Source organism: Primulina tabacum, chromosome 6 (genome assembly GCF_025594145.1).
Source record: "Primulina tabacum isolate GXHZ01 chromosome 6, ASM2559414v2, whole genome shotgun sequence".
NCBI classification, from domain to species: domain Eukaryota; kingdom Viridiplantae; phylum Streptophyta; class Magnoliopsida; order Lamiales; family Gesneriaceae; genus Primulina; species Primulina tabacum.
This window is the reverse complement of record NC_134555.1, coordinates 38,557,654-38,627,725: the sequence shown is the minus strand read 5'-3', so window position 1 is coordinate 38,627,725 and position 70,072 is coordinate 38,557,654. Positions and strand designations below refer to the sequence as shown.

Below are 70,072 nucleotides of genomic sequence, written 5' to 3'. Positions count from 1 at the left end.
ATTATTCTGAGCATCTGTCGGACAAAATAATTCTTACAAGTGGTATCAGAGCCTACTCTTGATATACTAAATATTGATTCTGTTTTTTTTTTTTTTGTTTGACAGAAAATAAATCAAATGGACACCTCACTTGCAAGCGCAGCACTTCGACCACCAGTCCTAGACGGTACCAATTACAGCCTATGGAAGGTCAAAATCAGATACTACATAAAATCCATAGATGAACGGGCATGGCAACGTGTCATCAATGGATGGACTTCACCAAGTTTGACAGATCGAGATGGTGACAGCTTGCCAAAACCTGAAACTGAATGGACTACTGATGAAGTGCAAAGTTCGAACTACAATTCAAAGGCTTTGAATGCTAACTTTACGTCTGTTGACGTGAATATGTTCAGATTGATCACAAACTGTACTTCTGCTAAAAGTGCATGGGATATCCTCCAAAAGCACTGTGAAGGTTCTGAAAGTGTGCGACGAACCAGATTGAGGATGCTCACTTCCAAATTTGAGATGATGAGGATGGAAGAATCCGAAAAATATACTAGACTATGATCGTCGCCTATGGGAAATGGCTAATGAGGCGTTCAGCCTTGGAGACCCTATCTCCAATGAACGTTTGGTTAGCAAAGTTCTTCGCTCCCTGCCCGAAAGGTTCAACATAAAAATCTGCACAATAGATGAGGCTAAGGACACTTCTCAAATGCCTTTGGAAGATCTTATTAGTTCACTTCGTACCTTCGAAATGAACATGGACATGCAAAAGAAGGACAAGGGGAAGACAATTGCATTACAAGCCTCGAATGACTCATACAATGAACTCCTTCAAATTTCCCAAGAAGTCAATGATTCTGATCTTTGCGAAGACTCTATCTCCTTTATCACAAAGAAATTCGGTGATTACTTGAAAAGAATCCAATACAAGAAGAATGATGCAAAACCATCGAAATCTCCAAGTCTCCCACTCCTTGAAAGGCCACAAAGGTTTCCTGCCAAGCCACAATTTCAACCAAGGAATGATGGCAAGGGACAATCTAATGCAAGGAAGTATGACTCGGTGCAGTGTAGAGAGTGCCAAGGTTTTGGTCAATATGCCAATGAATGTGCCAACAGATTACGCAAGAACAAAGGCTACAATGTTTCCTCAAGCGATGAAGAATCTGATGAGGAGGAGAAATCCAATGATGAAGATAATCACACCTCCTTGAATGCACTGTTGACAGAAAGACACTGCCTACAGGTGAATCCTTTAGGTGTTGCTCTTGGTGTTGCCACACCTGGCCGCAACATCTGCGAAAGATCAATCTGTTTGAAATCTACAGCTTCTGGAAATTCAAGTGGAGATGATGAATTAGAAGATGATGAAGAAATCACTCTTGAGAGTTTTCAAAAACTTTATGAAGAGCTATTTGAAGATTGGACCAAAAGAAACAAGTTGAATTCAAGTCTTATGAAGGAGAACATTGACCTAAAAGCCGTAGTTGCCAAGCTTGAGGTAATGTTGAATAAAAAGGATTTGGAACTTAGTAAGACCAAAGAAGAACTTCAAAAGGCAACTGAAACCTTGTCCAAGTTTAATTCAAGCACATCCAAGCTTGATTCCATACTTTTGATGGGAAGAGATGACAAAAAGAGCTTAGGTTTCAAAGACAGCGTGTTTGAGATTGGTGAATCTTCAAAATCCACTGTGTTTGTGAAAGAAAAAACTGAAACATGTACACCATCACAAGCTACATCTTCAACCAAAAGTTCTCCACCGAAAAGACAACCTGATGCACCTATTCCTAGGAAAAGAAAACGAAGGTACGTATGTCATTACTGCTTTAAGCCTGGTCATATCAGGCCATACTGTTTTAAACTCAGGGATGATCGCATGAATCAAAAGTCAAGTCGGATGTTGCCCCGAATGTTTCCCAACACTTCCCGCAACACCTCCCACCATCGACCTACAGTAAGACAAATTTGGGTACCAAAGGTAAAAACTCACTGTAATGTTGTCTATACTTCGTTGAAAACTAACACTGCAGATCATTGGTACTTTGATAGTAGAAGCTCACGCCACATGAAAGGTTCAAGAGAACATCTCATTGATTATGTTGAACAAAATTGTGGGAGAGTAACCTATGGAGGGGGAGCTAAAGGAAAGATTGTGGGAAAGGGCACATTGAATGTTGAAGGGCTACCCAAGTTCCACAATGTGCTTCATGTTGAAGGATTAAACTCAAATTTGATAAGCATAAGTCAATTGTGTGATGATAATTTGCTTGTTAAGTTTGATAAACATACTTGTAAAGTTTTTGATGAAACTAATTTGTGCATTATGACAGGTACAAGGTCTTCAGATAATTGCTATCAAATAAGTGAAGAATCTTCATGCAAACATGTGCAAATCACCAAACTTGACCTTTGGCATCAAAAACTCGGACATGCAAATTTCAAAACCCTGAAGAACTTGACTAAGCACGATGCAGTAAGAGGTATGCCTAATCTTTCATCTGGAATACCATACGTATATGGAGACTGTCAAAAAGGAAAACAGACTCGGGTGTCGCACCCAGTGTTGCCAACATCTGGGACAACATGCTGTCTGGAATTGTTACACATGGACCTTATGGGTCCTATGGAAGTGGAAAGCTTTGGAGATAAGATGTATTCTTTTGTTTGTGTTGATGATTTCTCACGATACTCATGGGTAAGTTTCATTAGGGAGAAATCAGACACTTTTGATGTGTTTAAACAATTAGTCACAAGAATCACAAACTTCCATAATTTAAAGGTGAGAAGTATCAGAACTGATCATGGTAAGGAATTTGAAAACTCATTATTCTCATCATTTTGTGACAAGAAGGGGATTTCACATGAATTTTCAGCACCAAAAACACCACAACAAAATGGCATTGCCGAATGAAAGAACGGGACTTTGCAAGAAATGGCAAGGGTGATGCTAGTTTCAAAGAATATCTCGAAGCTTTTTTGGGCAGAAGCCCTTAATACAGCATGCCATATCTCGAATAGGGTCTATTTGAGAAGTGGTTCAACCATGACTTCTTATGAGATCATCATGGGAAAGAAGCCTAATCTTAAATATTTTCATGTTTTTGGCTGTGTTTGTTACACTCTAAATGACAGGGATCAACTTGCAAAGTTTGATTCAAAGAGTGATAAGTGTTTGTTTTTGGGTTATGCCACTAATAGTCGAGCTTATCGCATGTTTAATTTAAGAACTAGGACTATTGTGGAATCCATTAATGTTGTTTTTGATGATTGCGCAGATCTCAAAAAGAAAACTTCTGAAGATGACGTTGAAGACCTTCTAGACAATCCAATTTCACTGAAAAATGCAGATGTTGCTCCAGAGTTGCAACATCTAACACAACACGTGAAACTGAGGTCACTGAATCTGAAGAAAAGCATAGTGATGATGAGGCAGTAGATGATGGACTGTGTGTTCCAAACAAAATCCAAAAGAACCACCCATCATCTCAAATCATCGGAGGAATGTGTGAGGATATCCAAACCAGGAAGAAAGATAAAGTTGACTACCGAAAAATGGTTGGACTAGTGTGCATGAGTACCATGTACTCACATGTTAGATTTACATGCTTTGTATCCCAAATTGAACTTAAAAATGTCGACGAAGCTTTAAAAGATGAGTTTTGGATCAATGCTATTCATGATGAACTTGAAGAGTTTGTTCGAAATGATGTTGGGATTTAGTTCCCCCTCCTGACCATGGCAATATAATTGGAACACATTGGGTTTTTAAAAATAAAACTGATGAGTCAGGAAACATTATTCGAAACAAAGAAAGGTTGGTTGCTCAAGGGTACACACAGGTTGAAGGGGTTGATTTCGATGAGACCTTTGCTCCTGTTGCCCGCATTGAGTCAATCCGACTTTTACTAGCCATTGCATGCTACATGAAAATAAAACTTTTTCAAATGGACGTCAAAAGTGCCTTTTTGAATAGGATTTTGTGTGACGAAGTATATGTTAGACAGCCTAAAGGATTTGAAGATCCACATAATCTTGATCATGTATACAAGTTGAAAAAGGCTCTCTATGGTTTGAAGCAAGCACCCTGTGCTTGGTATGGCAGACTGACTGAATACCTACTCGAAATTTGATTCAAACGAGGTGAGGTAGATAAAAATCTTTTTATTCAAAAATCCAAAGGTGAGATCCTTATTTGCCAAATCTATGTTGATGATATCATTTTCGGCTCTTCATCCCAAAAGCATGCGAATAATTTTGTTGAATGCATGTCTACTACTTTTGAAATGAGCATGGTTGGTGAATTACATTTCTTTCTTGGCCTACAGATCAAACAAATGCATGATGGCATCTTTTTGTGCCAAAGTAAGTATGCCAAACATCTGCTAAAAAAATTTGGTAATGAGAACTCTAAGCACATGAAGACACTTATGGGCTCAAATGAAAAACTATCCAAAGACAATTCTGCCGAAAATGTCGACAACACCCTATATCGCAGCATCATAGGCAGTCTCTTGTACTTAACTGCTAGCCGACCTGACTTAATGTTTAGCGTTTTTTTGTGTGCTAGATACCAATCTAATCCTAAGATTTCTCACTTAAAAGCCGTAAAATGTATCTTACGATACATAGCCGGAACCATTGACTTAGGATTATGGTATACACACGAAACCAACTCAAATCTAGTAGGGTTCTCAGATGCTGATTGAGCTGGGGATTTGGATGATAGAAAAAGTACTTCTGGTGGTTGTTTCTACCTTGGAAATAATTTGATATCATGGCATAGTAGAAAACAGAACTGTGTATCACTTTCAACTGCTGAATCTGAATATGTGGCAGCTGGAAGTGGTTGCACTCAACTTTTGTGGATGAATCAAATGATAGAAGATTATGGGCTTAAAAGTGAACCCTTAGTTATGTACTGTGATAATTCAAGTGCTATTAGCATTTCAAAAAATCCAGTACAACACTCTCGAACAAAGCACATTGACATAAGACATCATTTTATTCGAGATCTTGTAGAGAAAGGATTGGTTCGAATAGAGTTTGTTGATACCAATAACCAACTGGCCGACATATTCACCAAAGCATTGGATTTTGAGAGGTTTTCCAACCTTAGGAAATCTCTCAGCATATGTCATGCCTAATCATTCTTGGATGTTGTCTCAGATGTTACAACATCTCGGACAACATCTCATTTGCATATGCATCTTTAGGACTTAGACATACTGTGATATGGTGTGTTGAAACTGTGTAGCATAATTTTCTGATGCACTTACAATTCCTTGCTATATTCTAAGAAACTTCACACATTTTCATGAAAACTTAGTCACAAAAGATTTGAAGTATGGTCACTTGTCTCTAAACAAGGTGACAAATAACCCGGGACATTGAAATACAATCATTAACAATGGGTCTGTGTTTAGAAGAAAAGATGGAAAAAGCTACCTAAAGTAGCCCAATGAAGGCTGGACTTTAAGTGTGGGAGCTAGCCCTTCTAAATATTAACACAAAAATAGGAGAAAATGGAAAAAGCTACCTAGGAGAGTCCAATGAAGACTGTTCTTCCAGTGTGGGAGCTACCACTCCTATATTCAAAAAAATGTTAAATCATTGTGTGTGAAGAAGAAAAAAACTGGAAATTATTTTTGGAATTGTGAGTGTTGTCAGAAGATGTTGCCAACATTTGTGACAACACTTCATTCGTACACATATCTCATATTTGCTCACATGCTTCTATTTATGTTACACTCTGTTATTAGGCATCCATAAGTCATGCATAAACATACCATTGTGACTTTTGTCGTGTCATAAGGATATTCGTATGAAAACAAAGAAAAATTCTATAAAAATCCAATCTTTGCAGTATTTCGAATTCATGTGATCGTCGATGTCTAGTGGCGCTAAAATTTGATGTTGAGTTATTTCTGAAAATTTTGCAAATATAATGTACACAAATCATCCCAGTAATTACCTGGATGGGTTAACGGTTCAATTTCAGCATTTAATTTTCTAACCGTTAGATAAGGATGGCTACATTTTTTTTTACCGTTGTGGGGATTGTGCAGTATTACTGTTTACTTTATGCTCATTTATCTCACAATTCCGATCATCGGTATTTCATATAAACTCCTTGAAAACCCTAGCACTGTTCACCGTATAATCTGTTCTCTGATATTTTTATCCGATTTTTTCTTAAATCAAGCTACTCTCTCAGCAATTCACGTAATTCACTCTCTGAAATGGCAGGAAAGGGTTTTGATCCCCATGATATCCGAAGCGAATTGGGCCATACAGAGGATGTTCCCTCGCCTCCCGCAACATTTGCAACAACACTCCCTGTTCAAAATTTGCAGATTATTCCTGCTGTGCTAATGCCCGAGCCTCTGGAAGTCATTGCCCCCGGTGAGCCTGAAAATGCACTGGATATTGATAACCCACCAATCATCAGGGTTTTCGTTCCACCCTCTCTTCCTAGAAGACGATCCAAAAGACAGACAGGATATAATCCTGATCTGACACCTGGGAAGCGTTTCCGTTACAAGGGCCAGCCATCCACTCGGCCGTCACTGATTGATCCTAATAGCACCTCGGGGGATGACTCTGACGATGCTGATTTTGAGCTGGTTCCTCGCAAACGGCCCGTCCCTGTAGTTACTGCTACTATTGGTAAGACCACAGTTTCTTCTTCTGCTAATGTACACATCACTCCATAGGAAACACATATTGCACCTAAAGCAGATGAAGATGAGGTTTCCCTGGCTCAATTTATGGCCACACTGAAGAAAAACAAGAAATATGCTCGGCCCACGCCTCGCACACCTCCACCTACTTCCAGTAATGACGGGATCAAAGACGCCTCGCCAAGCCTCTCTACTAGTACTGAATGTGGTGGCCCCTCTCACCATACTGATGATTCACCTGATGAGGTTTCCTCATCTGCCCCTGATGTCTCTGCAAAGTCCCCTGCTGATGAAGATGTTGCGGAAGATGTTGCCAACAGTGTGGACACCACAGATGGTTCTGAGTATGATCTCAATACTGCCTTCTCAAACAAATTCTACACTGTGCAAGCCTCTGATCAGTGGAATCTGTATGCGCACCGCTTATTTTTGGAGGAAAAGAATATTGATGAGGCTGTCTTCGAAAGACAAAATTTGCTCGCCTTTCTGAAGCACTGCCATCTTCTTCCCACTGTATCAGCAGTAACCCCGTTTTCCCGATTGCCTGTTTTAGAATTCTATGCCAACCTGTCTCTGAGCGTTGGTGATGAACGCTCTGCCAAGTATGGGAAAGTATTTGTCAAAAACAGGATCTATGAGTTCACCCCTACTATCATCAATCAGTTCTACCAGACCCCACCATTGGACATTGATGGTCTTGCCCCTGACATTGATATGGCTACCTCAATCCTCACTGGAGGTGTTATTACTCACTTTTCGGTCCATCCACAGAAGCTTTCAGCTGCAAATCTGACATCATTTTATTCCGTTCTTCACAAGCTGGCCATCCGAAATTGAACTCCTTCTACAAACACCACCACCATCACCAGGCATCAAACTCTAGTTCTGTATTCCATCGGGCAAGATGGAGTGTTTGATTTTGGACAACTGGTATTCAACACAGTGCTTCAATATGCTGCGGGTGGTCTGCGATCGTCGAAACTCCCATATCCCAGTCTGATCTATGGGCTTCTTGTCTCCCAAGGTTTTGTTAGAGATGTCAGAGAATGCTTATCTGACCTTGGTGAACCATTCAAGATTGCTCCTGCACTCTTCAAGGGCAATCGCCGAATTGATCTTCCGTGGTGTGACTCTCCCAAAGCACCACCTGTTGCGGAGCCACCACCAAGTCCTCCTGCTCCATCCCAGTCCACTTACTATTTCAAGATCTCTGTCCCAGACGCACATGCTCACATTGCTCACGCTGAGGCAAAGATTGAGCAAGCCAGGGCTGCTGTTATTAATGCTATGAAAACTGTTGAACAAGCCACGGCGGATATTGCATACTATGAAGCATTGGCTAGACACTTTCGGATGCTTTTGGATGTAGCAGTCTTTCCTGGACAAAAAGAGAGAGATGGAGATGATCAAACCGAAGCTGGACCTTCCGGGACCAAGGATGAAGGAGATGAGGGGAATTAAGTGTTTTGGTTAAAAGTTTTGTTTTTTTATGGCTCTGTCTATGTGTTGATTCTGCCTCTTTGTTTATCTTGCAACTACTAATGAAATGATGCAAATGTTGACTCCAGTGTTGCCAACATTTCTAACATCATCTTTAATGTGTGTAGTCTGTTCAGGGGGAGAGAAATGCTTTAACTCACGGGAGTTGATTTGAGCTAAACAAGGATAAATGTGTTTGATCTCATTTTGTCCAAGAAAGACAAAAAGGAGGAGATTGAATGGAAATATTATTTCGGAATTTAATTGATATAAGTCCTTGGATTTTAAATTATTTCCCTAATAATATCTTTTCCTTATTGATTCATTTGAGTATAATATTTTATGTGATATTTTGCCTTTCTTAGATAATGAGATAATCATTCAAAAGTAGACTAGATATGATATTTATTGGAATGATTTAAAGAGATATGATATCAATGTTTAAATAGAGTTTACTCTTACTTTCCTTATGATACTAGGTTTCCTTGTGGAGATAGGATTCTTCATCTATAAATAAGAGGAGTCGTCCGTTTTGTTTTCCATTTTTCGCTTGGAGGTTTTCATGAATGCATAACTCATGCACTTTTGCACGTCGAGATTTCAGAGACAAATAATTCTACAAAGACGTTGCTGCTTTGAAGAGTGCTGGTTTACGTGTTGCCCTGAATGTTGCCAACATCTACAGACAACATCCGTAACGATGTTGGCTGAAGATCGTGTTTAGCTGCTCGTGTTTTTAGGGATCTCGTTTTTTGCTTTCTTATTCATGTTTTAATATTGTTGGTTGTTTTTAGAAAGCTTTATTTTCTCAACTTGTTGAGAAAATTGATTTTTGTCATAATCACTAGTGTTAGGTTTTTGTAATCGGTTTGATTTTCTAGTGATTAATTTTTGCCATAAGGCATCACACAAGTATTTATACTTGTGCAAATTTAATCTCGTCTATCTATTTAAGTTAAGTGAATTTGTGTTACAAAATACGATTTTTCGCTGCATGTTGTCCCAGATGTTGTAACATCTGGAACAACACCTAATTCTGACAAAACACAAATTTAATATTTTACATCGTATACTGATATTTTTATTATTCTGAGCATCTGTCGGACAAAATAATTCTTACAATTATAAATTAATTTTATTTTAGACTAAAAGAAAGCGTACGTGAAAGGGAAGGACGATAAAAATAACTGATGTATAATACGATTAATAAATGTCGTGGATCAATCAACGCACGATTTTGGCAGAAATCCATAAATGTTTTGAAAAAAAAAGCCAGCGAGATATATGAAATACTTGTCTAATTATGTTATTAGCAGCTATTAATTAATAAATATAATAGTAGATGATTTTTTTATTTATTTTTTATAATATATATAAATTGTCGGATACTAGCTATATAGAGTAAAAGAAAACATATTCACGTATACATATACTTGTTTTGTAATGATCATGGGCCATTAGGCTGAACCAATATGGGTCTCGACCCATACCCATGCACCACTACTGGTCATTGGTCGAGACCCATGTTGGTTCCTTTTTTTGTAACGATAATGAGCCATTAGGCTGAACCAACATAGGTCTCGGCTCATACCCATGCACCACTACTGGTCATGGGTCGTTAGGATGGTCCAGCATGAGCCGAGTCTCAGCCCATGTCCATGCACCATCACTCATAGAATATCTCACTCCTGGAAAGTGGTTTTTTCCGCATCCCCCAACACTTGAACCCAGGACCTCCAGGTATAAGTACCTAGATTCTTAAAGTGTTGGTACCAGTTGAGCTAGTGGGTCTTAACCTCGGTCAACTATTTTTTTTAAGAAAATGACCTCCTCAAGTATATTTCAAACATACTTTAAGAGATCATTTTCTTAAAAAAAAAGAGTTGACCGAAGTTACTTAATCAATTTTCCCCTTGTTATTCGTATGCCAATAATTCATTTATGCCGTAAATTTGGTACATAGATTTGTGTACATGTTACGTGCTTATACAATTATTTTTATAATTAATTTGACTTATGTTCAAATCATGATAATATTATATTGATAAAAAGTAATAAAATATCATAGTTCAGTTTGAAATTATTATATTTGAATGAACTTGTATCATAATATGAGTTCACTTGATCAAAAAACTGGTTTTTTTGGTTTGTTAACTTGTCCGTTTTTTAGTTTGGCTCATTAAATTTTCAAAATTTTGTTTACGTATGCTAAATTTTTTTTTTTTAATTATTTTGGTACAATTTATTTGATCAAATTCATAAGAATTAAACATATTTTTAATGTTTATTAAAAAATAACCTTTTTGTACATAAGAATTAAACATGTTTTTTTTAATATATATTTCAAAAAATAAAACAAACCTTTTATATTTATATTTTGATTTTCATAATTTTATTTTCCATAACTAAAATAATTGGTATTAGACAGATTATGCACAACTAAAAAATAATTCCATCAAAAATTATAATATAGTCTGGCACATGGTCAAGTGGTCGTCTAGCCAACCATATCAATAGGTCGCACTTTTCCAGCTCACTTGACCATCCATATCAATTGGTATATCGTCAACAACCTGACATATAAAAATTTTCAAAAAATCACTCATCTCAATATTATTATGTACATCATCATCAAATATCATCATCATCATTATTACCATTATCATTGTTATTGCTATTTCAAACATAAAAAAAAAACGTGCATGTTTTTTTGACATCAAACGCACAATTCCGTGGCATTGGAAAATGGCGGGCCAATATATTGTTTTAGTTATCTTACATCAGTTAAATAAAATATCAGAATGTTTTATATATAGATTTCAACAATCTTCATTTATTTAGCTAGTTTTTTAGTTTGGATTATATTAAGTTCAAATCTCAATCTTAGCAAGATATCAAATCTTATATTCAACTGTTAAATGTTGATTGCCTGTAGTTAGGCAATCAGTTGTCTTGTAAACTTCACACTCCAAATGTTCGTTCGTTCCTAGACATGAGAGAGTGTGTTAGTTGTCTCATATCGGTTAAATAAAATTTCTGGGAGTTTTATAGATAGAGTTGGATAATCAAGTTTTGTGGTTGAATTATGTTCAAGTTTCAATTTTAACATTACGTATAGGCCAACAAACTTCAGTTAACATTTATACAATAATCAATTAAAGGTAACTCATATAACAAGGGGATCTCATTTTTATTTTTGGATCATAGGGATCTCATTTTCTCGTTCTTAACATACATACATGCGAAATTATTAAGGACGCTAATTATTTGTCCATACATGAAAAATGAATAATGACATCCAAAATTCATCGGTTAATTTCTACCTTATAATATATATGAATGTAATTAATATATATCATATTATATAATCAAACACAAATCATTTATCAAAAGTTATAATTGATAGTAATTCTAATAATTTAAATAATATAACAGTTCGAACGCCACGTTTCAATCGTTCTCTCAATATATATAATTGTTACACTCCAACAAATCATCTCCAAATATGACATTAACTTTAATATTAATTATAAATTAAAAAAATCTATCATTTTAACAAAAATTATACCCAATCATAACGGGGATATTACTCCATAACGTACAATCTTATCAACAAACCCAATCTTATCGTCCAAGGACAAATTATACGCAGACCACCCCATGGCCATTTACGTTTATTTATTTATATATGGGAGCCCGATCAAATCAAACGCAGACCTCCTAGCGTTTTCAATTATTATTTAAAAAATATAATATACTCCAAAAACACAAGTATCTTTTAAGTTTTATCATCTTATTTTAGCTAAGGATCTTAACAAATTATAAGCTAAGATATTTAAAGTAATTTTATTCAAACATTTGAACTTGTAAATAATTTTTTTATAAAAGCTCGAAGAGTAGATCTCTTGTGAACGATCTCACGAATTTTTATCTGCAAGACGGGTCAACCCTACCGATATTCATAATAAAAAGTAATACTCTTAGCATAAAAAATAATATTTTTTCGTGGATGACCCAAATATAAGATCCGTCTTACAAAATACGACCCGTGAGATCGTCTCACAAAAGTTTTTGCCAGATCCGAAATGGACATCAGTCAATATGATTTCTACCCTAGAAAACAAAGGTTATGTGCTGTTTGTTTCATAGGATACTATTTTCTGCAAAGTCCCATAAATGAGGGGGAATTTTGCATTCGGTCAGTACAAATATGTGAATTGAATAGAAAATATTTGTGGTCACATTTCATTAGATTTGGTTTGATAGATAATAATCAATAAATGTTTCTTGTGCCTACCGATCAATCAGTAAATTAATGTCATCTGCCAACCAATGACCAAATTTGGTGGAAAAATAAATGTGTTTGAATAGGAAGTCTGCAGTCTTTATCGATCCAAGATTTCTGATATTTGTGTCGACCAATTATGTATTATATTATATCGCTGAAAAATATATATATATATATATATATATATATATATATATTTCTGTTGACAGAATATTATTAAATAATAGTGAATGTATTTTGTATGAATAAATCCTTGATACATCGAACAGCCCATGCCCATGCGTACAACTAACTATTTACATTTTTCTTAAGAGTTATAAATTAATTCAGAATGTGTTTATCTGATAACATCAAGATCCTAGAGGTTTAAAGTTTTGTAAAGATGGACAATAACAAGAAGAAACCTTGAGAAATAATTGCAAGAATCACTTAAGGAAACATTCCTTTAATACTCTACTCAAGTTGGCTTGCGAAGAAATATGTAAAATGAAACTTGTCCCAATGCTTTGAATTTTGATGAATGTATTTACTACTTGATGTGTATGTTGTTTTGATTTCCTCTTTTGTCGATATGTTCACAAATAAAGTGACATTCAATTTCGATATGTTTCGTTCTCTCGTAGAAAACTGGATTAACAGCAATGTGTATAGCTTGCCTGGTTGTCATAGCATAGAGTCATCGACGGGGCACGAATAATTTGTAAATCTCGTAGCAGATGTTACATTCAATTGTTCTCACAAACAACAAATGCCATAAATTTATGCTGTGCTTCGGTTGAAGGTTTAGACATGATTGTTCGTTTCTTTCTATTCAAAGAAATAAGAGCTTTTCCAAGAAAAACACAATAACCGTTGGATCATGCAACACAGAATCAGTCCAGAGCTTGTGTGAGTTTGCTAATGTAGAGCAAATTAACTTTGAAATTTGGGATGTAAAGCACATTATCAGTAGTTATATCATTGCATAATTTCATGGATCCAATAGATTGATTTTTGTTTGTCCTCCATTTGGCAATTGCACATGGGATGTTTAGCTACCAATTCATTTGCAATTGATTAATGTTTCTTTGACACGTGATCAGTGGCGCCACTCTCAAGCATCCAGATGTTATTGGACCAAATAAAGTTATTAAATACACTATGTTAACTAAGTGTTCCGTGAGCCAACTTGGAGCTTGGTCTTTTATGTAAAACAGTCATTATTTTAATAATATTTTACATTTTTATCAAATTATATCATTTATTTTATATGTACACGCATGCAAGCATACATAAAATCCTTTAATATATATACATATATATGATGAGGTTTGTTTAACAACGTAAGATCAAGAAACTAATTAGGAAGTGTATTGTATCTTCTAAATTGATTACAATTCGATTCAGCTGCCTAAAAAAATAAAGATAAATTTCACTCGAGTTTGATATTAACATCTGTGATGTAAACTTCATGTTTTATTAATAAGGACATGTAGATGTTCATTCATACAGATGAGTGATCATTTGATGATGGACTTTACAATTTTTTCTCGAACTTTTCAAATGTTTGTTACTTATCGAGTGGAATAATCCGCAGTTATGGTTGTACACTATTAGTAATTTGACCCAAGACAACGTGGAGACTCTATGTAATAACATGCACTATGATTCATTTACCGACTCCATTGAGAATAATGAAGTGGCGATGTTGTGTATATTTTCGAAATGCGTATGATTCAATGCACTTGAGTCGAGTATTCACCGCTGACCTATGAGTAAATATATCTTATGTGATATGATGAATTAATAGTGTAATGAATCTTTGGCCAGAATAAGACATGCATTTTGGAAATATGTTTACTCAATTGCACATATCATATCACTATTATTACTCAAATATATATCATATTTTAATCAAATTTATTTGTAACTTTCGATATAACACTGATTACAGATTCAATCATGATATATAAGTTGAAGAGATCGTACTCTTCGTTAACTTTATATATATATATACATATATATATATATATATATAAGTTGACTATGCACGGTATTTTCAAAAAAAATACCATATTAAAATTTTAAATAATTAAAATAAAGAATTCAGATAATATTAGAATTCTAAAAGGAATGTTGATAACAACAAAATATATGAAATATAAATATCTAAGTCAAAATTTTCTCTCCCCCCATTTTGGAAGATAAAAATCGGCCACCACCCATCAAGAAACTCACGGCCGAAAAGTACGGAAACACGAAGGGTAGAAAATGAGTCATTTAATCCCATGTGAAATTGCACGACCTTGTCATTTTCTTTGCTTTTGGTAAACCTTTTGACACCCGCCGAACATTGCGAGGTAGAAAGGCCATCGCCTCAGGGCCTTGACCATCACAGGGGTCAAAAAAAAAATCTCATGTTGTTGAGGCCTGCACCTAAATAGTATGTGAATTTGACATTTAAAAAATAAATTGGACATTGACCAATTGAAAACATGATTAAATATGATGATTGTATTCATTGATGACTTAATCAAATTATGTACATCCCAAACAATAAAACTACACGGCTCATTAATTAAATTTTTAAAAATTTTGTATGCATAAAATGGTAATGTTTGTCCAATATATTTATTATTTTATCTTGTATCAACTCGTGTGTTAAACTTTTATATTTTACTTGTCGATTATTTGACATCTTTTCTTAAATTTATGTAAATGGACACATTTCAAAAAATAAAACACAAAAAATTATGATACTTACCTATTTTACATATCTTTATTTTTATTTTATTGAATAAAATATTATATTTATTATTTAAAATAAATAATATATTTTTACAATATTGGTTCATTATATTTATCATTTTGTATTTGGATATTTTATATTGATAAATTTCAATTTTAGCAACATATCTTACAATTTTTGCCAATTTCAATCTTTTTCCAATATAATTAATTATTCATATGACACTGCATTACGTTAGAGTCATGTTGATGTTGTGACGCACGAAGAAAAAAATCGCAAAAAGATAAATATATAACTCGTAAATTATATTTTCCTTATATCTATTATTTGGTTATTTTTAATTTGCAAACTGAGCTTTACGGTTATTTATCACAACAAGATTTTTTTTTAACATATCGCCTCAGGCCCTGTGAACCACAGGTACGGCTCTGTAGACAATATATTGGATCACGATAGAAATCAGACTCGTCCCGTAGAGCCTTCAACTTGATGCAGTAAACTGACGCAGACTGATGTCCTTGTTGGTGTTCCACGATCTCATGACGAATTTAAAAGATACGAGTGTCATTCTCTTGTGAAAATCTATCTTGTAGTGTTGAGACATCGTGTTCTCGTATTCAAAACGCGGCGGGAGTTTAAATTTTTTTTGCTTGGCATTGTGTGTCCAAAACATTCATAGAGCGTTTAGAATTATACATTTGTGTTCTCAACGTTGGACTCCTAACTATTCTGGTGTTGAGGCGGATATAGCCATTTCTTGTATATCACTACGAACGGCTCTTCTCCATTGGTCGCCTAATTAGGTCCACGGTTGAAAACTGTATTCCTCGCTTGGATTAATGCACTAGCAATTCCAAACAATTTTATGTATTTCCGAAATTCGGAGACTGTGCAGCGGCGACGAGACGTAACGCCGAGAAGAATAGTCACGGCCATGACTTGCCTTTTCTCAAAAGGTGGCCGAAAGATTGATTAGTAGGTCGAAGAACGTTCGTAGGAATTACAACAAGTGCTACGTCCTCTAATACCAGAGTAGTTGGAACCAAGTGAAAATTTCACAAAAGGTAATTTTGAATATCAAAATAAAATTTAAAACTTCCGCTGCCTTTTGGACACAAGAAAAACGGTATCCCAACATGTAGATCATTCCAAGCATCAAATCTAGATTCTTGCATAAATTATGCTTCCAGCAATATCGACATGGACGGCGTTGAGGATCCCTGACAACACCATGCGATTGTAACGTTCCCATGGTGGCCGGGAATTTGCTGTCTTTTGTTTCCGGTGCCTTGCTTGTCACATTGATGAATCCGCTTTTGTTTTTTGGCACTTAAAGCTATTCGCATTGCAAGACTCCACGAACAGTAGTTATTCCCATCAAGTATTTGGAGACGAGAACCAAACCATGATGATCGGAATGTAGTAAAATAAGTAGATTCGTTTGGTTTGTTTCATTATCCAATTTCTTGCTTTGGTCTCCCATTGCGGCGGAAATACTCTCAGAATTAGCCATGTAAAGATTGATGATAAGAAGAAGAAATCTTTTGAGGAATAATTTCTTGTGTTTTATTCCATTTATAACCAGAGATTACAAGGATAATTGATTCTATCTAAAGAGAAAATTAAGCCTAAATGATTAAGAATATTTGATACAAAAATATAATGAACAGGTCTCTTGTGAGACGGTCTCACAAGTCTTTATTCACAATAAAAAATAATACTTTTAGCATAAAAAGTAAAAATGAATGATCCAAATAAGATACTCGTCTCACAAAATACGATCCGTGAGACCGTCTCACACAAGTTTTTGTCAAATATAATTTGTAAGAAACAATTAAGGAAACATTCCTTTAACACTTCAGTACTCCATTAACTAAACAATTTTTTCCCAAGCCCATAATTGCAACTTTCAATATAATTATAACTTGATAAAACATCATCCTAATCAAGATTTTTCATAGATTAAAAACAAAAAAAGAATTCATTTCCAGAAAGGTCAATGAATCCCAGAAACAACACTTCAGAAAACATAAACAAATATCAAATAATCATTATTAACTAAACAACACGATCAGTTACGTTAATCCCAGCTTTCTGGTCGTTTAGTCTCCTCCTCAGCAAATACTTGAACGGAGGGCTGCAGAATGTCCCGTTCAAGAAAGAATCCGCCAGCACTCTGTTCGCTGCCTCGGTGAGGTGAGCTCCGTCCCAGTTCAAATACACAGGCGGGTTGCTGCAAGAACCGGTGGACGGCGCACCACAGGTGTTGAAAACGTCGAAGTTATACTGGCCTCCGCCGTATCCGCAGCACGCCTTGAACTGTTCCTTGAACCCATATCTCCCCGGATTCCTCACCAATTCCATGTGGGAATTGTAGAAATCCGCGTACAGAATCACCGCTTGCGGGTTCTGTTTCCTCAGGTAATCTAGCCTTGTCTGGAGCAACTTGTTGTGTGTAAATGCTCGGAGATTGGCGCTCGATACGCAGCCAGTTTCATCTCTGTCTTCCGGAGAAGATAGCGAGAAGGTGTACGTTAAGCACCCCGCCGGAGGAAGCCCTTGAACAACTATGTATTTTGCGCCTTTGTTTATTAATACCTGCATAAAAAAAATAAAATAAAAAATAATTTTTTGAAAGTGTCCCACTCGGGTGCTAGTGGGGGAATATAGTTTCTATTTAATGCACATTAATGATTTGTTGTCAATTATATATTTATTTTTAAAATGTGTGAATATTATATCAAATTATGTATCATAAATAAGATTTGAAACTTTAATTTTGTAATAAAAAAAATGATCATGGTCACATTAAGATAGTTACAAAGATTAAAAAAATGATTATAGACTGTTTTTTTAGAAAGTTGAAAATGCTTAAAAAATGATTATGTAAATTTCTTTTACAAAGTTGCAAATTCTTGAAATAAAAGAAAAATTCAAGATCACTTTTTAAATATTTACAAACACTGCAAAAAAATTCATACTATTTTTTAAGCATTTGCGAACATCACAACGAGGTTTATAAATTATAAGTTCAAATATCAATAAAATCACAACCGGTTGCTGGTACAAACAAACACCGACCAATTTGGTGGAATATAGAAAATTGTGTACTTTTGACTCTCAACATTTCAAGATCCTACAGTATTTCGAAAAATTCAATTTATCAAAATATAAATTTTTGTCTTAACATTTCTGGTTCTTTTAACATGCATGTTTCTAGAAGTGTGTATATGTTCATCAGTTCATCATATGTACATGAATGCATGCAAATTAAAAATGGAGGAGTACTATTTTCACCTGCAAGAAAACAGGAACACCATAAAAAGTTGCCCCAATTGGTATTGCCTCGGTTAAAGATTAGATCCAAGACTGGAAGTGTGTGTGTGTCTGTGTATATATATGAATGCATGCAAATTGAAAATGGAGGTGTACTGTAGTTTCACCTGTAAGAAACCAGAGAAACTATTTAAAGCAATTGTCCGAATGGTGTCGCTTGGAATGGTAGAACCAAGGCTGCAAGTATAATCATTTGCTCCAATTTCCCCAACCCAAACCAATGCATCGCCAAATACACTCTTACATCGTGCGGGCGTAGTTTTCAGATCTTTGCACCCTTTGGTCTCCAAGATTTTGTCTAGCCAAACAAGCTGAGTCTGGAGGGATTCACGCACAAGATTGAAAGTGATGTTATTTTTCAAAAAGAATCCATGCCGAATCGCGGTGGCTCCGGCCACGGCGAAGTTGACGCCATGTGACCGGTCTGCAGCAGGGATCCGATACGGCGGCGAAAAGGGTAGGGACAGAGCCTCCGCCACGAAATCGAGGACGATCCTGCCGTCGGAGTACCTGTTAGTGGAGTGGTGGAAGTAAGTGATGCCATAAGGAGGATTGGACACGTAGTTAAAGGCGGTGGGACCGGTGGAGGTTCTGGTGTTTCCGGTGTCTGTGTAGGAATCTCCGAAGGCGTAAATTTTCTTGAAAGGAAAGGCGTCGGAGGAACAGGTGGCGAGAGAGGAGGAGATGAGAACCAAAATAAGTGGGATCACGTTTGTTTGAAAGTCGGTGGATTTGTCGGCTGCCATTTTATGAAGAAAACGAAAGTAGAAAAAAGATTCGGAAGAAGCTAAGAACAAGGATTTCTGGACATCTTATTAGGGTTATGTTTGCTGTTTATACAGAGAGACGTATATATATATATATACAGCTTGCGTACATGCACGTTAGAGTTGGGTTTGTATGATTGTAACGATATTGAAGTTTAGTAGATTTGTTTGAAAGTTGGACATAATCCCGTCGATGTATGTTTGAGCTAATAATGAAAACTAAGCAAAATAAGATAAAACCGAATCAACAACATGCACACACACATATACTTACTTATACTATCTATAAAGGTTGAGACTCTTAGTGGCTCGACTTTGTCACACCGATTAGTTTTTGCTGAAAATTTCTTATTCATTTAGATAAATAATGTTTTTCATATAACTTACTCATAACTATAATATCAAATTCACTTTAAAAATTCAAAAAATCATTTATTATCTCTACAAGTCACAATTTAATATAATTGCATTATTCTTATGCAAATAATAATTAACAACTGTATAACAAAATTTTATGAATTAACTCTATCTATTAGTGATCGTGATCATAATTCATATACATAATAATCATTATTTTATACACACATCGCGTAAACTAGTGTGCGTATAAGATCGTTATATAACACACATATAACATACTCTCAAATCTCTATAATCTTCTTTGAAATTCCTAAATCTAAGGGTTGGGAAGGCTCGAGCTCGAGCACGAGACGTCACACATTAAATCCGGGGTGAAATCAGTGAAACTAAGCTCCAGATTCTGGAGTTAAATATATATGTATGTATAATATTGATCGATTTCTTCTGAGGACATTCATACCATTCCATGCTCCATCATTTACGAAGAGCTCGAGCCACTCTCAATATATTAGCGATTAAATCTTTCTGTATGTTTTTGACGACTTGCTAACGTAGAAACTATTGATTATGTAAAAATATATTAATTTTAAAACATAGCGTCTAAAAATATATGTTTTTTTTTTTTTTTTTTAATGGATACAAATGTTAAAGCCATGTTTATATGGTTCAATTTTGGGATTATATATCAAAACAGAACTGAGAAAAAAATCGAAGTTTAATTTATTTTATAAAATAAAATTTAGTGAATTAAGTATATTTTTGTTAGTTTTTAAGTTGATTACTATTATTATTTTAATTCATTTAGATTTTATAGTTAAAGGTTTATCAATCAAATTAACTAAAAAGTTAATAAATTATATTTTAAAATATTCTTTAATTACTAATTTTAATAATTGTCTAAATCGAAATAATCGAAATATTTTTGTAGAAATCAAATAGGATATATCTCTCGTATATGATGGATGAAATCTGTTACAGAAACACTGAAAGTGTAGCCAAATGTAATCCGAGTTTCCATGGCTATTTATAAAAACGCTATATTCGGCAAATAGCAATTTGCATTATAGGAAAAACTGCGTTTTTGGTTTTATGTGTTTGTTTGTTTTTTTGCGATTTTGATTCTTCATGTTTAGTATAATGTCGGCAATTTTAGTCAATTTTTGACATAACACCAATGAGACACTGAATTGACGCTGAAATTTTTATTGACACATCAATACTCCATAGGAAGAAAAATATTAATTGTCAAAAAATTGAATATATATGGCAAAAACTGAAATTCGATTACAATTAATTCCATCAGTAAATCATTATCGTCATAAATCAATAATAATTTCGAGACCTCTTATGCATGGTGGAGTCTACATTAATGGCTCTTGCCTCGCACTCCTGTTACTATATTATCTGTATATGCATTGCGTGCAAGTCCAGTGGATTTTTTTTTTTATGTAAATACGTTTGTTAAAAAAATAAAATAAAAATTAAATGTTTGATTTTTAATCATTTTTAGATATTTTTACATAAGTTTATTTTTTATGAAAAAAAACTGGGGGCTAAAAAAATAAAGATAGAAGATAAGTATTTTGGAGTTTCTAAAAATTACACAAATACACTATATATTATGTATATAGAGTCAGTCTTTTGTGAGACGGTCTCACGATATTTATCTGTGAGTCGAGTCAACCCTACTAATATTCAAAAAAAAGTAATACTTTTAGCATAAAAAGTAATACTTTTTCATAAATAACCCAAATAAGAGATCCGTCTCACAAAATACGACTCATGAAACCGTCTCACACAAAACTAATCCCAAAGTATGAAATGCAATTATTGGTAGCTCCCAACCAACTGATAATCTCTATGTCCACCTTGTCTGTACTTAGTGGAACGTACAACATTGCATTACTCAATTTTCCAGCTAAATTACTGATTTCCCAACCACATTAATTACTCATAGGGATCAACGGTCTCTTCTTGGCTATATATATATATATATATATATATATATATATATATATATATATATATTATGTGATCCGGATAAAATGAACGAGTCGGGTCGGGTGCTCCACCGAATCTACTATTAAGATGTTGGGGAAAATAAGAACAAGACGTCTGGATTAACAGCTTGTTTCCCGAGATAGATGTGAATCTGCAACCAAGAAGGTAACCACGTGAATGGGCGCCGGAGGTATGTCCGGCGTGGCCACTCCGATACTTAAGTCAGTGGAGAACTCAAGTAAAGAACCAATGTAACCAAGTGATGGTTGTGAGATTGGTGTGGAAGGTGAGTAGTAAATGCGCAATAAATGAGTTTATTCAATATCTGAATAGAGAGTAAATACAAAGAGTGAACCTGATATTTAAAGTAGGAGATGCAATGATGACCTCGTTCTTTGTGTTTGAGCATTAATATAGTATGACGGCTGATTATACCCTATTGTTCTGACATTTCAAATTCTCACACTAGTCACATCCAGACTTAACTTTGTCAACCACTTGCACTAGTGTCAGAGATAGGTCGGCCGCACACATCCTACTTTGTCGACGTTATTAAATGTGGCACGTTTATCGAACTGGCCCGGCTAAAATGTCTCTCGGGCATTTTCATGAGAGCTCGGGTGTCCCATACCCGGGTAGTCTAAGTCGGGGTGTTCCAATGGCCTGGCCTTTCGACTGGCCTCTCTACTTTGACTTCAGTCATACTCCAAACATCTCGGGCAGATTGAGATCCGGATTTCTACTCAGATTGTCGTCTTGCTGATCCAGGAATTTTTCGTCCTCCTGACCCGGGCATTGCCCATGGCCCGGCTTCATGGCCCGGGATTTATCCATGACCCGGGAGATCCCGGGGTATCATCACTATCTCATTAAATAGTCGGGCTAGAGTCATACTCGCTGTCCCGATTAGTTTTGTAGGCCCGGTCAGGAGAAATATTTGTCGTTTAGTCTTCACGAGATGATAGGGAGAATGTTACCCTATCAGTGCTGACGTAAGCCCTAGCATTAAAATATGTCAGAAACTTTTCGATTTCCCGAGGAAAATCATTGTATCCAGGCTTTTCGTATACCGAGAAAAATCATCACAGCACCTCGACTTCCGCGCTAATCTTTTCAAATATCCCGCGCAATTTCCTATGTGGAACTCATCCGTTCATTAGTTTCGCGATCGACATCGCGATCGACACTGGGGATTAACTCCCTCCTCTTATATATCGTGACTCGCTTATTTTTCCAAAATTACTTGCAAATTCAACTTAGTGGCCGAACCCTTGCAAATTTTTCTCTCAAGCTTTCCGGCTTACAAATCGTGTTTCCGGCGACTTCTACGTTTATCAGTCCCCAGTCACCACTTCCATTTATCTTTCAAGTAAGTTTCCTTTAACTTTATTCCTCCTTAGTTATGTCAAACTCTACCTCCTCTACGTCTGGTAACAATGTCAGGGGACAGTCGGAGAATAACTCCCCGACCTTTTCTGAACATTCTGTTCACATCCCCATAGGTATTCCAATCCATTCCTCCCGAGTCCTTTCTAAAAAACAGAACAAATCCTCTTCTTCCCGACCAACTGGTACTCAAGGTAAGGGGAAGGATAAAGTTGCAGGGCCCTTGTGGTTCTCAACAATAACTTCCACCCTTCGTGCCGGGGTGTCTGATGAGATTAGGTCCCTAGGATCGATCCCATCCACATATAAGTTAAAAATTCCAGGGCCAAATGACCACCCGGACACCCCACCCCCAGGCTACCACACTTTTTTGTTGAACAACTTAAGAGTGGGCTTCGATTCCCCATCCATCATTTCTTCGAAGGGGTTGCCCGATTCTTTGAGCTCCCTATTAACCATCTTCATCCTAACGCCTTTAGGATTATGGCGGCCACTTTTGTTTTGTTCCGCATGAAAGCCATCCATATCAATTCTTCCATCTTTCATTATTTCTACTCCTACCGATTTAATGACGGGGTCTTTTCTTTCATGGCCCAGATGCATTATCGGTTTTTGACTGACATCCCTTCTTCTTTGAAGGGGTGGAAAACAAAGTTTTCCTTTTTACAACTCCCAACTCTCCCGACCTGTTCGACAGGATTTTTATCCTCGATGCCCCCTTCAACCTGAACTCCCTTCCGACTTCAAACTTCTTCCTACTTTCATTCATGCCCGGGATGCATTGGAAAAGCAATCCTTCCTGTCCTCTGTGCTGATCGGGGGAGATAACTTAGTATACTATGGGATTGGGTCTCATCCTAAGGACCCGATCGACCGGATGATAGACGAGTTTGACCAGGCCGGATCACAGGCTGGTAAATTACTTTACTTAGTTTCTCTTTTTTATATCTCGTTTGTTAACTTCATGACTTGTTAACCTTTGATGCAGCCGAAGAAGACATGATTAGGGCGAGTCTACTCGAGGCCGCTGCCAAGAAGAAGACAGAGCAGAAGAAGGCCCGGACGGAGAAGAGAGCCGGGAAGTTCAAGAACAGGAGGAGCGCCGAGCCCGAGTGGAGACGGAGGCCCGGGAACAAGAGGAGAGCAGGATCCGGGCAGGGACCGAAGTCCAAGAAGAGGTGATTCACACTCAGGAGGAGGCTACCTCCCTGGTTGCTGAGGAAGACTCGGCGCCTCTGAATCAGCGCAAGAGAAAGGCCGTGGCAGAGCCAGCTATTGAAACGGTTGCGGTGGAGGATGAAACTGAAGAGATTATCCGATCTCCTCCTCTGCCCGGCTCATCTGCTGGTCCCCAAGGTGGAAGGCCCTTGGGTCCTCCTCAATATCTTTGGGGACGACATTAGCTCGGATCTCGTCAAGATGATCCGGGGTCTTCTGAGGGCTGACGAGGTGGCACATCTTCAGGGTCTCCACCCTAATGAATTGTTGTGCGAAGGAGTGGCCCGTTCCTTCTCTGTAATTTCTTTTGCTGGCTCGTTATTTTAATCACGTGTTAGTTTTCTGACCCCTTTTATATTTGTTATTATTTTTTTAGGGCTTGCAAATGCTATATGTTTGCCTTTGAGCGAGTGGCTCATGCTGCAAAGAATGCCCATAACCAGGCCACCTCTACTCGGAAATTACATGACAAGTTTTAAGAGGAAGTGGGCAGGATGAGGGACCTCCACGAGCATGTTTTGGCCCGGGAGAGGGCCAGCTAAAACAGCAAGTGGACCTGGTCCAAGAAGAGCTAGCTGAGGCTCGGTCATAGGTGCAGGTGGCCAAGGAAGAAGCAGAGTCCTCCCGAGCCCGGGCTGATGAGGCGACCGCTGCCTTAGAACGGGCAAAGATTTCCCAAGAGGAGGACATGGCAAAATTCCTGAAGTCTCGAGAACTCAAAAAGATGGTGGCTGATAAGGCCTTCGTCTATTTTGACCTGGGTTTCAATAAGTGCTTCGAGCAATTCCAGGAGGCAGGCCTGGTTCCCTCCGATCAGGAAGATTTTCCTGACTTGGAAAAAGCTGCAGCTTCCCTCCCAGAAGAGGAGGAGGAGGAGGAGGCCCCCAAAGTAGATTAGGATTTATTTTTTATTTTTTATTTTGTCATTCCTGGGCTTCCGGGCACCTTGTAAATTTTCCCAGTATTAATGAAAATATTTTGCTTTTATATTTCTTGCGTTTAATATCTCCAAGTGTTGCAAAGCTATACTTCAAATATCCTCGTAGACTTTAATTATCCTTTCACCAAACATATTAATAATCGGGGCATAAGTCTTTTGGATTTAATAGACAATCGGTCTTGATATGAGCAGGGTGAGGGTCCCTGGGCTTAGGAGGTGACCGGGGTGCGGGTCCTCGGGCCAGGGTATGGGTCCCTGGACTTAGTAGATAACCGAGGTGCGAGTCCCCGGGCCAGGGTATAGATCCCTGAACTTAGTAGATAACTGGGGTGCGGGTCTCTGGGCTAGGGTACGGATCCCTGGACTTAGTTGACACTTTCTTGAACAATTTCTTTATTTGATGTATGAGCAACAGATACAAAAGCTTTAAACATAATATTTCTTCAAATAAAATGCATTCCAGGGTCTTTTAAGAGCATGTCCCTGAGAGTCTTCAAGATAATATGCCGCCCCCGAGCTAACTCTCTGAATCAATTTGAAGGGTCCTTCCCACCGTGCTTCTAATTTTCCCACATCACCCACTGGCTTTACTTTTTCCATGACTAGGTCTCCAACCATGGAAATCTCGTGATCGAACATGCTTGTTATAGGATTTCATTACCCGGCTGCGATAAGCTTCCATCCGAATGGCTGACCGATCTCTCTTTTCTTCAACTAGATCAAGCTCGATGGCCCGGGACTGATCATTGTTGTTCGGATAAGACTCTACCCGAGTAGAAGATTGACCGATCTCCACAGGTAAGACTTCATCCGAACCGTAGACTAAGCTGTATGGAGTTTCCCGAGTAGTTGTTCGAGGTGTAGTTCGATAAGCCCACAATATACTCGGTAATTCTTCAATCCAATTTTTATCTTTCCCATGAAGCCGGGCCTTTAATGCTTGTACAATGATTCTATTAGTCACTTAAGTTTGGCCATTGTCTTGGGGGTAAGTCACTGAGGTGAAGGATTGAATGATATTCATTTCTTGACACCAAGATGTGATCTTCTTTCCCTGGAATTGCCTCCCATTATCTGAAATCAATCTTCTTGGGATGCCGAATCTGTAAACAATATTTTTCCAAAGGAATTTCATCACCTCTTCCTCAGTAATTTTGGCTAATGGCTCGACCTCCACCCATTTAGAGAAGTAATCCGAATGGGCCCACAAGAAGGAATTTTATCTGCGCCCGGGCTATTGGGAATGGGCCCACAATATCCCACCCCCATTGATCAAAAGGACAAGATGATGAGATGGGTTGCATGCCAGTGGCTGGACGATGATGAAAATTAGAATGGTATTGGCAACCTTTACATTTCTAAACAAATCGAGCAGCATCTTGATGCATCTGGGGCCACCAGAATCCGGCTAATATAGCTTTTCGAGACAGGGCAGTTCCACCTGAGATGTTCACCACAGCACTCTTCGTGTATTTCTCGGAGGACATATTCTACTTCATTCTCTGATAAGCATTTGAACAAAGGGCCCTGATATGATCGCCTGTATAAAACATCATTTAAAAGGACAAACCTGGGTGCTTGTTTTTTGACTTTCAGAGCTTGAGCTTTATCTTCTGGGAGCTTGGCATGGACCATATACTCAATTACAGGGGTCATCCACGAACTTGTCCGAGTCTGTGGTACTTCCTCATCAACAGAAAGTAACAACCGGGTAAAAATTCTCTTCTCTGGGAATCTGTTCAGTGCTCCAGTCGGTTAGAGATGCTGCCCGGGCCGTGATGAGCACTAAATATTTGAGTATTTTTTCATTCTTGGCCTCATACGTCCCTTTTATTTGCTGGGTGACCAGTTGAGAATCAGAATAAATAATGACCCGGGAAGCACCGACTTCCTTGGGGCAGGCTTTATTCAAGTCCCGAAAATCTACACACATCCTCCATTTTTCAGTAGCTTTAGGAACGAGGACCACATTTGAAAGCCACGTAGGGAATTGGACCTCTCAAATGTGGCCGGCCCGCAATAGATCTCCCACCTGCTCATCAATGACTTTATCTTTTTCCGGGCCAAAATGCCTCTTTTTCTGCTTCACGGGCCGGGATCCCGGGAGGATATTTAATTTATGCTCAGCCACCTGTGGCGAGATCCCGGCTAGTTCCTGTTGAGACCAGGCAAAAACATTAACGTTAGCTTTTAAACAATTCAAGAGTCTTACCCGGGTGGAGACTTCAAGATCCCGGGCCACCCGGATATGTACTTCCCTATCCTCAGCCACCTCTTCCACTCGATTCACTACCTTCCCCTTGTCTTCTCTCCTTGCCTTCTTCTGATCCACTCGGACAGTCTCCACATAACACTTCCGAGAAGAGGGCTGATCTCCCTTAACTTTCCCCGAATTGCCCTCGTACTGGAAATTTAATTTTTGATGATACGTGGAGGCCACGGCTCTCATCTCATTCATAGCCGGCCTCCCAGGGATGATGTTGTACGAGGACGAGGCATCCACCACTGTAAAGATTGTCATGACTGTCTTCCTCAAATCCCCAGTTCCCAGAGTCAGCGGCAAGGTTATTTCCCCTTCAGGGTACACTGCATGACCCGCAAAGCCAAATAGGGCAGTCTCAACCGCCTCTAATTGATACTCGTGTAAATCCATCTGAACCAATGCTTCCTTGAAGATGACATTGACAGACCTGCCATTGTCAACGAATACTCTCAACCTATCGTAATTAACCACTCGAGCTTGAATAACGAGAGCATCATTATGGGGTAGACTAACTCCCCTGAGGTCTTCATGGCCAAAGCTTATAATGGCTCATTCCTCCCCCTCCAATCAACTTCTAAGCACTCCCTCCTGCTTCTTGCTTTTCGAGCCCGGTTGGAATCACCATATGTAGATCCTCCTGAAATCATCTTTATTACTCCTCGACTTGGGGAGGCAGTTTCTTTTCTCGGGCTGTCTACCTCTTTTCTTCCCGAGCACTTCCTTCCTCCCTCCTACTTCAACTCGGGATATCTGCTGATTTGCGGGGAGTATTAGGTCCGGGACGTCGAGACAACCAAAGTGGTTGTCTAGACATATCTCGGGGGGGATGAGATTATGGCACATGACGCCTGCCAGACTCCTTCCTTAGTGTTCGGCACTCATTGGTATTGTGAGAACATTCTTTGTGAAGGATGCATAACCCTTTCTTTTCTGATCTCGATGGTGGTGCTGCTGGATTTGGACGAGGAACCATATCCAAGCTACATTCTTGGATTTCCTGATCTCGAGCAATTCTCAAAGGAACGTGGGAGAAATGCCCTGGACCACTTTTTTTGTGAGCTCTCTCCTCGGGTGTGACAAACCGGTCTCCTCTGGCTCTCTTCAAGGTTTCCCTCTTTTGGTTTTGCGCGTCTTCCATATTGATGTATTTTTCTGCCCGGGACAAGAGATCTTCGAAGTTCTCGGGCAACTTTTTGGTCAGGGATCGAAAGAAATCTCCCTCCCACAATCCTTGCATAAAAGCTGTAACTTTTGTTTCTGGAGCACATGCAGGGACCTCCAAAGCCACTCGATTAAATCGTTTGATGTAGGCTCTTAGAGTTTCATCTTGGCCCTGCCTTACTTCAAACAGACTGAAGGCAGTCTTCTTATATTTCTTGCTGCTACTAAACTGATGCAAGAAAATTTTTTGAAAGTCTTCAAAAGAATGAATGCTCTGAGGTGCCAGCCCTTCGAACCATCTCTGGGCCGAGTCGACCAGGGTGGTCAGGAATACTTTACATTTGATTTGATCTCCGTAGCAATGTAACATAGCCATGTTTTCAAATCGAGCCAGATGTTCTTCGGGGTCAGAACTCCCATCATAATCTTTGATTTTGGCTGACTTGAAGTGCCCAGGAAGTGGTTCCCGGACAATGATATCGGAGAATGGGCAACCCTTGGCAATTTGAGCATTAATTTTAGAACCAACTTGTCCCTCCAATACTCTCACCTTCTTCCTCAATTCTTCTAACTCCTCCGCCACAGTGGGGGATTTAGAACCTGCACTTGACTCCCTCTCTTCCTCCCCTCTATCTTCCTCCCGCGGTTGCTCACGCTCCTGCTCGGGGTGGCTGGAATGATGAGTAGGGGTCTTCTTCGCCAGGGCTATCTTAATAGCATCAGCTACAATCTTAGTCAACTCCTCGGGTGTTAAATGGATGGTCGGCTGGGGACCATTGGGTGGCTGACCACCTATATCAGAGAGACGAGTGTTGTTCTCTTCCTGAATCCGGGATGTGTCTTGGTTTGTTCTCTTAGTAGGAGCCATATCAACGCCTTATAGCTCAGAATTTCCCATAGACGGTGCTAATGATGTGTTTCTGGAGCACATCCAGTCTACTTAACTTTGTCAACAACTTGCACTGGTGTCAGAGATAGGTCGGCCGCACACATCCTACTTTGTCGGCGTTATTAAATGTGGCACGTTTATCGAAATGGCCCGGCTAAAGTGTCTCTCGGGCATTTTCATGAGAGCCCGGGCATCCCATATCCCGGGTAGTCTAAGTCGGGGTGTTCCAATGGCCCGGCCTTTCGACTGGCCTCTCTACTTTGACTTCAGTCATACTCCCAACATCCCGGGCATATTGAGATCCGGATTTCTACTCAGATTGTCATCTTGCGGATCCGGGAATAATCCGTTCTCTTGACCCGGGCACTGCCCATGGCCCGGCTTCATGGCCCGGGACATCCTGGGTATTATCCATGACCCGGGACATCCCGAGGTATCATCATATATATATATAAGATTTAAATATTATCAAGAGAATTGAAAAGAAAGGAAATATTCAAGGGTTAATGTCAAGATTTGCAGAGTATTCGAGGAGTAAGAAAGAGGGAGGAAATATTCAAGAATGATGTGAATTGATTTTTTTTTTAAATCGGTGATATTGGATTACACGATTGTAGTACAATTACATTTTGCAACATGGTTAAGTTTGAAAATTCTAGATTGCAAGAATGCCTCGTCGATTTTCCGTTCTCGGTTGAGTTTGTTGCACAATATATGGACTGATATAGCACAGAAATCCTTCGGCAAAGAAAACCAGCGAACAATACAGTGAAGAAAATAGTAGAGGAAGGCTTAAAATAAACCAAACTGAGGCCTGTATGAAATACAGTGTCCTTAAAACATATTTGTCCCCTCTGGCATTTGCTTCGAGAATGTACTCGGACGTCTGTTTCACAAGATACAACGGAGCAACTAGCAGTAACCTAGCACGAGGCACCACTACGGCGAAATGAAAAATACCTGAACTTTATCACGAGGGCAGAGGAACATCAGCCGGAGGAAGGAGCAACAGCCGAGATAAAAATAGGAGTGTTGAAGGAATGAGACTGCAGTAGAGTGTGTGAGGTTATTCTGAAGGACTTGAGGCTGCCTATATATACAGGGGCGGAGCTACATGCTCTTGTAAGCCCGGGTGGCCCAATTTTTTTAAAAAAAATTTATGTGAATTTTGTATAATTTTGAAATAATATGATATCAGTCCGGGTAGATCAATTTAAAAGATTAAAATATTCTAGAGTTTAAAATTTTAGCCCGGACAGAGCCATATTTCTAGCTCCGCCACTGTATGTATATGCACTCAAGTTCCATATGGACATTCACTGCTGGTCATCTGAAAGGCCAAAGGTCAATCCAGCTGGAGCACCAAAGGTCATTCCAGCTGGAACACCTAAGGTCGGTCCATAAAATAATTTTCGAAAATAAAAATAGCAAAAGCCCGATGAACCTTGGTGGGAATTTTTTGCCTTGATCGACCCGATCCGATATTCGAAGCACCCAGGTCGCGCTCGTAGATTGCACACAAGTCGAGCCTTTTTCCATTACAAATCTGGCCCATGGTTTGCACCCCTGCGCCAACGTGCGCGAGAGAGAGCCTCTTGACAAATTTTTCTTACACCTTCACAAAGTGTAACTCAATATAAGCTCACCAATGCCATGATTATTTCCCTATGTGGGACATTTCTCACTTACCGTCTACAAGGCCTTGTTTGTCCAATTTTTCATTCAAAAAGAACAAGCGCAAACGTGCGCGAGAGAGAGCCTCTTGACAAATTTTTCTTACACCTTCACAAAGTGTAACTCAATATAAGCTCACCAATGCCATGATTATTTCCCTATGTGGGACATTTCTCACTTACCGTCTACAAGGCCTTGTTTGTCCAATTTTTCATTCAAAAAGAACAAGCGCAATAGGCCTCTAAGTCCAATAGATTTAACTGTATTCAGCTTTTACAACGAGTAGTTGAAACAAAACATAACGAATAGATGCAGATAAGAGCGATCTGGAACTTGAGATTTTGTTGCTGCATAGTTTTCCTCTGCTGCGTAAATTCTCTAAGAGTTTTGGATGCGAATACATATAAGCACAAGTGCTTACACGAAAATACACACCAATAAATATGTGATTTAATCATATTAATTGTGACCATGTGAAGAGTCGCATTCCCTAAGGGACATATTTTGATTCAAGATGAATTAAAATTAAAGCCAACAAAATGTGAGTTAACCTAAGTGACCAATTCTGATCATGACTATTCGACACACACTGATCGCGTTTATGCACATATCAATACTTTTCAATGCAAATCGGACTTTTGATTTGCACACCTACCACACAAAAAGCACATAAAAAAACGTCTCAAAGCCAATTATTTCCATTAGAATTCTTCAAACCTACTATCAATTTTCATCCTTTATTCGACCCAAATTCCAACGTATGCATGAGTGGATTCATTAAGGGTATGGTGTTGGATGGAGAGCCATTGCTGACACCTTACACGACGGTAAGACAGGAAAAATATAAGGAGACAGGAAAAAATATAAGGATAATTATATCAATTAATGTTTGTTCGAATTCAATTTGGTTTCAGAAAAAAAAGAAGAAATTATTATTATTTTTGATTAGGAATGGAGATGAACATGTGATGCCATATCGGTTCATACCAATATCAGATTGGAATAAGTACCAAAATTACGAAACAAAACAAAAAAAAAAAATTTGAAAAAAGCTGAAATTTAACAATATAGAAAACGAAAAAAATGAGAAATCTTTATTAATCAATTCTAACTTCATCAAATCTGTTAATCTAACCCACCCAAACAAAAGCTAAATATATTTCCACAAAATCCGCTACTAACTATAATTATATTATAGAAGGCAAAAACTTGTGTGATACGGTCTCACGGATCGTATTTTGTAAGATATATCTCTTATTTAGATCATCCATGAAAAAATATTATTTTTTACGCTAAGAGTATTACTTTTTATTGTGAAAATCGGTAGGGTTGACCCGTCTCACAGATAAAGATTCGTGATGTAAAATAAATTTATTGGGGATTTTTAATTAATAGCATAATCAACTGAATGTTTAATTTTGTTTCAAAGCATTTGAAGGATCTATAATGATCTCATTGACGATTTTCAAGTAAATTTTGATGCTATTTCTTAAAATATTATAATAAGAATACTAATAAAAGTTCAATACTAATTTATTTCAATATCATAAAGATTCTAAAAAATAAAAAAATGCATATATCTACGCAAATATATATATATAGGACGAACTGACCATTGTCAACTCAATTTTATCCCGACACTTGATACCATATAATCTGATGGTTGAAAATTCTTTTGGAAAATATTACACTTCAGTTTGTTCCTAAAATCATGAAGTTATTCTTTATCACGACGGACAATCGATATGTTTTGGATCGTTGTTTTAATATGGTCACTTATTATATCCCAACAAATAGTATGTCTGAATTAAATCCGTAAAATTAAATACATTACGGTATGCAAATGATATTTATTATGATTTTTTTCGGGAAGGAGTGACAAATTTTAAAGATTTAATTTAACATATCTCTATTTTGGGAAAAAAAAAATGTTGAAAAGGAAGTGATACGTAACTTTATTCAGGAGAATGAAAAAGAAGTTTTTAAAAATGAAACCAAACATAGTTTATTGACATTTCATAATATCAATATGAGTAGGTCTCTTGTGAGACGATCTCACGAATATTTATTTGTGAGACGGGTAAATCCTACCGATATTCACAATAAAAAATAATACTCTTAACATAAGAAGTAATATTTTTTCGTGGATGACTCGAATAAAAGATCTGTCTCACAAAATACGACCCGTGAGATCGTCACACGCAAATTTTTGCTTATCAATATTTTGAAAAGTAGAGGATGAACACAATTATATCTCACATGTATATACTGCATAATTTTATTGGGAATTGGATCAGTTGGAATAGTCACGATGAAAAAATTTAAGAGTCAAGAAAATAATGAAAGATACCGACCTAACCTATTCATGGCAAAAGTAAGTCTTTCGTGAGACGGTCTCATGAATATTTATCTGTAAGAAGGGTTAATCCTATCGATATTCACAATAAAAAGTAATACTGTTAGCATAAAAAGTAATATTTTTTCATGGATGACCTAGATAAGATATTCATCTCATAAAATACGACTCGTGATACCGTCTCACACAAGTTTTTGTCTTAGGACAAACAACAGTATTTTTGACAAATATCCATTAACAAAATTATATTTACGGGACGAATTGACCTTTGTTAGATCAATAATTATATATATTACCCATTTTGTTATTCTTTAAAGAAAACATTTTTACCATATTTGCATTTTTTCGAAGAAGGGAATAAATAATTCCAAGTAAGCTTTAATATGATAAATAAAAAATAGATTTTCTATGAGTAGGATAAAACGAGTCAATTGATTTATATTTAAAGTGAAAAATAATATATTTAATATAAATTATTTATTTTTTATGAATCCTCTTGTTCATTCAATTCCCCAGAATCCTGATTATATCTTTTTGTTTGAAGTATCGGCATTTGAGTATTCTAGCCGTCAAAGAATTTGGCAATGGATTATGCGCAACAATTGTTTGGCTAAAGTGGTTTATTGAAAGACATTAGATTCCTGAAGCCCATGCCTCCCATGTATTTACATTGTGGTTGACCACCAGTATTTAGGAAGATTTCATGGGATTTGGATTTCAAAATACTATTTTTACTGTTTGGCAACGTGATTCAAAAAAAAAATTCGGATTTGTTTAGAATTTTATGGAATTTCAATGAGTATATCCAAATTCCATCAAATTTGATAAATTTGGTGGATTTGGATTTTAAAAACATACAATTACTTTTTCGTCCAAATAAATTGATTTGGGAAAGTCAGCATGATTCACGCAAATTTCACTGCATTTTCGGTGGTTTTGTTAATATGCTTCTTTGCTCCACCACCAGGCCTCTCTCTCGTTTTTTTTTTTTTTGGAAAATTCAAGAAACCATCTGATTCCAAATTTCAATATTTTTAAAATAGTTACTTATCATTAAAAAAATAATATATTTATCTCTTATTTATATTGCTCACTGATTGTGTTAGACTGAAATTAATTGTGGTGATAAGAACCAAAACCAGCAGACCGTTAGTTAAAAATCAGTAGACAATATAAAAGCAGGACTAAGTTTTCAGAACTTAGATAACCAGAAGCAGAACCTAGTCTGGAATTAGGATAACTTGACGTCTTCTACGCTAATGGAAGATTGGAAGTAGTCTTAAATGTTACAGTTATTTTATCGATTACAAGTATTTATTGCATCATTAATTGCTGTATTAAGTCATTTAATTCGCTTTACCCATTTTGGTAAGTAACAAGACTGATTGTGTTGAAAGCCTTTTGCAGGATCCATTTAAGAAATAAAGTTGTTTCTTTCAGAAATCAAAAGAGCCGTTTTTGATTATAGACGTTGGATTCAAGGTATCTATATATATGGATCAAAACCATTTAGAAATGATCGCTGACTATTTTTATCTATCCAACATTACTTTGAGCAACCGCGAATCAATCATCATCTTCTAAAGCTCAAACTTACAGAAAATCAGTACACGCTTCATATTACATCAGATCTTTGGAGATCATTTTGTACCGTTGTTTCTTCATCTCTTCAAGCAAAACACTTTACCATATTTCGAAGAAGAGTTTGTAAACTGGAAAAGAGTCTTTTCCAGAACTTTGTTGTATCGAATCATTTTGTGTTGAGTTACTAAGAGTTTCAGTAGGCAAAAGATAAGCCCCGCTGAAGTGGGTGTGTACAAGTGTTGTACTGTAAAATCAAAAGTCTTTTAGTGATACCTTCTGGAAACAGAAGAAGGGGAGACGTAGAAGATTTTATCTTCGAACTTCCAGAAACAACTACTGTTCTATTACCTACTGCTATTACTGTTTTTCACCCTACTCCATTGGATCGTTTCCGCACTTACATTAGTGATCTACTGGAATTACACTCGAACAAGAACAACTACAATCTCTAACATGATTCTAGCACTGTAACATCCGAAAAATCAGTCCACGTAAACCACATGCATGCAAAAATATTTTAATTTCTTAATTGTTTTATTTAATTGCTTTTAAATGCTAGCATGATGTTTTATATGATTAAATATAGGATTGCATGATTAAATGATTATGTGACATGTTTTCATGAAATTAAGGATTTTTACCCGAATATTCAATAATAGGCAGGGAAAAGGAGACCGGGGACGACCAAGACAAGAATATTTATTTTTCGTTAAATAATGGCAATGCTTCCTAATATGATTAAAAATGATTTAATTTTTAAAAAAATGTTGGAGTTCGAATTACTTTGCGAATCGAGCTCGATTTTTCCCGGGAAGCCGGTTTTGGGCAAACAAGGAGTTTTAAAATATCAAAAATATTAATTTTGGGAAAATTATTTTATAAAATTTTATTATTTAATTAATTAAGTGTTATTGGGCCCAATTTAATTAATTTAAGTAGGCCCAAATACCCTTAAGCAAGCAAGCCCAAAACCAAAGCCCATTAATAGATAATTAAGTTTATAAATAACTAAACCTATTTTTCAAACCCTCATATTTCAGCCTCCATCAGCCGAGAACACCTTGCACACACTCACAATATTTTCGAAAATAAGGAGAAGAAAAAGGCTAGGAGTTCTTCGTCGTCTGATCGTCCAACGTCGCACCCCCGCCGAAGATCGAATAATCGAGCGTTATAAACGCAAAGACACGTTTCCTAAACTCTTTTAACATCATACAAATCATATTATGCATGATTTAATTGTGGATGCAAGAATAAAATAGGTATTCGATTATTTTTACGGTAGAACGTTTATACGGCGTTTTTACGTTTTTATGAAAAACGATTTTTAATCCAACGATACGCTGCCAAGGTAGGATGGTATAAGAGTGGAAAATGATCAATACATGATAAATTAAAAAGGAAAACTAAGCTAGAAACCGTTGGATTTTTAAACCAAAAGAAAGAAAGGGGCCGAGAGTTTGAAAGGCTTGTTGCTTGTTGTGGCTCATAGGGTTCGATCACTATGCATGGGGTCTTGGGGCTCGACTAGGTCTAGGGGTTTGGTCCTAGGGGTCGTGGTCTAGGGCTGGGTTGGGTCCTAGGGCGGCTAGGTGCTTGGGAGTGGCTAGGGAAGAGTCCTAGTGAACTAGGACTCTCCCCCAAGCATGATCACGCTGCTGTGCTTCGGGAGAATGGTGCAGCGGGGCTAAGGGCGAGCTAGGTTGGTCCATCAGGGTCAAGGGAGGTTGGACAATGGTTGGGTCGTGGGTTGGTGCAGGGTGGCTCGACGTGGCTCGAGCCAAGCGCAGAAAAACGTGGAAGACATCTTCAATGGTGCGCAGGCTGCTGTCTGGTTTCAGGTGGCTTGTGCGCACGGTCAGGGGCTGGGCTAGGCTTGGGCTGGGTCTGGGCGTGGTCCAGGGATGATTAGGGTCGTGTGGGCTCGGTGGTGGCTCAGCTGGAAGAGTCCTAGTGGGCTAGGAATTTATAAGCGTGAGCTTCCTTCCAGCGTGCAGAATTTGGTGCTTCTGTCCAGGAGAGTTTGAGCGACTAGGGGCTTGTCCTTTGGGTCAAGGTTGGTCAGGAGGGTGGCTAAGTGGGTTGGCTAGGGTTTGGCTCAAGGTGGCTCGGGAGTGGCTCGAGTAAATCGGGAGATGGCTCGGTGGTTTCGATTAGGTGTCAATATTTTGAATTTTAGAACAACAAATAGAACCATGGGTCCACGGATGCGGTTCATGGTTCCTAAGGGTAGAATAAATACTAAAAATGTTATGTTTTAAATTTGGGATCAAAATAATGAGTTTCGGAATTTTCCGGGATTTAATCGCCGCACAAAACGTTAATTAACGAATTAATTGAAACGCCTAGTTTTATGCTTTATAAAATTATGGAAAATTAGGTTTAAGCTTAAATAATTATTAAAAGCCTAAGTTTTCAATTTGAGAATTTTATATTAAGGTTTGGTTTAATTCGGGATTAAAACGCATTAATAAGTCTTATTTAAAGATTAAATTAAAAGTCATCGATTTAAGCCAAATAAAATTATGAGAAAATTCATGTAAGCTTAAATAATTATTTAGAATAATCTCATATCATTAAAAGTGAGAAAGGATAAATTTGAGAATTTTTACGTCCAGGGGCAAAACAGTTTTTTTACACTTAGGAAAATTCATAAACGCTTGGCAGCGTCCCGAAGGATCATAACGCATGTTAAATGATATTATATGATTTAAAAATGATGATTTTGATGATAATATGTATTTTTATGATTTATGTTAAAGCTGTGCAATTTATACTGTTTAAAATGCTATTTTTGGAAAGCTGTCGCATTTTATAATTTTTAAAGAAAAAGAAAAATATTTTGAGGGATGTGAATTGATTGTGACAAAAGATATGATTTATGATATATGATTTTGTGGGGATAACGTGAGGGAAAAAGGCCCCAGAGGGAACCCATGTTTGGGAAAAGGCCCCCGAGGGAACCCGTCTATGGGAAAAGGCTCCCGAGGGAACCCCAACGATCGTATTTCCGCGGTGGAGCCTAGTGCATACCCCCATGGACCATGTGGAGCTAAGACTGCAGTAGACCAAAAGATAAAAGCTAGTCACTTTCAAGGATCAAACTTCACCCAAAATGATATATGATTGAAAGTTTTACGATTCTAATGATTTTATGATATATGATTTTTGATGATGATTAAAGCTATTTTTAAATGATTTATGTATGCTTAAAGTTATTTTAAAATGATTTTACTATTTATGATTTAATTATGCTTAAATGATTTTTAATGGTTTATTTATGTTCAAGAGATTATTTTAAATAAAAATATGATTTTTAAATGCATGTGATTGTATATATATTATTTGTTATCCATGTTTAGAACGTGTTGAGTCTTTAGACTCACTAGGTTTGTATGATGCAGGATTTGACGATTTTGGAGGCGGTGACGATTGAGTCAATCGAGTGCAGCAGTACACACCCGATGGCCTTAATGTTTCCGCACTAGCTAGATAGATTTCTGATTTAAAGATTTGCTATTGATTTTTATTAGAGATATTTTTATGCTTAATTTTATTGTTAGCCGATCTTTTTAAAGGTCGATTTTAGGAATTTTGGTTAGCCGATAATTTAAGATTTTACTTTATGCACTTATGATTTAAATAGACAAATTATTATGATTCATGATTATGTTAAATTATTTTATTTAGTAATTTAGAGTTTATGATTTTAGATTAGAAAAAAAAATCGAGGTCGTTTCAAGCACCCTTTGAAAAAATATCATCAAAGGAAAATAGTTTATTCACCCCCCTCTAAACTCTACATCCATCCCCAACAAGTGGTATCAGAGCAGATTTCTCTTGTTCTGAAAATTTGCAACAGTTATGGCACATTTTAGCAAGGTTCCTATGTTCTCGAAGGAAGATTTTGATGATTGGAAGATCAGGATGCAAACTCATCTTGCAGCCCTAGATGATGACATGTGGTATGTCATCACAGACGACCCATTGAAGATCTTAAAGCCAAATACAGCTATTGCTGTTACTGAAGGAGCACCGCAAATAGTAGAAAAACCAAGAAATGCATGGACTGGAGAAGATAAGAAGAAAGCTAATCTCGACAATGTTGCGAAGGATATTCTTTTCAAAACTTTTGATAAAAACACCTTCAATAAAATCAAGATGTGTTCTACCGCGAAAGAAATGTGGGAAAAGCTCATTCAAATATGTGAAGGAAATGAGCAGACAGGGGAAAACAAACTGTCTGTAGCAATGAAGAAGTTTGAAAATCTGAAAATGAAGGCTGGTGAAACTTTAAATGAGTTTGATGAACGTTTCAGCAGCCTGATTAATGAACTAGCAGTCCTTGGTAAAGAGCATAACAACAGAGAAATAACACTCAAGGTGATGAGAGCTTTACCTAGGGAATGAGATGTCAAAACAATGGCTATGAGAGTTTCTAAAGATCTAAACAAGTTGGAGTTACATGACTTGTTCGCCGACTTAAAAGCCTATGAGTTCGAGCTTGAAGTAAGAAGCGGAGAAGAGCCCTCAACAAGTTTACCAACCAAAGCTCTTGCTGCCACTGCTGCTACTACTTATACTACTGCTGCTGTAGTCATTCCACAAGCAGTACCTGCTACATTCATTGAGAGTACTTCTGAAACAACCGCTGAAAGCAATGATGCTATGTCTCTCTTTGTTAAAAAGCTCTCCAGGTTCATGAAGAAGAATCACCGAGCTTACCAAAATCCTAATCGGAACTTCAAGAAGGATTCACCACCTGGTGATATGGCGTGCTTCAATTGTGGAAAGATTGGTCACTTTATTGCTGACTGTCCAAAGCCCAAGAAAGATGACCAGAAGAAGAAGGAGTACAAAAGGAATGACAAGAAGTTCAGAAGAGACCGCAAAGCAATGATTGCTGAAGAAAGCAAGTCTAAATGGGCGGATTCCAGTTCTGAGTCATCTGACTCAGAAAATCATTCCAGTGGGAGTGATGCAGAAGAGATCGAATGTCTTATCGTGGATGTTGAACCAAACTCGACATCTGAAGAGGTATTCGACTTTGACTCTGATAAATTTACACGAACTGACTTAATTAAAGCACTGCATGACATGGTGGAAGAGTACTCGAGACTTTCTCAATCATTCAAGGAAGTTAAGACTGAAAATCAAAACTTAAAAGATCAAGTCAGTAAGTTCACTTGTTTACAAGAGAATAGCTGCAATGATCTAAAAGTTGAGATAAGCAAGTTGAGAACTGAGAATGAAAGAGTAAATGCAGATTACCAGACAATAAGAACTGAAAATCAGAAGATGTCTGTTCTGGTAAATGCATGGAATAAGTCGTCCGTTTCTTTAGAGCAGATGCAAGAATTGCAGAAGCGATCCGGTGACAGAAGTGGTCTCGGATTCAGCAATAATGAAAGCACTTCTGAAACCAGTACCAAGCCAGAACTGGATAAAGGCAAAGGGAAATTCATTCATTTTGTTAAATCCAGTATGGTATATGAACCTGAAGTACCAACTGTTCAAGTTGAAAGGAATGTAAATCAGATGAACAGAAGGAAGCATTATGGTCTGGGCTATGTTGAACCAAATGGGAGAGTTCACCAGATTGTTGGATCCAGTAGAGGATTCAACGCAGGAGGACAACCTCCTATGAAAGTTAAAAACTATCAGTACTATAATTCTAGACCTGTTCAGAAGAGATACAGGCCAAACAACCCAAACAGAAGGGAAAAACAACATCCTAATATGCATAATGTTAGAAATAACAGATCCTCTGCTGCACACACCTCTATGGATACCCGAAGTACAAAATCACCAAAAATTGTACAAATGTGGGTTCCTACGGGACTAATAAGGCTTGGACCCAAGTATATTAGTACCAGATACTAAAATTTGTCTTTGCAGGAACATGTGAAGAAAGCTAAAGTAAGCAGCTCCACATGGCATCTGGACAGTGGATGTTCCAGACACATGACTGGGCAGAAGAACCTAATTTCGGATATAATGAGTTGTACTAGACCAAAGATAACCTTTGGAGATAACTCGAAAGGTAAAACTGTAGGTAAGGGTAAGATTATCCATGGTAACATAACTATCAATAATGTACTATTGATTGAGAATCTCTGTTATAATTTGATTAGCATTAGTCAACTGTGTGATAATTGTTATTATGTAGCTTTTCAGAAGCACATATGCACAGTTAAAGATTCTACTGAGTCTACTGTATTAACAGGAAAGAGAGAAGGCAACACTTACAAAGTCTCATGGAACTTAGATCATGCTGAAAGAGGATCGGTTTTTGGGTGTTCAAATGCGCAACGGAAGTTCAAAATTGTTTAAGTGCATGAAAACCGAAATTTTAAGGGAAAAATTTCTTGAACACCTCATGTACTAGTGTGTAACATATACACAAAACACAAAATGACATTCATAGGGTGTTAAGATAATTACCTATCAATCTCAAAGATTGATGTAATGGCTCCAACCAAGTTGTAAACAACTTGTCTCTTCAAGGCAAGACAAATCTACAAGCTCTCCTTGTCCTTCCTTCAAAATCAAGCCCACCACCAACTAGGTAGATCCCCTCATATTTTGCACTAGAAAAATAGGAGGATTCTTCTTTGAGAAGTATATGAATTCCTCAACAATTGAAGAAAAATATGGAGAGAAAAATGAAGGAGAAAAACACCCTATGTTTCGGCCAAAGTGTGAAGGAGTGAAGGGGGGATTGCTTTTCTTGGTGTTTGAAAAAGTAGAGATCAACTTTAGCATGCCATGCAATTTTTTAATCAAAAGTAATCCCCAACTCTTCACCTCCCTAGCATGCTTTTTAAGTGGGTTTGTAACATTTACAAATCCCATGGATTTTTATTTAAATGTCCCAAACATATTTGAGTTCATTTAAAGTTTACTTGATTTTACTCAAGTCCACTAGTTTAATAATTATTTCTAATTGGGCTCTACAAGGCCCAATATTATTTAATTAATTCAACACTTGAATTAATTTAATTATTTGGACTCTACTAGCCCCACTAGTGTTTAATTAATTCAACACTTGAATTAATTTAATTTAGTCCATAATAATGTTTATGAAAATCACAATTTTCAAATACATTATTTATTTAGCCAACTTTTAATTTAAGAACACATTCATAAATTAAAAATTACATTTCCCTCATAGAAGTCATACTTCTATTTTTCCTTACGCTTATAAACTCCTTTGTAAGCCGTTCAACACATTGAACTATTTTACTTCTCAACGGGATCTAGAAAGCTAGTACTTGTGTGGCCCTCAATGGTTCATTGATACAACTAGCCGTGGGTTCACATCTCCATGTGATTCGGACTAAACATGTCCTTATTCGAGCATACCCCAATTGCTCCATTCTTACTTATCAACTCCTTGATAATAAGAACGTCAGAACTCAAGTATGATAGTACCCAACCAATCATGTTAAATGCTTAGCAGCATCGCTTACATGATTCCCTAGGTATCAAATGATAGTGCCTGCAAGAACCATTCAATTATGGTTAGCGTACAGTACGGTCCCTTCAACTCATATATCCTGACCGATTCGACAACCATTGGTATATCGAGAGTTGTCAATGAATCGATACTATGTGTCATGTCGTAGTTGCATCGATGGTGTAACCTATGAAACCCATTTCATAATTACCACCATACTCTGATCAGAGATTTCATACTACATACACATAGGATATCCATACCCGAAGGTAAGCGGTGAATCCCCGACTACAATGCATCAACTCCTATATGTTTCGACAGAACACCCAAACTTGCCACCTGATGACCCCATGAGAGTCGGTAAACAAGTCAAAGTGAAATTCTAGCACATAAAGTCTCAATGTTGTCCCGGGTCATAAGGACTAATGGTGTACAACCACAAACTAGGACATTACCACTCGATAAGTGAGAACCACTTGGAAAGTCCTTTATGGAGGGTTGTTCAGTGCACTCTACAAGGAGCACCTATCTGCATGCTCGGACATCACAATGTCCCCTATCAATGAAACATGGTACTCACATCACAGATACTAGTCTCGAACTCGAGCGGCCTATATCCTCCTTAGCGGCGGCTGAATCGACTAGGAACTATTTAGAATATACAGTATTCCAAATATGAGTTTCATGATACTCATCATATGAACATCTCATATTCTTTCTACTATTTGTATATTCAAGGGATTTATCTATGCAACTAGCATGGGTATACAGATAAAGATGTGCCAAAATAATAATTTCAAATATTATTAAAATAAAGATTGTTTATACATAGAGTTTCATTGTGAACACTCGGCCAACACTTGGCTCGACGTTCACCTACTCTAACAATCTCCCACTTGTACTAGAGCCAACTACCCATATGCTTCAAACCCATCGATTCGTGATGCTTCTCGAATAATGGTCCAGGTAAAGGCTTAGTTAGCGGATCAACAACATTATCTGCGGAGCCGACTTTGTCAATCGAGACTTCTCCTCTTTCCACAATCTCTCGGAGGATGTGGTACTTTCTCAATACATGTTTGGACTTCTGATGAGACCTTGGCTCCTTTGCTTGAGCTATAGCTCTCGAGTTGTCACACAACACCGGGACAAGAGCAATTCCATAGGAACGACGTCCAAATCTTGGACGAAATTCCTTATTCAAACAGCCTCCTTTGCTGCATCTAATGCAGCAATGTTGCAGAGGCCCTGTAACTTCTTGCTTGAAATTTGCGGAAAAATTAAAAATTTTCTTTTTAAAAGAACTTAAATGGCCTCATTCATAAAATCACTGGTTAATCAAGTTCAATATTTCAAAATATTGCAGCGGAAGAAAATAAAGTTTGCCAAAAATCACAATTTAAAAATATCCAACGACTGATAAAATGTTTGCGGAATAAAATAACAACTGCTCCTCTGAGGTCCTCGGGTGCCACTACTTCCGACCCAAGCTGGCTCACTGGTCCCCGCCCTCGGCCCTGGCCTCATCAGTACCTACAACAATCAAGTCTAGTGAGCCTAAAGACTCAGCATGCACATATCGCAGGTAACGAGTAAAAATCTGAATTAAAATATGCATGAGTTAACATATCCTGTCCTGAGGCATACTGAAAATAATCTGTACTGAGCAATTATAATACGTGCATAACTGAACTGATAATCACAGTGAAAATGTTTGCTCCTTGAAGCCTGTACTGAAATAACTGATAAAATTTTCTGTTGAGATTATGTTTTACGCCTGTGGCCACTGCACTAAGCTGAACTGATCGGTAACTGGCTACCGGGGAGGCTGAAACTGAACTGAGCTGGCCGGTCACTGGCGACCGGGTGGTACCATACTGAACTGATCGGTCACTGGCGACCGTATAAAATAACACTCCCACATAGTGAATGAACCACAAGCCATATCGCATAAATCTCAAAAATAATCATTTTCTATTTAATGCACGTAAAATAATTAATTGGCATAATGAAAATTCCTGTATATGTTACCAATTGGATTGGATTGGATCGTCCCCAGGCTCGCTGCAACTTAACTGTGCCATGAAAAATATGCAATAGCTTAAACTTGACCAACTATGCAATTTACGTTCAAAAGATGCGACTATGATGCCTAATGACTTCGCATTTAATCATGACTCCGAGCCAACCTGAACCGACACCGAACCGACGTATAGTCATGATTAAAATACGCTGAAAAATCATAAAATAATGCTCCTAAAATGATAGGGTCGAAATCTAGGTGGAATGGAGGCCAAAACACGAAACGCTCTTTCGAGAGTCAATTTGGCACATCGCACCGTAAATTCTCGTACGACCTCAAAAATGATCCAAATGACAAACGGTCAAAAACATGACCTTCCTAACTCAATGAGGCACTGTCCAGTCCAAGGCCATGGGCTAAAAGCCAACCAAGAACTCGAACGAGCCACCGAACCGACACAGAAACTTGCTGTAATTTTCCAGCAATTGTACAATCGTGTAACTTGTGTTGTTTTCGAGACTACCGGCCATTGGGGCGTGAACCACCGACCAGAGACTCTTACCAACATCCCAAGGAGTGATTTGAACTATGGCTAAGGGCCCTAGGCCAGCCACAATCCGCGTCACACCAAAACTCAACCGAAACTCCAACCGAGAACCAACGTGCATGCGTGTGTAGTGTTTTGCCTAGATCGATGTCTTGCGTCGTTCCAGAGGCCATTTGATTGACCATGACATGATCTAGACATAAAGGGGCATGGTATGAACCGTGGCTATGGGCCATAGGCCAACCAAGATCCATACCAAGCAACCAAAAACCGAAACCATATGCTGAACCAATGAAGAAGCCGAATGGGGAAAGGGGCTGTTCTTGTTGATTTGATTAAAACCGATGCACCATGGACCAAGCCACCAAAAGGGTGACTTAGTCACGTATTAGACATGCTAGGGGAGTGATCTAACCATGGATAAGAGCCCTTAGGGCAGCCAAGATCAGATCAAACCCTCGTGACAGGAAACTGAAATTTTCGAACACCATTTTCTGCACCTATGGGGCTTGCTGTCATTTCGGTTTTTCCAGCAAGCATGGGACTGAAATAAACGTTCTAACATGGCCCTAACATGTCCTAGTACATGTTCATATGCAGCCTCGAGCCCCTGGAACGATCCATCCCTGAAATCGAAACAAAACATACCAATCGTGAAGCATGGAAGTCGATAAAAAAAATCTGTGCAGAATTTTCGTTTCTTGTCTACTGAAAATTTCGGTTTTTTTGAAATGATAAATCTTGATCATGTACTGAAAAATAATTGATAATATGACTTGATTGAGGTTTGAATGAAATCTAGACATGCTTTGTTATCGTTTGAAATAGAAACGAAAAGAAAAGTCGAGACGGTGCGGAGGAGTGGAACGTTTCTCTTGATTCTTGCTCTCGATTTTTCTCTCTACTCTTAGGCTATGAACTCACGACTTTTCTACACTGAAAATAGATCTGAATGATGAGGTATTTCGGTGGTGAGGGAGGGGAGATAAGTGGTTATGGGAGTGAGGGGGATAGGTGCAAGATATAAGGAAAGATATCAAGACTAAGTCTCCTAAATTTGAATTTTGAATGGTTGTTTGATATCAAGTCTATATTGGGTGTTTCTAGAATGGTGATGGCCGATTTTTACATGCTAGACTAGGATAGGATAATGCTAATTAGATCATTAAATGATGCTAGAAAGATCAAAGAATTATCTTCCTAATTAAATACAAGAAAGGGTCAAAGGTGGCAAGGCAAATGAATTGTTTAATAGTCTAAGGGGGTGGCCGAAATTCACTAAATAAAAGGAAGGGAAAAATAATTATCTAGTGAATTAATAACCCTTAAAAACTTTGCTAATCCTTTAATTAATTTGGTGAGCTAACCCCTTAATTATGCAACTTAAATGAGCTTATTTATTAATCACCTCAAATAATTAAATTAAATCCTCAAACCTCCATTTCTAACTTAAATGAACTTACTTGCTAGCTAAATTAACTTCTGGAAATATTTTCTGGATCTTAAATTCTATCTCAAAACTCCAACTCCAGTTCGGCCTCACTGAAATAACTGAAATGCTAAAAATCAAACTACTGAACTGAAATAATAAAATAATTAAGTTCAAAGAAATGCATTTAAATAATCATGCAATGAAGTTAATTAAATTTAAAAATCTAGAATTATGCATGGTTTATACGTAGACTGATTTACGGGTTCTACAATCCTCCCCCCCTTAAAAGAAATTTCGTCCTCGAAATTGGAACTCACCGAATAACTCGGGGTATCGATCTCTCATCTCCGGCTCAGACTCCCAAGTAGCTTCCTCCTCAGAATGGTTAAGCCATTTGACTTTGACTCGCTTAACCAGCTTGTTCCGAAGCTTCTTCTCCTGCCTGTCTAGGATCTGCACGGGTCTCTCCTCATAAGATAAGTTCGGAGTAAGCTGCAACGGCTCGAAATTCAGCACATGCGAAGGATTTGCCATATACTTCCTCAGCATGGAGACGTGAAAGACATTGTGTACTCCGGCCAGATTCAGCGGAAGAGCCACACGATAAACTAGCGTCTCAACTCTGTCGAGGATCTCAAACGGTCCAATAAATCTCGGACTGAGCTTCCCTTTCTTCCCAAATCTCATGACACCCTTCATAGGTGCCACTTTCACGAAGACATGATCGCCCACTGCAAACTCTAACTCTCTCCTCCGCTGATCGGCATAACTCTTCTATCGGCTCTGAGCAGTCCTCATCCTATCACGGATCTTGACTACTACCTCTGCTGCCTGCTGGACAATCTCTGGACCCAACTCTGCTCTCTCTCCTACTTCATCCCAATGAACAGGAGATCTACACTTGCGGCCATACAGTGCTTCATACGGAGCCATACCAATAGAAGACTGGAAGCTGTTGTTGTAGGTGAACTCAACCAGTGGCAAGTTCGACTCCCAAATCCCTGAGAAATCGATGACGCAAGCGCGAAGAAGATCCTCCAAAATCTGAATAACTCGCTCCGACTGTCCATCTGTCTGCGGATGGAAAGCTGTGCTAAACAGCAACTTCGTACCCAAAGTCGAATGCAAACTCTTCCAAAATGAGGAAGTGAATCTGGGATCCCTGTCGGATACGATTGAAACCGGAATACCATGAAGTCGGACTATCTCTCGGATATACAGCTCTGCATACTGAACCATGGTGAAGGTCGTCTTAATAGGCAAGAAGTGCGCTGATTTGGTAAGACGATCTACAATCACCCAGATAGCATTCGATCCTTTGGCTGACCTCGGCAATCCGGTCACAAAGTCCATGGTAATGTTCTCCCACTTCCACTCGGGAATAAGAAGAGGCTTGAGCAAACCTGCTGGTCTCTGATGCTCGGCCTTCACTAACTGACAGGTCAGACACTCGGACACAAACCGTCTGATGTCCTTCTTCATCCCGGGCCACCAATACAATAGCTGCAGATCTTTGTACATCTTCGTACTCCCAGGGTGAATGGAGTACGGGGACGTATGGGCCTCTGATAAGATGTCTGCTCGGATAGAATCACTGCTAGGAACCCATATCCTATCTCGGTATCTCACAATACCGTCGCTGACTGAATACAAAACACTGCCCTTGGCTTCATCTCTCTTCTTCCACTGTGCCAACTGCTCATCTGCGGTCTGACCACTGCGAATACGGTCCAAAAGGGAAGACTGAATGGTCAAGGTAGATAGACGAGGAACTCTACCTCGAGGGTAAGTCTCAAGATCAAACCTCTGCATCTCAATCTGAAGAGGTTTCTGCATCGTCAAATGAGCCATCACTGCGACTTTCCTGCTCAAAGCATCCGCAACTACATTAGCTTTACCAGGGTGGTAGCTAATGTCACAATCGTAGTCTTTCACAAGCTCCAACCAACGCCTCTGACGCATGTTCAGCTCCTTCTGCGTGAAGAAATACTTGAGGCTCTTGTGGTCGGTAAAGATCTGACACTTCTCTCCATATAGATAGTGCCTCCAAATCTTCAAAGCAAAAACTACGGCCGCTAACTCTAGATCATGGGTAGGGTAGTTCTTCTCGTGGATTTTCAGCTGTCGAGAAGCATACGCTATCACTCTCCCATGCTGCATCAAAACTGCACCTAAACCAAGCTTCGAAGCATCGGTATAAAGGACAAACTCACCAGATCCTGACGGTACAGCCAAAACGGGTGCTGAGATAAGAGCTTGCTTCAAAGTATCGAAGCTCTTCTGACACTCCTCGCTCCACACAAATTTCACATTTTTCTTGGTCAGTGCTGTGAGTGGAACGGCAATGGATGAGAATCCCTGAATGAACTTCCTGTAATATCCTGCCAACCCAAGAAAACTGCGGATCTCGGATGCATTCTGAGGCACAACCCAATCTCTGACTGCTGCAACTTTTGCGGGGTCTACCTCAATACCACTGCTGGATACAATGTGGCCTAAGAACGCCACCTTCTCTAACCAGAATTCGCATTTACTGAACTTTGCGAATAATTTGTGCTTCTGCAATGTCTGCAACACTGTGGTCAGATGCCTGCTGTGCTCCTCCCGACTCTTGGAGTAGACGAGAATGTCATCTATGAACACTATCACAAACTGGTCGAGGTACGGCTGAAATACGCGATTCATGAGATCCATGAAGATCGCTGGCGCATTCGTCAGTCCGAACGGCATCACAAGGAACTCGTAGTGGCCATAACGAGTCCTAAAAGCAGTCTTCGAGACATCAGCATCTCTCACCCTCAAGTGGTGATAACCGGAACGCAGATCTATCTTGGAGAAAATCGAAGCTCCCTGCAACTGGTCAAACAGATCCTCAATCCTCGGAAGTGGGTATTTATTCTTCACTGTAACCCTGTTCAACTCCCGGTAGTCAATGCAAAGCCTCATCGTGCCATCCTTCTTTTTCACAAATAAGACTGGCGCGCCCCATGGAGAAAAGCTCGGGTGAATGAACTCCTTGTCGAGAAGTTCCTGAATCTGCTTCTTAAGCTCTGCCATCTCTGTCGGTGCTAGTCGGTACGGCGCTTTGGATATCGGAGCCGTACCTGACATAAGCTCAATGGAAAACTCCACCTCTCTCTCGGGTGGAATACCAGAGACGTCTTCGGGAAAAACGTCTAAGAAATCTCTGACAATCGGAACATCTGAGGCTGACTGGCTGGGTTCCTCGGGGACAGATAAAAAGGTCGCTAGAAATGCCCGACACCCTCTATGCATGAGTTTCCTAGCCTGAACATACGGAATAATGCACGGTAAAGGAAAGTACCTGTCCGGCTCAAATAAGAACTGCTCCATTCCAGGCGGTCGGACAAGAACGGATCTCCGCTGGAAGTCTATCAACACTCTGTTCCTCAATAGCCAGTCCATCCCCAGGATGATGTCAAATTCCGGCATCGGTAGCACAATCAGATCCGCATAAACAAGATTACCGTGCAGCTCAAGGTCTATATCTCGGATAACATTGGTGGCTGCCATCTCCTCGCCTGACGGCAACACAACTGAAAAGGCTGTATCTAGCCCAATGGTCTGGATCTTGAGAAAGTTTGCAAAGACCTCCGAAATAAACGAGTGAGTGGCCCCTGAATCTATCAAGGCCTTGGTAGCGGAACCAGATATAAAAATTCTCCCTGTCAACAACATAGTCTCCGGGTTGGTTTCCGCGGCATGGAGAGCAAAAACTCTGCCTTGGGTAGGCAGATTCCTCTGAGGACATTGCAGCAACATGTGGTCTGGACTGCCACACTTAAAACACTTTCCTGAGCCAGCCATACATGCTCCAGGATGGCGACGTGAGCACCTGGGACAGACTGGGTGCTCCTGAGTCCTCGGGGCTGGGCGTCCCCGCTGCTGCTGGCCTCGGTTCCTGGGCGGTCCATGAAAAGGCCTCTTATTCAGCTGCTGATGCTGATGAGGAGGAGGGCGGTGTGGTGCCTGGACTGGGAGCTTGCCCTGGCGATCCCTCTCGATATCCCGCAGATCCTGCTCTGCGGCTAAGGCCTTGGAGACGGCAATCTCATAAGTAGCAGGGTCAGATACCCTAACATCCCGGCGCAAGATCGGCCGTAAACCCACCAGGAAGTGCATCAGCTTGGCTCTGGCATCATTCGTGATCAGGGGCACAAAGTGACAGCCCCTCTCGAACTTACGGATAAACTCCGTAACCGTCATATCCCCCTGCCTCAGACTCATGAACTCGGTGGTCAGCCTGGTGCGAACCTCCTCAGCAAAATACTTGGAGTAGAAAACTTCCGTAAAGCGGGTCCATGAAAGTGTAGCCAAAGTCAAGGCTACCGAAGCTCCTTCCCACCATAAGCGGGCGTCTCCAGTGAACAGGTAGGTGGCACATCGGACTCGTTCTGCGTCCCCCAGCTCCATAAACTCAAAGATGACCTCGAGGGATTTGATCCATCCCTCGGCAACCATGGGGTCAGATGTCCCAGAGAATTCCTTCGGGCGCATCTTCATGAATCGCTCATAAACAGCCTCGGGCCCTGTCGGCCTGGCTGCGGCTGCGGCATTGTCCCCCGCAAACTGTGCCATCCCAGCTAACATCTGGGCACTCATGTCCGGTGGGGGCGGTGGAGGAGGTGGTAGGTCTCCCTCCGGTCTACGCTCCTCCCTGTCCTCTCGGCGAGGCTCCTCCTCTCTGTTGCGCTCTAAAATGCGTCTAGGGGGCATACTGTCCCAACATAACCCATACGTAACTAACATGCATAATTCCATAATTTATTTTAAATGAACACTGAAGTACTGAAAATCTGGAAGCATGCTGACAAAATAATTCATGCTTTAACTAAAATGCTGAACTGAAAAACTTACAGACCGAAGACGTGGCTTCGTGAGCTTCTCGCGGTCAGTAGTAGTGAAACCCTATACAGAACCACCGCTCTGATACCAATTGCAGAGGCCCTATAACTTCTTGCTTGAAAATTTGCGAAAAAATTAAAAATTTTCTTTTTAAAAGAACTTAAATGGCCTCATTCATAAAATCACTGGTTAATCAAGTTCAATATTTCAAAATATTGCAGCGGAAGAAAATAAAGTTTGCCAAAAATCACAATTTAAAAATATCCAACGACTGATAAAATGTTTGCGGAATAAAATAACAACTGCTGCTCTGAGGTCCTTGGGTGCCACTACTGCCGACCCAAGCTGGCTCACTGGTCCCCGCCCTCGGCCCTGGCCTCATCAGTACCTACAACAATCAAGTCTAGTGAGCCTAAAGACTCAGCATGCACATATCGCAGGTAACGAGTAAAAATCTGAATTAAAATATGCATGAGTTAACATATCCTGTCCTGAGGCATACTGAAAATAATCTGTACTGAGCAATTATAATACGTGCATAACTGAACTGATAATCACAGTGAAAATGTTTGCTCCTTGGAGCCTGTACTGAAATAACTGATAAAATTTTCTGTTGAGATTATGTTTTACGCCTGTGGCCACTGCACTAAGCTGAACTGATCGGTAACTGGCTACCGGGGAGGCTGAAACTGAACTGAGCTGGCCGATCACTGGCGACCGGGTGGTACCATACTGAACTGATCGGTCACTGGCGACCGTATAAAATAACACTCCCACATATTGAATGAACCACAAGCCATATCGCATAAATCTCAAAAATAATCATTTTCTATTTAATGCACGTAAAATAATTAATTGGCATAATGAAAATTCCTGTATATGTTACCAATTGGATTGGATTGGATCGTCCCCAGGCTCGCTGCAACTTAACTGTGCCATGAAAAATATGCAATAGCTTAAACTTGACCAACTATGCAATTTACGTTCAAAAGATGCGACTATGATGCCTAATGACTTCGCATTTAATCATGACTCCGAGCCAACCTGAACCGACACCGAACCGACGTATAGTCATGATTAAAATACGCTGAAAAATCATAAAATAATGCTCCTAAAATGATAGGGTCGAAATCTAGGTGGAATGGAGGCCAAAACACGAAACGCTCTTTCGAGAGTCAATTTGGCACATCGCACCGTAAATTCTCGTACGACCTCAAAAATGATCCAAATGACAAACGGTCAAAAACATGACCTTCCTAACTCAATGAGGCACTGTCCAGTCCAAGGCCATGGGCTAAAAGCCAACCAAGAACTCGAACGAGCCACCGAACCGACACAGAAACTTGCTGTAATTTTCCAGCAATTGTACAATCGTGTAACTTGTGTTGTTTTCGAGACTACCGGCCATTGGGGCGTGAACCACCGACCAGAGACTCTTACCAACATCCCAAGGAGTGATTTGAACTATGGCTAAGGGCCCTAGGCCAGCCACAATCCGCGTCACACCAAAACTCAACCGAAACTCCAACCGAGAACCAACGTGCATGCGTGTGTAGTGTTTTGCCTAGATCGATGTCTTGCGTCGTTCCAGAGGCCATTTGATTGACCATGACATGATCTAGACATAAAGGGGCATGGTATGAACCGTGGCTATGGGCCATAGGCCAACCAAGATCCATACCAAGCAACCAAAAACCGAAACCATATGCTGAACCAATGAAGAAGCCGAATGGGGAAAGGGGCTGTTCTTGTTGATTTGATTAAAACCGATGCACCATGGACCAAGCCACCAAAAGGGTGACTTAGTCACGTATTAGACATGCTAGGGGAGTGATCTAACCATGGATAAGAGCCCTTAGGGCAGCCAAGATCAGATCAAACCCTCGTGACAGGAAACTGAAATTTTCGAACACCATTTTCTGCACCTATGGGGCTTGCTGTCATTTCGGTTTTTCCAGCAAGCATGGGACTGAAATAAACGTTCTAACATGGCCCTAACATGTCCTAGTACATGTCCATATGCAGCCTCGAGCCCCTGGAACGATCCATCCCTGAAATCGAAACAAAACATACCAATCGTGAAGCATGGAAGTCGATAAAAAAAATCTGTGCAGAATTTTCGTTTCTTGTCTACTGAAAATTCGGTTTTTTTGAAATGATAAATCTTGATCATGAACTGAAAAATAATTGATAATATGACTTGATTGAGGTTTGAAAGAAATCTAGACATGCCTTGTTATCGTTTGAAATAGAAACGAAAAGAAAAGACGAGACGGCGCGGAGGAGTGGAACGTTTCTCTTGATTCTTGCTCTCGATTTTTCTCTCTACTCTTAGGCTATGAACTCACGACTTTTCTACACTGAAAATAGATCTGAATGATGAGGTATTTCGGTGGTGAGGGAGGGGAGATAAGTGGTTATGGGAGTGAGGGGGATAGGTGCAAGATATAAGGAAAGATATCAAGACTAAGTCTCCTAAATTTGAATTTTGAATGGTTGTTTGATATCAAGTCTATGTTGGGTGTTTCTAGAATGGTGATGGCCGATTTTTACATGCTAGACTAGGATAGGATAATGCTAATTAGATCATTAAATGGTGCTAGAAAGATCAAAGAATTATCTTCCTAATTAAATACAAGAAAGGGTCAAAGGTGGCAAGGCAAATGAATTGTTTAATAGTCTAAGGGGGTGGCCGAAATTCACTAAATAAAAGGAAGGAAAAAATAATTATCTAGTGAATTAATAACCCTTAAAAACTTTGCTAATCCTTTAATTAATTTGGTGAGCTAACCCCTTAATTATGCAACTTAAATGAGCTTATTTCTTAATCACCTCAAATAATTAAATTAAATCCTCAAACCTCCATTTCTAACTTAAATGAACTTACTTGCTAGCTAAATTAACTTCTGGAAATATTTTCTGGATCTTAAATTCTATCTCAAAACTCCAACTCCAGTCCGGCCTCACTGAAATAACTGAAATGCTAAAAATCAAACTACTGAACTGAAATAATAAAATAATTAACTTCAAAGAAATGCATTTAAATAATCATGCAATGAAGTCAATTAAATTTAAAAATCTAGAATTATGAATGGCTTATACGTAGACTGATTTACGGGTTCTACAAATGTATTCGGCCTCAGTGGTGGAATCCACAGTACTGTCTTGCATGGAACTCTTCCAAGAGACAGCAACACCATTGAGCATGAATACGAACCTAGAGGTTGACTTCGAGTCATTGATATCGCTTTGGAAGCTAGAGTCGGTATAGCCTTCCAATTTCAGTTCCCCACCTCCATAGACCAAGAACAATTCATTGGTCCTTCTCAAATATTTGAGGATGTCTTTCACAGCTTTCCAATGTGGAAGACCGGGGTTCGATTGATATCTACTCACTACACTTAGTGCGAAAGCCACGTCAGGATGTGTAGATATCATCCCATACATGATGCTACCAATCGCATATGCATAAGGAATGCTTGTCATCGCCGCTATCTCTGCATTAGTCTTGGGAGACATAGACTTGGATAGGGACACGCCATGACACATTGGTAGATGTCCTCTCTTGGACTCATCCATTGAGAACCGCTTCACGATGGTATCAACGTATGTGGACTGGGTGAGACCAAGCAATCTTTTTCATCTATCTCTATAGATCTGTATTCCCAATACAAAAGATGCTTCACCGAAGTCCTGCATCGAGAACTTACTCGCTAACCATATCTTAGTTGATTGCAACATTCCTACATCATTCCCAATGAGTAGAATGTCATCAACATACAGCACCAGGAATGTCACAACACTCCCACTGACCTTCTCATACACACAGGGTTCCTCAGGATTCTTAGTAAAACCAAACTCTTTGATTGTACTATCGAATCTAAGGTTCCAACTCCTAGATGCCTGCTTTAGACCATAAATAGATCTCTGAAGTTTGCATACCATATGCTCACTTCCGACAGATGTAAACCCTTCGAGTTGAGACATGTAAATCTCTTCCTTAATATCCCCATTAAGAAATGCTGTCTTGACATCCATCTGCCATATCTCATAGTCATACCATGCAGCTATGGCTAGTAATATCCTAATGGACTTGAACATTGCAACTGGAGAAAAGGTTCCCTCAAAGTCAACTCCTTGTCTTTGAGTATATCCTTTTGCCACCAATCGCGCCTTGAAGGTCAATACCTTTCCATCCGCCCCAAGTTTCCTCTTGTAAATCCATTTACACCTTATGGGAACAATTCCCTCAGGTGGATCCACGAGATTCTACACTTGGTTTGAATGCATGGAATTCATCTCAGATTTCATCGTTTCAAGCCACTTGGATGAATCGGCATCAGATAACGCTTCCTTGAAGGTCCTTGGATCACATCCATGGTTAGGCTCATCATGGCCCTCTTCAAGAAGCAGACCATACCTCATAGATGGTTTCGAGACTCTCTCGGATCTTCTAGGAGCTTGTATCTCCTCTCTTGGCTCTTCGGGTGTGGGTTCTATAATTGTGGGTGTCTCTCGAATCTATTCGAGTTCTATCATCTCCTCTTTTCTATCCAATAGAAATTCCTTTTCCAAAAAGGTTGCATTCCTAGAAACAAACACTTTTGTTTCTTGGGTATGATAGAAATAGTATCCAACTGAATTCCTTGGATATCGCACATAAAGTAACATAAAATGGATCGACTATCCAATTTATCTCCCACTACCTGCTTCACATAAGCAGGGGACCCCCATATTCTAAGGTAAGAATATTTGGGAGGCTTACCCATCCATATCTCATATGGTTTATGCCTTTGAATGGACATTTAATGGAATATCTTTCAATTTTAAGTTATAGAGATCGTTTTCAAGTTCACCAGTACCAATCAAACATTCATTCTTGTAAATATTGCAAACACCTTTGCTAAAGAAACAAGAATATCTATCTTTATCAACATAGAAATGGAAACAATGTTTTTTCATCAAATCAGGTACCAACAAAACATCTCTTAAAAATTAACTTAAATTTATTGTTCAACAATAAGTAAACATCTTCAACAGCCTTGGTAGCAACTCTTGCCCCATTGCCCATCCTCAAGAAGGTCTCACCTCCCCTTACTCTCCTGCTTCTTCCCATCACCTGCAAATCATTACAGAGATGTGAGCCACTGCCGGTATCCAATACCCAAGAAGTAGAGTTAATTGAAATGTTTACTTCAATGTAGAACATACCATTTTCAGAACTTTTCTAAGCAAGATATTCTTTGCAATTACGCCTCCAATGTCCAGACTTCTTGCAGTGATGACAAACATCACTAGTCTTGTCAGCCTTAACTGGTGTGGCTGCCACGACGGGATTCAGAGATTGCCTCAACAAGGGCACGTTCTTCTTGGGACGTTGGAAAGAACGCTTCTTTCCCTTCCCATGTGGATCAATCTTCGTACCAGATGAAGAATCCACATAAAGAACCAACTTCTCTTTCTTGATGGTGGAGTCAAAGGTCACAAGCATGTTCACCAACTCCTCAAGGGTCGACTCCATCTTGTTCATATTGAAGTTCACAACAAAAGGATCAAATGAGCTAGGCAGTGACAAGAGCAACACGTCGGTGGTCAACTCCGAAGGCAACGTAAGTTCCATGCCAACGAGCTTGTCCACGAGCCCAATCATCTTTAGGCCATGCTCATGGACCGAAGCCCCATCTCGCATGCGCAAAGTGATTAGCTCCTTGACGGTAGCATGCCTAAGAGGCCGTGTTTGCTCACCAAAGAGCTCCTTGAGATGCAAATGAATGTCAGCAGCACTCTTTGCATCCTCGAATATTACAGATAGCGGATTGCGAATCGAAGACATTGTCAAAAAGTATTGAAAAGTAAAACAGATAAATGTTAATGACTATTTTAAAATATTTAGTAAGATATAAAGTATGGACTTTTACTTTATAAATGTTTACTCCCACTGTTTTGACATCTTTCACTACCCTCTAGTGAAAACGGGAAACTTCTTTCCTCAGTAGGTACGCAAGGTCCAATTAGTAGCGAATCATGATCCCGAATAATATCAGCCAATCACAATTCCTAAAAGGTAGTTTCCAATTGCATCTCAATGCAACCCTCTACGTATGCTTTTGTCTCACATTTGATTAGGACCCAATAATATGACGTCGTTCATCTTCACGTGTCAAGCCTTACCCATTGATGTTGAACCTTAATGGACGGTCGCCATGAGTTCCCCCAATAATATGAGCCGAAATCATGGGAGTTCCACGTAGTCACATCACCATGTCAATGGATGTCACAGCTTTCCGGCACCCAGGGTCCCCCCAATAATATGAGCCAAGCCCCGAGTACGGGTAGCGTTCATCATGCACCCATTGTCGATGGAAGACATGGAAATTATAAACAAATTTATAATTCCCTTTTTTGGGCTTGATATTAATTTTGAATCTTATTCAAAATGAGGGTTTTTAATTTTGAAAGGTCTCATCATTAATTTTATTTAAAAGCTCGCCATGTTTGATCGTATGTTTGCCGGATTCATGCAACTTTGTTATTATCATAATAATAACGCACATACTCATTATTTATAACATATCATGCATATATTATAAACAGTAAACAAAACAAGGATGATCAATCGCCCAAAACTAATGGCCTGTGTGAGCTTAACACGGGCCTAGGTCCAATCCTAGGGAAATGCATGGGATGCAAATGCAACTATTACATTAGCTTCCAATATTTACATGTCTTCGATCTTCATAATCATCATGACCACCATCTTCCAATCTTGATCATCCACTATACTAATATTTACAAATAAATATACATGACAAATAGGGATACATCTAATGGGGGTGGGAACAGGCCATAAACCAAGCCCACTTTATAAATTGATAATTATTACAATCATTCAACACAAAATATCCTAGCATACACCTAGCAAATTGGGCTTGGGCTTTTGATTATCCTTCATGCATAATATCACATATCATACACCATCAATTAATTATCACAATAATTAATTGATCCAATATTATATATCTTGAACCAATCACTAACCGCCACGATTATAAACTAAATTAACAAAGTATACAAACACCTTTGTCTACTTTCTAATTAATTTATTTATAACCGAATTTCTTTTAAATCACCATTTACTATAAATAACTAAAGTCCAACTTCAATTATTTATTTCATTAGAAAATATTTGCAACTTTTGTAATTTTAAACTTAAGGGCCCAAAAACACATTTTTCAACAAAAAAGATTTTGGCACATTTTAAATTCACAAATATGTTAGCCATCTAATGGCCCAACAACATCAAGGTCCAAGATACTTTGATAATCCAAAACACTTTTGGAAACCCTAGTCGTCATCGCCGTCGCGGGAGCTGCGTCGCCAAATTCCGGCCAACAATTTTTTTTTTATATTTTGAGGGGGACGTTCGGGCAGTCCCTCGGGCTGCCCTTGCTGCCCGAAATCCCCTCTCAAAACCTTGATTTTTGTTGCAAATATTTCATCTCATGCGGTTAGAAATCGACCTCAATATAATATTATGTATATGCTACACAAACTGTGAAGTCCCGAAAATTTTAAGTCCATATGAACCACGTGCGTGCAAGTTATTAAATTCCTTATGTATTTTATGATTTTAATGCATACTTTCATTTAATTTATGAAATTTATTATTTTAATTATTTATGTTTATTTAATGTACGTTAAAATATTTTCTTGAGTTTATGTTCAGATGTTTATTCGAGGCGGAATCAAGGAAAGGAGACCGGGACGATTTTAGTAAATATTATTGTGGTATTTTATTTTAAGTTAGGCTTGAGGCATTTTTAAATAATTTATGAAGTTTAAAGCCTAATTTGAATATTAAGTTATTTTAGAATTTTAAACTTTTAAAGTTTATTAATTTAAGGATGTATTATTTTTAGTAGAGAATCATCATTTTTATTTAGTATACTAATTGATTAATTAGTATTTTTATTATATTAATTTAAAATCCTTAAAATGATCATTTATTAAATGATTTATTTAAACATGCAAGCACACACAATTTGACTCACACACACACTCACACCTTTACACATACATATACACGTATATTACATATACACACAAAACAAAACACATGTTATTCAACCTATTTGACTAAGGAGAAAAGAAAGTTTTTAAAAACTCTTCTCTCCATTATTATTTTTGGTTCCTCTCCACTTTTCTTTATCAAATTGTCTTTCCAAGAGCACGTCCATCTTTTTTTTTCCTTTGAAATATTCCAGCATCTTTTGGTTGAGGTTATTCAAGAAAAATTCGAGCAAAGTTAGTCCCGGATCGTCTTCCGTATCGTCTCCGCTTCGGTATCGTCGTTACGGTATTTTTAAATATCAAAAGGCACGTATAATCTGTTCTTGCTGCATCGATCATGTCATATTATGTATTAAGTTGTTTTTAAGCATAAAAATGTATGTATGATGTAGAAGTTTGAGCAGAAAAATCTACCGAATGTATTTGGAAGTATTTTTGGAGTTGAAATTTCGTGTTATGATGGTCTTTCGAAAACTGCGATTTTTCTGTACATATTTTGAGAAAACTTTCAACTACAAAAACGTAGATCTTTTTGATACGTTCGATTTGATATAAAATTCGAGTTATTTGGATTAAAAACGAGTGAGTTATGGTGTTTTTAGTATGACTGCTCAAATTAGATCCGAAAATTCCTGTTTTGATGTTCTTTCGAAAACTGCAATTTTTCGGTACATATTTTGAGAAAACTTTCAACTACAAAAACGTAGATCTTTTTGATACGTTCGATTTGATATAAAATTCGAGTTATTTGGATTAAAAACGAGTGAGTTATGATGTTTTTTGTATGACTGCTCAAATCGTGTTTCAAGAAAGTTATGAATTTTAATGTGTTCTTGAAGTTTTTATGTTGCAGGCTTTGTTGGGGATCGATGGGTGATCGTTGCTGCATATAAGAAAGTTAGTAATGATGTTTAGAGTATTTTTGAGGTTTCGATTCATGTCGTTAAAAGCTTGAATTATTAAGAAGTCGTAAGAAATAAACTTTAATATAAATGACAGTATTTTTGGGTCGTATAAATTGTAGGGTGATTATAAAAGTTTAGTTCATTGTTATGGTGTCCTAGAATGGTCTCATAGTGTGGAATCTTGATGCATTATGTGTTAATTGGGAGAATAGACATGTCATAAAATTTTCATCAAATAATTCGTTGGGCAGACGGACACGGACCCGGAGACGGAGGTTAGCACGGGGTTCGTGCCTTCTCATTTCTTCGACACATATTTATACGCACAGACACGGACCCGTACACGGACCTAGGGACGGGGTCCGTGCTCCTTCTTTTACATGACACATATGAGGCAGTACCTACACGGACCCGGGGCCTGACCTGGGTACGGGGTCCGTGTAGCTTCAGTTTTTGGGATAAATATTTTATCACTTAAGGTTTGGTTTGAGGTGTTATGGTATGATTTAACATTAATGTTTTACAAGGTCAAGTGGTGAGAAATTATAGAATGTTCTAAGAAATTATTTAGCTTGAGATTAAGCATGACTTTTACGTTTAAGTTGTACACGTTAAGCTTATGAATTCATGTTAGTATGTTGCAGCAACGACACGATTGACATCCAACGAATCCCTCAGCGCTAAGTAAGTATGTATGACGTGCAAAGAAAATATTTGAAGTTTTTGAGGTATGCTAAATGTCTTGTGACCAAAAGTAAATGGGTTTGGAAGTCGGTGAACGTGGCCGAGGACCACTCCACCCCGTTAAATTATGAACGGGTTTGAAGTTAGGATTGGAAAGCGTTAAATTATGAACGGGGACCAATCCGCCCGTTAAATTATGAACGGGTTAGATCGTGGTTGTGAAGCGTTAAATTATGAACGTGGATCAACTGGCCTGTTAAATTATGAACAGGGATCTCATGTATGTGGCAGTGGATACGTCCCTGTCAGCCCAGTACTGTGGTTTGTCTGATCAGGCATTTATTATGTTATGGGTCACTTGCTTTGAAACATCCTCTACGCAAAATGATGAAGTTAAGTATGTTGAAGTATGAAAGCATATTTAAAGAAAAGTTTATGTGATGGCACGTCATATTATGTATGCATGTATGTTCAAAGTTTATGCAAAGCTCAAGTTTATGAAAGTTCAAGTTATTATGCAAATTCAAGTTTCAAAGTATGTATGTTTAAGTTCAAAGAAGTTTATGAGAGTTCAAAGTTATTATGAAAGTTTAAGTTTCAAGTATATATGTTATATTTTGAAGTTGTATGTGGTTTTATTATGTAATACTCGTTATTCCCAGTTTATACGTGTTGAGTCTTTAGACTCACTAGACTTGAACGATGCAGGTGAGTACGTTGAGGAGGAGACAGGAGGTGGCGACCAAGGGGCAGGCTTGGACTGAGCGGAAGGCTAAACCCGAGGACCACTATGTTTATGTTTTATGAAAACTTTAAAATATTATGTTTTTATGTTGGATGTGAGATGATTTGAAATAAGTACTTTGTTGAAAAATATTAGTTGGGAATGTTGATTTTAATATTATTAAGTTAAATGACAAGTGACGACCGTATGAAATTTTATGTTTAAGAAAATTTTTAATTTTTCCGCAAATTTTGAAGTAGTAAAAGTACGGTACGTTACACAAACTAGTACCCTTAGCTCGGATACCACTTGAAAGAGGATCGGTTTTTGGGTGTTCAAATGCGCAACGAAAGTTCAAAATTGTTTAAGTGCATGAAAACCGAAATTTTAAGGGAAAAATTTCTTGAACACCTCATGTACTAGTGTGTAACATATACAAAACACAAAATGACATTCATAGGGTGTTAAGATAATTACCTATCAATCTCAAAGATTGATGTAATGGCTCCAACCAAGTTGTAAACAACTTGTATCTTCAAGGCAAGACAAATCTACAAGCTCTTCTTGTCCTTCCTTCAAAATCAAGCCCACCACCAACTAGGTAGATCCCCTCATATTTTGCACTAGAAAAATAGGAGGATTCTTCTTTGAGAAGTATATGAATTCCTCAACAATTGAAGAAAAATATGGAGAGAAAAATGAAGGAGAAAAACACCCTATGTTTCGGCCAAAGTGTGAAGGAGTGAAGGGGGGATTGCTTTTCTTGGTGTTTGAAAAAGTAGAGACCAACTTTAGCATGCCATGCAATTTTTTAATCAAAAGTAATCCCCAACTCTTCACCTCCCTAGCATGCTTTTTAAGTGGGCTTGTAACATTTACAAAGCTCATGGACTTTTATTTAAATATCCCAAACATATTTGAGTCCATTTAAAGTTTACTTGATTTTACTCAAATCCACTAGTTTAATAATTATTTCTAATTGGGCTCTACAAGGCCCAATGTTATTTAATTAATTCAACACTTGAATTAATTTAATTATTTGGACTCTACTAGCCCCACTAGTGTTTAATTAATTCAACACTTGAATTAATTTAATTTAGTCCATAATAATGTTTATGAAAATCACAATTTTCAAATACATTATTTATTTGGTCAACTTTTAATTTAAGAATACATTCATAAATTAAAAATTACATTTCTCTCATAGAAGTCATACTTCTATTTTTTCTTACGCTTATAAACTCCTTTATAAGCCGTTCAACACATTGAACTATTTTACTTCTCAATGGGATCTAGAAAGCTAGTACTTGTGTGGCCCTCAATGGTTCATTGATACAACTAGCCGTGGGTTCACATCTCAATGTGATTCGGACTAAACATGTCCTTATTCGAGCATACCCCAACTGCTCCATTCTTACTTATCAACTCCTTGATAATAAGAACGTCAGAACTCAAGTATGATAGTACCCAACCAATCATGTTAAACGCTTAGCAGCATCGCTTACATGATTCCCTAGGTATCAAATGATAGTGCCTGCTAGAACCATTCAATTATGGTTAGCGTACAGTACGGTCCCTTCAACTCATATATCCCGACCGATTCGACAACCATTGGTATATCGAGAGTTGTCAATGAATCGATACTATGTGTCATGTCGTAGTTGCATCGATGGTGTAACCTATGAAACACATTTCATAATTACCACCATACTCTGATCAGAGATTTCATACTACATACATAGGATATCCATACCCGAAGGTAAGCGGTGAATCCCCGACTACAATGCATCGACTCCTATATGTTTCGACAAAACACCCAACCTTGCCACCTGATGACCCCATGAGAGTCGGTAAACAAGTCAAAGTGTAATTTTAGCACATAGAGTCTCAATGTTGTCCCGGCTCATAAAGACTAATGGTGTACAACCATAAACTAGGACGTTTCCACTCGATAAGTGAGAACCACTTGGAAAGTCCTTTATGGAGGGTTGTTCAGTGTACTCTACAAGGAGCACCTATCTGCATGCTCGGACATCACAATGTCCCCTACCAATGAAACATGGTACTCACATCGCAGATACTAGTCTCGAACTCGAGCGGCCTATATCATCCTTAGCGGCGGCTGAATCGACTAGGAACTGTTTAGAATATACAGTATTCCAAATATGAGTTTCATGATACTCATCATATGAGCATCTCATATTCTTTCTACTATTTGTATATTCAAGGGCTTTATCTATGCAACTAGCATGGGTATACAGATAAAGATGTGCCAAAATAATAATTTCAAATATTATTAAAATAAAGATTGTTTATACATAGAGTTTCATTGTGAACACTCGGCCAACGCTTGGCTCGACGTGCACCTACTCTAACACATGCTACTGTTCCTACATGTTTAGTTGCTTCTCTTACTGATAAGCATTGGCTCTGGCACAAGAGATTGAATCATCTGAATTTCAAATCAATCAAAAATCTCAAGAAGCAGAACATAGTTGATGGTTTGCATGATATTAATTTTTTGAAGAATCATGTTTGTTCTGCATGTCAGCTTGGAAAACAGATCAGATCTAGCTTCAAGAACAGAGGTAGTAAATCAACTTCAAGGTGTTTGGAATTACTGCATATGGATTTATTTGGTCCAATCCCTATCATCAACTTAAGGGGAATGAAGTACACCCTTGTTGTTATTGATGATTTTTCTAGATTCACTTAAATAATATTTCTTGCTGGAAAAGATCAAACTAGTAATCTCTTGATCAAGCTTCTGAAAAAGATTCAAAATGAAAAATCATCTTCAATTATTAAAATCAGAAGTGATCGGGGTACTGAGTTCACTAACAAAATTCTTGAATTGTACTTAGATGAACATGGCATTCATCATGAATATTCAGCTGCCAGAACGCCTCAACAGAACGGAGTAGCTGAGAGGAGAAACAAAACTCTTAAAGAAGCTGCTAGAACTATGCTGGCAGATGCAGATATCTCTCAGCGCTTCTGGGCAGAAGCAATCAACATTGCATGTTACACGCAAAACAGAACAATGATCAACAAAAGGCATAATCAGACTCCTTATGAGATATAGAAAGGGAGTAAGCCTAATGTATCTTATTTTCATGTGTTTGGTTGCAAATGTTTTGTGCTCAATAATGGCAAAAGCTATTTAACTGCATTTGATTCAAAATCAGATGCTGGACTATTTCTTGGTTACTCTGCTGTGAGCAAAGCTTTCAGAATCTTCAACAATAGAACTATCAATGTTGAAGAATCTGTTTATGTTGTCTTCTATGAAGACAGCAGTGCTCCTGAAGTGTCTAATATGTCAAATTTGAGTAACATGTTAGATAGGATTCATCTGGAACCAGATAGTGAAGAAGATACAGAACCAATTATCAAAAATGTTCAAAATCCAGAACCAGACATTCCAATAGTGGAACCAGAAGTACAGACATCAAACTTACCAGTACCAGCAGCTGACACTCCAGAACCTGCTATTGATTTAACTGAGATCAATCCAATTATATCAAACCAGGAAGAAATCCCTTTAAACCCTTTCATTTGGAGAAAATCACATCCTCCATCTTTGGTCATTAGAAATCCAGCAGCACCTTTAAGAACCAGAAGGCAAATGATTAATGAATATATGCATGCTGCCTTTATTTCTCAAGAAGAACCAAAGAAAATTGAAGAAGCTCTCTTGGATCCAAGTTGGATTGAAGCTATGCAAGAAGAACTGAATCAATTCAAAAGGAATGGATTTTGGTTTCTAGTACCTAGACCATCTCACCAAGCTGTTATTAGAACCCGGTGTGTATTTAGAAACAAATTAAATGAAGAAGGCACAGTGATAAGAAATAAAGCAAGACTGGTGGCTCAAGGTTTCAGACAAGAGGAATGAATCGATTATGACGAAACTTTTGCACCGGTAGCAAGGCTTGAAGCCATTAGAATATTTTTGGCCTTTGCTGCTTTTAAGAATTTCAAAGTTTATCAAATTGATGTGAAGAGTGTCTTCCTAAATAGTCTACTACAAGAAGAGGTCTACGTCGAACAGCCTCCAGGTTTTATTGATCATTTTTTTCCTCATCATGTATTTAAATTACAAAAAGCCTTGTATGGTTTAAAACAGGCACCTAGAGCATGGTATGACACTCTATCACAGTTTCTTATCAACCATGATTTTACTATTGGGACAGTAAACAAGACTTTATTCACTTTAGTTAAGAATAAGCATATTCTATTGGTAAAATTTATGTTGATGACATTATTTTGGGGTCAACTAACCCCAAACTATGTGCAAAGTTTGCTAAATTGATGCAGGATCAGTTTGAAATGAGCATGATGGGAGAATTAACATTCTTCTTAGGACTGCAGATCAAGCAACTTGATACTGGAAATTTTATAAATCAATCTAAGTATACCAAGGAGCTACTGAAAAAGTTTGGTATGGAAGCATGCTCTGCTGCTTCCATCCCAATGAGCTCATCTATCAAGCTTGATAAAGATGAAAGTGGAATTTCAGTAGAGGTAACTCAGTATCGTGGTCTTATTGGCTCACTACTGTATCTTTCTTCCAGCAGACCTGATATTCAATTTGTTGTTTGCATTTGTGCAAGATTTCAATCTAACCCCAAGCAATCCCATTATATTGCTGCTAAACGTATTCTGAAGTACTTAAAGGGAACTCAAAATGTCGACTTATGGTATCCTAATGATTCATCTTTTAATCTTATTAGATATTCAGATGCTGATTATGCAGGTTGCAAACTAGATAGGAAAAGCACAAGTGGTTTTTGTCAATTCCTTGGTGATAGGCTGATCTCCTGGTTTAGTAAAAAGCAAACTTCCATAGCTACGTCTACTGCAGAAGCAGAATACCTTGCTGCTGGAAGTTGCTGCTCTCAAATACTATGGATGCAACAACAAGTTAAAGACTATGGAGTTCATGTCTCTGAATCACCAATCTTCTGGGACAATACCAGTGCCATTGCAATCACGCAAAATCTAGTACTTCATTTCAGAACGAAGCACATCGATATTAGACATCATTTTATAAGAGATCGTGTGCAGAAGAAGGACATTCGTCTGGAATATGTTTCTACTGATTTACAAACAGCAGACATCTTTACAAAACCTCTGCCTGAGAATAAGTTTTCTTATTTTCGTAATATACTCGGTTTAATTGATTTAATTTGACTTTATTAATGTTATCATTTGATTGAATTTATTACACTAACATTGTTTTATTTGCAGTAAAGTAAAGGAACAACATATCGCAACCTTTAGTATTTTATTTAGAATGTAATCGAAACCAGGTTACACTGTCTAATACATTTCCTACAGAATCCTGCCACTCAGAAATCCAGTTATTCAACTCATGACTCCTAATCTGTTTAAAGGACTCTGTGCTGGAAATTTTCTCGAGCAGATGTCATTCCTTCCAAAGCATCATCTGAAGCAGAACTCTATCAGTAGCAAGCTCAGAGACGCGATCAACCTCAAACTCTCGTTTGTACTTTCTTGCTCTTGCCCTTTGAGCAGTAGTAGAAGTCAAACTATTCTGATACACGCTCTGCAGCTCCTGCACTTTGAACCATATGGACATGACCTTTATCCAGACATATTCTTCTATGGTTCTCTTCAAAGCTTCCAAATGTGGAAGTGTCTCTGGTGTTACCAAGACATGAGTGCTGCTACAGGCATCGGAATTGCTTGAATCAGACATATCGATCTATTATTTCCCTAACAATTGTTGTTATCTTATTTATAGACAGGTTGCATTTAATGATGATGAAGTTGAAGAGTCTCAAGTCAACCGAACCGTTCTACTGATTTACACAGACTGAGTTTTTCTTACTCATTTTTTTATATCATTCCTTCAATAAAAGCAGTAGATAAACAAAACATGTCAAAATGAGATTTTTCATTCATAAAACCAGAAGCATTACAGAGAGTTTATCTACTACATTTGTTAATATCAGCAGCTTGAAGTACTTTTTTGTGCAAAGTACTTCAGCAGAAACATATCTAAGGACTGCTGGGAACCCCTCTCTTGGCATGATCGTGGTTTGTGAAAAGGGATTATCCCGCAGCTTAGTCCTAATAAAAACGAACAATCTAACTGATTGTTCGTATTATAATCTAAGGATTTTCTTCTCAGCCCTCATATCTTGAAAAAGGATGTCTTCAAACATCTTCTTACGAGACGCTGGAAGTTGCTTCTGGAAATCCTCTGCTGATTCAGACTCTGGAGAAGACTCCGAGAGATCGCTTGAACTACTCATTTGTTTTGATTTGATGAAAAGATTGAATGATTTAGCTTGTGACTTTGCAGGTATTTATACAAAGTCTTGGGAAGTTGAAAGACGGCGATTTGACTACACGAATACCAAGATTCATCTATCCGTTCCTCAGAAATCGTATATTCGCATTTATTAGTTGCATTGATTTTGGGGGAACAGTATCTTAGTCAAACTAAGATTTTCGTGTTTTATTAGTAATAGATAAAATATTTGTCTTTTCGATAAAACAATGTGTCTACTGGTTTCATCAAAGTGCTGAAAATATTTCAGTACCCTGTCATTTCCAGCAGACGTTATCATAAAACGACAAATCTTCTACTGATTACTTTCAATAAATTTTTGGACAGCCCGCTCTATTCAAAATATTTTAAAATTTTTAGTTTTGCTGACACACTCTGCTTAACTTTTCAGTTACTCAACCGCAAACATATTGACACGTGTCATTATGTTTCACTGACGGCTGTACATTTTTGAATATTAACCGCCCCATTCATCTCTTTTCACTTTTACGCTTCCAGTATTCTGATTTACGACTACTGCTTTCTCTTGCAATCATCTTCTCATCTTCTTTACTTACAGCAATGGCCGGAGCTTACACCTTGAATGCTTACCAAGTTAACTTTGCGTCTGTTCTTACTATCAAGGATGAACATCTTCTCAAGATGTTCCAAACTATTGAAAAATCAGGACTCGGGAAATTCTTGGAAGCACTTGCTGTGATTTACAAAACTGCCCTTCTGGATTTTTACGCTAAGGCGACTGTAGAAGAAGGAAAAATTATGTATTCCCAGGGCGATGCATCCATCTCAATCGATGCTGCTTTGCTTGGCTTAACCTTCTTTCTCTCTTTTTCAGGGATCAATGAACTTTCTGATATTTCCAAAGAAGAAATGTCTACTGCTCTACTGCATTTCTCAGCTTCTAGAGAAGCTGTTTCAAGAAGCTGTTGAAGATGGAATTTCAAGTGCTTGCTGATATTGTTGCAAAAGCACTGTTAGTCAAAGCCGGAACGTTCGATCGGCTAACCAAAGAAAAGGTTCAAGTAATGGTAGCCATTACTTCTGAATATAAAGTGGATTGGAGTCGCTTTCTTTTCAAAATAATGAAGAAAATGGTGGTCAGGAGGAGTTCTGGTTTCGTTGTGCAGATCAGTCGAATGCTTAAGGATGCTGGTTTTGCTCTTACTTCTGATTTGGATGCATCGTACGTCACAATGGCAGATACTGATAATGTGCTTGCATTAAGACCAAAGCCAACCGTGGCCGAGTTTATTGCTTTGAAAAAGGAAGTGGGAGATACTCAAGCTGAGACTCTAGCACCTCAAAAGAAAATCAAAAGAAAGAGAGTGATTATCTCCACTGATTCTGATAAAACAGTTTCTGAGGAGTCTGCTGCTCCTATTCAACCATCTCTGCCACCTACTCCCAGCAAGAAGAAAGCTCGCACTGTTCTTCGAATCAAGGAGACAGCAGAAATCTCTGAATTGGACACTGTTCCACTGAGACAAGTGTTTCCAAAAGCTGTTTCTACTGCACCACCGACCATCTCGGTCTCTAAACCAATTGCTGTTTTTGCTACCACAACCTCTACTGCTTCAACTATCAGACCCGTGTCTGGGGTTGTTATTCGTGAATCAACTGGTGGGTGTTCTGCTTTTTGACCCATGATGACTGCCTCATCAACAGGAAAAGGCAAAGAAAAACTTCTTGAAGAACCACAATTTTCAGCTGCCAAATCGACTGTTTCTACTGGCATTGCTCTTCATTTGGAAGAAATTGAAAATTCTGCAAATGAATAAATGAGTTTCTTTGATAAATGGCACAAGGTTCGGGTATTTCACCCCATCTCATTTTTCAAAACACGAGGAACTTTTGGAAGATTGGTACAATCTGAGAGAAAGGTCTTTGAACTTGCAAAGACAGAAAATGTAATTGAAGCAATGAGACGTCGCAG

The 70,072-nt window shown here is 38.3% G+C and overlaps 1 protein-coding gene across 1 annotated transcript; it reads right to left on the bottom strand.

The window, feature by feature from the left end:
• Positions 1-17,069: 17,069 nt before the first annotated feature.
• LOC142548193 (GDSL esterase/lipase At3g48460-like) lies at positions 17,070-19,320 on the bottom strand. The gene is made up of 2 exons (XM_075656516.1): positions 18,616-19,320; positions 17,070-17,770 (listed from the first exon to the last, which is right to left on the bottom strand). Exons 1-2 carry the CDS (start codon positions 19,252-19,254, stop codon positions 17,231-17,233), a joined length of 1,179 nt encoding a protein of 392 aa, XP_075512631.1. The 5' UTR covers positions 19,255-19,320; the 3' UTR covers positions 17,070-17,230.
• Positions 19,321-70,072: the final 50,752 nt, after the last annotated feature.

What these genes read in the sequence shown, in the direction of transcription:
- LOC142548193 (XM_075656516.1), bottom strand. Translation starts at nt 19,254, where the DNA reads ATGGCAGCCGACAAATCCACCGACTTTCAAACAAACGTGATCCCACTT. An exon ending in GTTTCTCTGGTTTCTTACAG is followed by an intron (nt 17,771 to 18,615) that starts GTGAAACTACAG and finishes TTTTTTATGCAG; the next exon opens with GTATTAATAAACAAAGGCGC.